This window comes from Pistacia vera, unplaced genomic scaffold, assembly GCF_008641045.1.
Source record: "Pistacia vera cultivar Batoury unplaced genomic scaffold, PisVer_v2 Contig845, whole genome shotgun sequence".
In the NCBI taxonomy this organism is placed as follows: Eukaryota; Viridiplantae; Streptophyta; class Magnoliopsida; order Sapindales; family Anacardiaceae; genus Pistacia; species Pistacia vera.
The window spans coordinates 243,537-315,625 of record NW_022196718.1 but is presented as its reverse complement, the minus strand read 5'-3'; the positions used below and the strand labels follow the sequence as shown (position 1 = coordinate 315,625).

The window sequence follows — 72,089 nt, the reverse complement described above, 5'->3', positions numbered from 1 at the left end:
TTGTCTAGATTGTTCTTAATGTTGATATCTTCCTTGTGATTTATGTGCATTTCAAGATCGAGAACTGGACACATAAGTTGATTGACACGGATTAATATGTCTTGATCCTTAAAATCAAGTGAAACATTTCATTGATTCACATTTTTAAATATTTGTTTTTAAATTTTGAATAAAGTCTACTGCTTTTGAAATATGTTGTCACATTGGGAGGTTGTGTGCACACATGTTTGCACGTAAATGCCTTAAGATCTTCATGTCTGATTTTTGTGTGCTCACATGGTTTGATTGCTCTCGCACATTGTCTTTGTCACTTCTTGTGTGCTCACACGATGGTGTTGTGCGCACATCGGTTCATGTAAAGAGTTCATTTTTAGTAAAACTACTCTTTAGGGTTTGTAAGGCCTTTACTATTTAAGTATGACCACACCTCCCATTTGCGACAAAATCCTTTTGCGTCGCCCCTGCTTTCTTTTCTCTCATTTTTGCTCTTTAGCTATTCTATCTCTTTTTCTTCTCTTCTTGCTTTCTCATGGATCCTAAAATAAAACCTATGGAAGACAACCTCAAGAAGAAGTTTCTTGCAATGAAGAAAGTTGTCCTCTGTGAGCACCACCAAGAAAGAAACCTACAGCAAGTGCATCGCAATCACAAAGGGAAGAGCCTGTGCACACATCCCCTGTTCCAAGTGGATCGCAATCGCAAAAAGAGAAACTTGTGCACATATACCTTTCTCTAAGTGTGTCCTCATCTTCGTCGTCCTCTAGCAACTCTAATAATCCACCAATCAAGTCTTTGAGAACCTAAAAGGAGATTGCAAAAGCTACTCCTTCAAAGTCTTCAACTCAGATAGAGAAAGCTAAAAAGAAGGGTAAATCTGGTGTGTTAGCCTCTTCACCTGGTAAAGTTTCTTCCTTTATCTCTCTTGAGGCCAAAAATCAATTTAGAGACCACATTGTCAATAGTACTATTGTGTGTAAGGCCAATGTGAATCTTGATGATTTTCCTGAGTTTTATAAGATGATTAAGAAACGAAAATTGATTAAGTCTGTGAGTAATTTGGAAATACCTACTCAAACTCTTGTTCAAGAGTTTTATACCAACTTTGGTATTGACAATGTTGAGTCTGATTCTGATAAGCATGATAATCATGTGTATGTTAGGGGTAAATGGGTTATTTTCAATGAGGATATGATTAGAGATATTCTAGGTTTGCCCTTAGTTAAAAATCCTCATAATTTATTTGTTGTGGATATGAATACGATTGTTGTTATGCTAACTGGTGGGTCAATTGCTAAGTGGCTTAAGTATGGGTTTCTTCAGCCTAGTGTGCTAACACCCCTATACAGATTGTTGTTCAAAATCTCCTTAACCAATTGGGCTCCTTCGATGCACAATTCCACTGTTAGGCTAGATAGAGCTCAGCTCATCTATAGGATAAGGGTAGGCAAGAAAATTGATTTGGGAAGTCTTATTTACACAAACACTAGAATAGCTGCAAAGACTACCTATGCCATTCACGTATTATCTTTTCCCTCCATTATCCACAAAATCATAGCTACTTATAATCCAAAATGCCATGAAGTGGAGCCATGTTTGAAGCTTAAGATGGTCAATAAGAACTCTTTTCAACAGCCCTCCAAGAGTGTTCCATCCTCATCCACCGCTGAACCTTTGAGAGCTAACACTTGGCAATCCAAGTTGTTTGATGAAATGTAGGTCTTGGAGCATTCCATAGAAAATGTGCTTCAATACATAAAGAGATGCACTCCTCTTTCAATTCTTGCCTTTACAAACTGGAGAAAGAAATGAAGAAATCGAAGAATGAATCCGATGCATCCTCTCCAATTCTTGAAGATCATCCAATCAATTCTGAAAAAGATGCAGAAAATCTTAATCCTGAAGTTGATGTCCCTGCCTCTCCTATCATTGCTAATGACATTCCTACCCCTTCTACTCCTACTGCCAATGTCCAAGTTGAAGACTCTCATGTGTCCTCTACTTCTGCTACTCCTCAGAAAAAGAAATTAAAGAGAAAAGTTGGCCATTCATCGGTCCCTACTCAAAAATTCACAAGGATCAGTTCAAACATATGAACAAAGAAGGGGAGTAGAGTTGAGGGGGAGTGAAGTAGAGTTGACGTTTTTATTGCTGCATATTTGAACTCCCTTTTATTGCTTGCTTTGCTTTATTTTGTTCTATATATCATGAAACTTTGTTGTTCCAATTAACTCTCTTAAAGGGAATTTGTTTAGTTGGTTGTTTATATGATGTTTTTCAGTTTCATGATTGATGTGGTTTTATATGTGTGACTAACATTGTTTGTGTTAACTTTGTTTCTTTCCTTGTCTCTTATTGATTATTTAAATTATTATTTTTAGTGAGATAGGTTTTTTTTTTTTTTTGGTCTTGTGATCAACTTGATGCTTTGTTCATAAGTTTGACAAAGCGAGAGAATGTAGAATATTTTGTCAAACTTATGTTGTATGCGTGCACACCAATTGTGTGTGTGCACAAGTTTGCCAAACTTATGTTTTTGGTATGTTCGTTTCGATGTGTGAACAACAGTCTTGTGCTGACACACTCATGTCTAATCGTGACTTATGATCGCGACTTTATTTCAAGTGTGTGCACAATAGTCTTGTGCTCACACACTCACGTCAGACATCTTGATCGCGACTTTGAGCACACTATTTTTTTGTGCTAACATCCCATGTCTGACTCAACTTGGCACAAGTTGCGTTTTTTTCCAAACAACTAAGATATTTATTCCTATCTTTTAAGTTGTCATGAGGACCACCTACAAGTGTCTCAATATCCTTTTGTGGTCTAGGGAAAAATCAGCTTTTTCCAGATTTGGTTGTGGTCTTAAAAATAAAGGTGGAATCATTTCTTCTTTTGGACAATCATGTGTCAACCTCAAGCTTTAATGAAATCCTAAGTTGGTACCCCTGATTCTATTTATTCCAGATTCTCACCCTTAAATTGACAGAAAATTATTGGATATAACAGTTAAGGGGTAAATTAGTCATTTTTCCAGAGGAGGTGCACATTAGCAGATCGCTGCCCCTAACAGTGCTCCGACACACGTTAGCTGACGTCGCCACCAACGTTTTTCGGCTTTTTCCGACGATTCTTCCACCCAAAATCACCCTTGTCACCACCATGGGATACTTCCTTTCAGGGCTAAATTAAATATAGTGAGTTTCTATAGAAAAGGCGAAGTGGGAGATTAGAAAAATTATTTAACACCTTCGATGTCTGGACACTTAGAAAAGCTATATGAAGAAAAATTTAGTGGCTCGGGCTTGACTTATAGAATGTCCTAACTAAAAGGTCTTAAAGCTTCTATATGTTTGTTACATCGATCAAAATAACTTTCCTTTTCCTTTGCTTTCTTGTAGTTGTTTCTTAGTTTCCCTTTCATTTATCATGGATAAATCGTGTAAATAAAAATTAACTTCATTGAATTAAACTATATATAAGTAGAGAGAAATGAAGAGTGTATATATTGGCATGACAACTCTGAGGAAGAAGATGCGATTTCCCTATAAAGTTTTGGGTATTATCATTTTTATTAGGCAATTAGCCCATATCGCCATTTCAAAGCCAAATATCTGGCCTTTTCACGGCCAGATTTGTGGCCGTTTCACTGCCACATCTTTGGCCGTGAAACGGCCATAGAAACACCAGATCCAGTTGTTTCTAGCCATGGATCACAGATCCATAGTCGAAAACGGCCTTACCAGCGTAGAATTTGTCAGATTTCGCCAGTCATGCACCATTACAGTGACTAGCGACGGCGACTAGCGATGGTGGCTAGTTGTCGATAGTGGCTTGGGGTGAGTGGGTGTGATTTTGCTACAAATTAAAATTTTATATGGCTGAGGTGTTTTAGCAAAATTTCAAATGTAGGAGGTTAAAAAATAATAATATTATTATTATTATTATTATTATTATATTAGTATTTAAAATGGGGGGCAATTTAATAATCTATATAACATACCCACCCATTTATCCTCCCAAACAAACATATTAATATAACATACCCACCCATTTATTTCAACCAACCAAACACATTTCCCTAAATATTCCTGGTAATCTTCAAGGTAATCTATCTTTTCATTAATATAACATTCTCAGTAATAAAACATTCCCTGAACCAAACGCACCCTAAATGTCATTAGAGTCGTTGAGAGGTGATTTATCGAATGGTATCAATAAACAGATTATAAAATGAAGGAGATTGGCTGATAATTGGCAACTATTATGATCAAAGTTTGGTGTATGTTTAAATCATTTGAACGAGCTTATTGGTAAAATAAATTATTAAAAGGTTTAAGTTTTATGCGGATTACAAACGGTATTAAAAGAGATTTACAATCTAATTAAAACTAGCTGCAAGTTAACCATTTCATGCTAGAGTTAACAACTTTTTCCCACCCAAATAATGGCTTAATTAGAGCTGGGCATTTGGGACCGAGCCCAAAAGCCCAGCTCTAAAACTCGGTCCTAGGACCGGACCTTGGAGGCCTGGTCCCAAAACGGGACCAGGCCTAAGGAGGAGGGCCCGGGCCCTCCATTGGGCCCTCCTCCAAGGCCCGGGCCTGGGCCCAAAAAAAATTGTATTTTTTTAATGTAGTCCCTGCCAAATTACATAAAACCCCCTGTTAATTTTAAAATAAATATAAATTACGAGGGTTAAAATAAAATTTTACAAAATTTATAAAAAAAAAAAAAATCTTCCAAGTCTAAAAAAATTATAAATTTTACCCTTAAAAAATACTAAAAACCCCCTATAAAATTTTGTTTTGCCCCCAAAATATAAAAAAATTGAGGGGAAAAATGAAATTATCCAAGGCCCATGGGACCAGTCCCGACCAGGCCTAGGGCCTGGTCCGGGTCCTGGTTTTTCTCATGGGCCTGTGACCGGTCCCAGGCCCATGAGTGACTGGTCCCATTTGGGACCAGTCCCAAGGGACTAGTCCCAAACGGGCCCAGGCCTGGGCCCGCAAGGGACCGGTCCCTTGCCCACCTCTAGGCTTAATGACACTTTCCTATCCACAAACTTTTAAAATACCACTTTATTACCTAAATTTATATTCCAACAGCAAACAGAGAGCAAACTCAATTTAGGTTGTTGGGGATTCTAAAGAGGGGAGGCCAATAAGTCTTTTGGTAGTGGAAGATTGAATTTTTATAGTTGGGATTGATCAGAATTTGACTTGGGACAAGTGGCTACGCAAACCCTAATCGCTCGATTGGAGGTGATTGGTGAGGTTGGCGGGAGTAGGGTTTGAAGGGTTTTGGTGAATGATGATCGAGAAGGAGAACGGTGGTGGTGTGGGGTCACAACGATGCTGGAATCGAAATGGAATATTAATTCAGGCAATAAAGTGGTATTTTAAAAATCTGTGGGTGAGAAATAAAATGCCATTAAGCCATTATTTGGGTGGGAAAAAGTTGTTAGTCTTTCATGCTATGATTTGAATCATTGATGGCATGAAAATCAATTAATTATTCTTATGTCTTAAGCAATTAATCAAAGAATTTGGTAACCTAAAAAATTGATTATGAAAATATATATTTTATTAAGAATTTTCAAAGGTGGGTTGGATATCTTTTCAAGAAATGATTATTTAGGTTTTAATTACCAAAACACTCTTAAGATTAATAGAAAATATAAAACGCTTTTGTTGTAAAGACATATGGATCTACCACTAGTTGACACTTTTTCATCATGCTATTGGAAGGGGTGTGCAAAACCAGATATCCGGTCCAGTTTTGCATTTTTCTCATTCGATCTAGAAATTTGAAACCTGATCCAAATCCGATCCTGATTTTGCTTGATTCAATTTTGATTCGATCCAAATATTCAGATCAGATAAACTGGATATCTAGTTTTGATCTGAATTTTCATGGAAATTATTATTTGCCCCTAAAATTTTGTATTATTTTTTTGTACCCCCTTCTACATCAATATTTCATTACATTTTGACCCCCAAAGTTGTCATCGTATTTTCCACATACTTTACCACTTTTCACCTAGGATCCCAAAATAGCTTCTCAAAACTTGTAGTTACGGACAAAACTGGATCAGATCTGGATATCCGATTTCTTTGCAAAGTCAATCCAGTATTCAATCCAAAAATCCAGATCTTCCAAAAATTGATATCTGAATCTGATCTGAATTTTTGGATTATCCGGTTTTTTCGGATTAGATATCGGATCGATATGGATCAGATATCAAATATCGACTATTTTTGCACACCCCTAGCTATTGCCACAATTGACATGTGGCAAAAAGCGTCATTGCCACCTTTGACACGTGACAAAAAGTGGCAACATTTTGTACATGCTTGCTAAATATGCGACACACCTAATGGTTAAATGGCAAGTTTCGATTAGTTTGGGGGCAGCGGGTCACTATATAAACCTCTTCCGCCTTTGTAATTTCGCAGTACTGATATAAGAGTTAAATCAATTAGAAGGAAAAATCTGGATGTTGGCTATATCGTTTCGATCAGCAGCAAATCTTTGGAAGATATGATTGGTACAACAAATATTTTTCTAATATCTATTTAGAATTTAATATTTGAACATGAATCACACTTTCATTATTGAATTAAGACCTAGCTACGGTGATTAGATTAATAATATAACTGAAGTCACATCACTTTTTTTTTTTTTTTTTATGACCAGGTAGTACTCAGGCACCCCAGTTTACATATATTTCAACTAATCTTTCGAGACCTAGAATTATTAGTCGGATAAGAGCTTCAATGGCTATTTTCATTAGCACCCAATGAGAGATTAAATCTCAAACTCAAAATCTCTTGAATAATACACTCAAGAGTCATTATCAAACGCAAAACCGCTCAACCACCCAAAGGTAGGTAGTTAATCATGACTTTATTTTGCGTTCATGTAGAGTATTTTTTTCATCAATTATAGCCCAATTTTTTGCGTTTATACGTGGCCACCGTTATACAAAACGCTACATAAATTTTTAACATATGTGTTCTCGGTGTAAGTACCGTTTCCTTGTGTAAAATATCCATGGAGAAAAGAGTAGACTCCCACAATCTTTCACCTGCAACGGAAGAGAAGGATCTGAGCAAAGAGATTGAATTACTCTCTTCCCAGCTTCGTAAAGCAACAAACTGGGATGGTAGTGAACTTTGCCAATACCAAGGGTTTTGGTGTCGATCAGAGTTCCTTCATGGCATTATCCCTTTTCAAAGACATTTCCAAGCGCAAGACAGTGATTTAATATTGATCACATTTCCCAAATCGGGCACCACCTGGTTAAAAGCCATCACTTTTACCATTGTCAATCGTCCTCGTTATGCACTAGAAAATAGTCCCTTGCTCACTACTAGTCCTCATGTGCTAGTACCTTTCCTTGAATTTGATCTTTTTATGAGAAATCAACCCCCTAGTCCTATTTCTGAAGATCTCCCTACGCCAAGAATTTTCTCTACACCTACCCCATATGCTTCATTACCAAATTCTGTTGTGAATTCTAATTGTCGCATCGTTTACATGTGCAGGAATCCTTTGGATCAGTTTATCTCCCATTGGAAATTCTTGATCCAAATTCATCAAGACCAGAGCAAGGAGCTGGTTTCATTTGATGAAGCTTTTGAGACGGTTTGTAATGGAGTTCAAGGCTTTGGCCCTATATGGGAACATGTGTTGGGATATTGGAAGGCCAGCAAAGAGCAACCGCACAAGATATTGTTCTTAAAATATGAAGATCTAAAAGAGAATATCAACTTTCAAGTTAAAAGAATGGCCGATTTTTTAGGTTGTCCTTTCACTGAGAATGAAAAAAGCAAAGGAATAGTAGAAGAAATATCAAAATTTTGTAGTTTTGATAACATGAAAAATTTAGAGGTGAACAAAACCGGCATACTTCCTTCTGGCGCTAAATACAGTGACTTCTATAGGAAAGGTCAAGTTGGAGATTGGAAAAATTATTTAACACCTTCAATGTCAAAACGCTTAGAAAAGGTATATGAAGAAAAATTTAGTGGCTCGGGCTTGACGTTTAAAACATCCTAAGGGGTTAAGCTTCTATATGTTTGTTACATCAAAATAGCTTTTTATGGTTGTTTCCTACTAGTTTCCCTTTTAATTATTTATGGTGTATGAATCGTTTGAATAAAAATAAACTTTGTTGAAATTGAGTTCTATGTGCAGAGAGATGTAAAGAGCGTGTATTGGCATGACAAGTCCTCGAGGAAGAAGAGGAGATTTCCATAATAAAGTTTCAGGTCTTTTAATTGGGGGCTTTTGATTAAAAGACCATATTGAGTTTAAATTTAATTAAAAAGTTATCAAGTTTCAAACTCTTGACTGAATAGCCTTATTTTTAATTTATTAAGAGTAATTAAACATGATTAGTGCTTAATTAGGATTAATGAAGTATTGTGTAATCTTTTAAAAATAATGTTATGTCCCCAAAAACCTAAAATTGTTGCAAACAAACACAAACCCAAAACAAATTCATTAGCCTCTACCATCCCGCCATTAACGTGTTGGAACTGCCCTTCCCTGGTTGTTGTCTCTTCTTAGCAAAACCAAAGATCTTCTTCTTCGTCTACATCTTCTTCTTCCTTCGCCATTAACACCTTCTTCTTCCTTCGCCATTAACATCTTCTATACCAAAGATCAGCCTCCTCCTCCTCTTGACATTTCGTCCAGGTATGTGTATCTCCTCTTTGCATTTTATATTTCGATTACAAAGATTTAATGATGGATTGGGTTTGGGTAATGATTTTGATTTTGATTTAGCGGTTTAGGTTGTTGGGTTGTGTTTGATGTAATGCAAGTTGAAAGGAGTGAAATTTGTTGATTATTTTCTTGCATTGTGGGCAGTTGGGGGTGGTAGCACCGATTATAGGTGGAGATGATTGAAAATGTATTCTGGATCTGATGGATTGCTTAAGCGATCTGGAATATTGATAAGTGCTTGAAAATACACTTATACTTAGTGGTTTATAGGTATCGTTTGTGGGAAATTAGAATTAATTTGCATGAATAAACATAATTGTTTCATAAATGCTCTTTTCGAGATCACATGTATTTTTGTTGTGTTTTCAAGGAATAAAGCTTAAAAATAATATTCAGATGAGAGATGAGAGATGATGTTGGCGAGAGAATTTGTGATGATTGAAAACAAACGGATCGAGGATCGAACTTGAATTGAAGAAGTTATGGAGCTTTGAAGTAAAGAGGAGATTCTAGATTACGCTCCAGTTTGAGTATGCCTCAGTGTTTCAACTATAACTTGACCTTTAGAGACCATATCGAGATTATTCTTGAACCGTTAGAAAGCTGATTTACAGGACTAAATTTCATATGTTTAACACTTTTCCATATTTCATCATTATCATGCTCAAAAATCACCATCTCTTGAGTGATGAAGAATGATGCAAGGTTAGGAGAGGAATTGGACACTGTGCCGCAGCATTGTGCTGCAACACAACAAGACCAAAATCAACCATGCTACAACACAATGCTGGGGCACAGTCACGACAGCTGGGTTTTTAAATTCCGTGTTTGACTAGGAAATTGGGGTTTTAGGAGTCCTAAACTAAATAGAATTAAGGAAAACAAAACCCTAACCCTTGTGGGATATAAATAGAAGTCTTTTAGCATTATTTTGGGAGGATTCTTTAAAGATAAAAAAGTGAGAACAAAGATATGCAAGAACTCAAGGAAAAGGGAGATTAAAAAAAGCTTGGAGAAGAAGAATTTGAGGAGATCATCATCAATTCCATTAATCCAACCAAGTTTTACTAATTTTTTCTTCTTCTTTGTTATTATTATTTGTTATGAATAATACAATGATGTTCTCATATTTATTCATGAAGAACTAATTCTTTTGTGATTGAGGGTGATTTCAAAACCCTAGACATATCTTGTGATTAATAAAATCTACATCTTTTTATCTTTTAATCCCTCTTGATTATGTGATTTATTCTCTGAGAATAGCGTTGGGTTTCGCTAGATTGTTCTAATTGTTTAAGTGGCCAATTAAATAGTTAGGATTAATTTATTAATGCCAATTTAGGTGGTTTAGTATGGAATCGTTTTATTAACCTAAATAACTAGTGGTAAAGTGTGTGCTTGCATGCATTGGGGGTAATCACTCAAGATAACTAAACCAATCATATGAGTTTAGCCTTGATTCAGTAGGTCTCTTACTTCTTAATGCTTTTATTATTTTTAATCTAGAGATCGTATTCTGGGTTATATAATAAATAGGGAATTGGGTTACAACCGTGTCTAGCCCAATGACTCTGTAAGGAGAGATGGAACTTATCAACGATTGGTATTTTCTGAGCTGATGTGATCAAGAGGGTAGAAAGTTAAAGAGTGTTTTTATTTTATGCAATTCATGTCTAGTGGTGGCGAATAAACCTTCAATCTTTTTTCTCTCATATATTTCTCTTTCGTGAGTATTTGCTTGATTTAAGTTGTTGAATTTAGTTTCTTGGTTTTTGTTTTGATTTATTTTAATTCGTGACAAACCCCATTAGAAGTAGATAATTAATTAAGTTCACAAATCCTCTGCAGGAAAGAACCTTACTTGCTCTTTGCTACTACACGACTTTGCATTAGAATTTAGTGAGGTAAAATTAAGTGTTGCATTTGCATGCATCAAATATCGCTTAAGCGATCTGGTATGTCTGGTATAATGTAACAGATTGCTTAGCCGATCAGGTATCTGGCAGAAGATCGCTTAAGCGATCTATTATAAGTCTCATATATGGCAACAGATTGCTTAAGCGATCAGTTATGTAGCAGAAGATCGCTTAAGCGATCAGGCTTATTTATACCAAATTGCTTAAGCGATATACTGGATCGCTTAAGCAATCCAGTAAGCGCCACATCGCTTAAGCAATACACCACATCGCTTAAGTGGCTCTACAGATGCTTTTTAAAATCTATTAACCCTTAATATGTTGGTTAATAATATTTATTTTCTTGCATTATAGGTACTTGGCTATTATTAGACATGAGACAAGTTGTTTTGGGTGTTGAATATTTTGGTGAGTGGGTGGAGGAAGAAAGTTGTTGGAAGTGGATTGGGAAGAGCAAAGAAGTTATACCAATTGTTGTGAGCACAGAAGTTAGTTTTGATGAGTTGATTGATGAAATAATTAGAAGAGATGATTTGAGTTGCTCACGTAGTGATATAGTTGTGACGTATGTTTTAAGCAGAGTTCCTGAACATTATAAGGGACCTTATATTGTATTAAAGTCAGATTAAGGTGTAAAGTTATTTATGCTTTATGTGGGCGATAATGATTCGAGGCCGATTTTAAGGGTTTCTTTTGTGGATTAACCGTTGGAAGTTGGTTCAAAGAAAGGGATAACGAGGAAGTTGGTGGGGAGAATGCTAATTTTAATTTTAACTACGAGGGCATTGATTTCTTTGATGAAAAATCAAGAGTAGGTGGGTGTAGTTTGTGAGGAAGAAAACACTATGGTCCTTTATGTAGGTTCAAAGGTAGCAATTGCGAATAGTAGTGAATCACCTCATGTTTTTACTGATGGATCAGACTTGCGCGTAGGGTATTTATTTGACAACAAGGAGGAAGCGGTGAGAAAGCTAAAACTTGTTACTGTGAAAGGTACTTTTGAGTTCATCCCCAAAAAGTCTAATTCATCGGTAGTGACAATTGCATGTCGTGTCCGAAAGTGCAAGTGGGGGGTTTATTGTAGAAGGTTGGTAGAGTTGAAAAAATTTATTGTTAGCACATATACCCATGAGCACACATGTGGGTTGGAACATATTTCAGGTAAGCATCGACAAGCCTCTGCTGATGTTATTGGACAATTTGTCAAAAGCCAGTTTGTTGAAGTGAAAGGTCCATCTGCTAATGACATTCAGAGATTTGTGCGCACAGAGTTAGGATGTGATGTCAGTTACTGGAAATGCTGAAAAGGGAGACAACATGCACAAGATTTTGTGAACCAAGGTAGTAAGACGGCTTTGAAGTGGGACAAGAATATGAGGTTTAAATATTTTTTTATTGCTTACGATGCTGCTATAAGGGGTTTTGTAAATATGATAAAGGTGTTGGCTGTTGATGGTTGCTTTTTGACAGGAAAGTATGGAGGTACATTATTGGTGGCCACTGCACAGGACTGCGAGAATCACACATATCTCGTTGCATGGTGTGTGATTGACTCTGAGAACAACAAGTTGTGGACTTGGTTTTTTCAATAATTACTTACGATAGTGCCTAACAGTGACGAGTTGTGCATAATATCTGATAGGCACAACTCTATAAAGAAGGAGATTGCCACTATTTACCCTCTAGCATATCACGGATTCTGTATGAGGCACCTTGGCAAGAACATAAAACAAAAGTTTAAGTGTGCTGGCCTCCTTCAGACATACTACATGGTAGCAAAAGCTTATCGAGTTGATAAGTTCGAGGAGCACTTTCGACAAATCCGAATCAAGGATGATAAAATTGCTAAGTATCTTAAGCATGATGTTGGTTTCGAGCGATGGAGTAGAGCTTACTTTCCTAGAAGAAAATTCAATGTCATGACCACGAATATATTCGAAGTTGTTAATAGAAAGGGAGTTTCTAATTGTTGCCCTTTTTTATGCAATCCAAAGGACATTGTCATGGTGGTTCCACGAGCGTCATACGAAGTCAAATAATTTTAGCATAACAGTAGCTCCATTGGCTGAAAAATTATTGCGAGAACATATGGAATTGTCAAATGCACTGTTTGCCTATCCTCTCAATACTCAAGAGTTCACCGTGCGTGGCTATGGTCTGAATGCCCTAGTTAACCTTCTTAGTAAAACTTGTAGCTGTAAAGTGCTTGACATTCAATATTTACCTTGTCCTCATGCACTAGCAACACTGAAACACCAATGCAAGCCAGATTTTGGTTCAAGAATTTACACGAAACTTTGCTCCCCACTCTATATGGCAAACCACTACATGTTGGCTTATTCAGAAACAATATATCTAGTTCCTCCAAAAGAGCAGTGGGTGGTGCCGCCACAGTTGCTTGACATTATCATTCATCCCCCATTCAAGAAGACAAAAAAAGGGAGAAAAAAAAGTTAAGCGTATTCCATCATCTCGTGAGGTTTCTCGAAGGATGAATAAGTGCTTAATTTGCAAGCAACTTGGCCACAAGAAAAACAGTTTCAAGAATCAATCATATACAGATCAAGAAATTAGCTTCAAATCGATCAGAAGTAAGCAAGCAAGCTGCTGTTAGATCTATAGATAACAGCAGATCTGAACAGAAGATCGCTTAAGCGATTTGCTATTATTTGTAGATCTAAAGAGTAGATCGCTTAAGTGACAACAGATTGCTTAAGCTGCTCAAATCAGATTAGGTGGACACCAGAACGCTTAAGCGATAACAGATCGCTTCCATCAGATCTGGTGAACACCAGATCACTATTATGTTTCTCATGGTTGTATGTCAATCTTTTGTGCTGCATTAAACTGATTTTATGTCCTTGTATTTCTAGCTATGTCATCAAGAAGAAGGATGAAATCGAAAGAGTTGCCAAGGCTAACCGTTGAAGACCTTTTAGTGAATTGAGAGAGTTGTCAAGGCCAACCGTTGAAGATCTATTAGTGAAACGAGAGAGTTGCCTAGGCCAACCGTTGAAGACTTGTTGTATGAGTTGTCTTTCAAACTGATTGATATGGATGGAGCTTGAAATTTGTAATCGAATTTGAAATTTGTTGCAGGCTAGTTGGTTGCAACAGTTTAGGGTGGAGAGGGTGGGTTTGGAGTTCATGGGGGCTAGGATATTGAAATGAAAAAAATAATTAATAATAATAAATACTAAATAAATGAAAAGGACTAACAAAAATAATAGAATAACCGTAGATCATTTAGTTTTATGTACAGTGCAGTAAGTAACTCTACAAAGCCATCTGCACAAACAATCTTTTGACTAGTCATTCAAACTTCGTTTACTCCTTGAATAACAACTCTTTTTAAAATCAGACCAAGAAGAATCTCAAAAGAGTGTACTATTTATCAATGCTCCGAAAATTTCACCATCTTCTTCTTCATCCATATCTCAACTCTAAAGCCAATTTCTTGCTCGAACTCTTAACATTTTTATGTTCCGAAGAAAGAAGAAGAAGATATGTTCACTAAGCTTGCATGGTTATTTAGTTTTCTTCTACCCAAATCTATACCCTTAAATTTGAGAAGGAATTGTCAAGTACAAAGAAAACTGGCCTTGGTCACTTAAGCGACACTGGCAATCGCTTAAGCAATCATGGCTTATCTGTACAGAATCACTTAAACTATCACGGCTTATCTATACAGGAACTTTACTTCAACAGTCGGCCTTCGACTTTCTGCAATAATAATAAAAAATCAATCAAATTTAAGCCACATTTAAAAGCAAGTACATATTCAAAAGATTAATCCTTTAATCTTACCCAAGCCGCTTGAATTTCCATTTCTATTTTGTCATAGTCCCAATGGGCACACTTCTCGATACGCCACCTCAACATCCTCAAAAATTGCAATGGCTCATTCGAAGTCTCCTTCTACACCCAACTAAAGGTGGAAAAATAACCCACCCGGCCCGGCACGCGGCAGGTTATAGGAATTGGCAGGCCAGACCTAACCCAGCCTGCCAACAAGGCTCGCCTCTTGGCCAAAAAGGCTGGCCCAGCCCGGCCCGCCAACTCTAACCCGACGGGTTTTGATGCGGGCCGGGTTAGCCCATAATCTTTTTAATTTTTTTGTTTTTTAATTTTTTTCTTTTGTGTAATTGTTTTTGGTTTTTAGTTAACTTTTCAAATATCAATAATTCAATTAAATTAATTTTTTTTTTTTTTTTTTGTTAACATTTCAAATATTATTCAATTTTAATACAATGAAATTGTAATATAAGAAAAATTAGATTTATTCATTTATCAAAAAATAAAATAAGAAATTACAACAATTATTGCCTCGTTAAAAACCTTACCAAGAAAAACCCAATGGGACAAAAATTTGGTAAAGAAAAAGGTGTGCAATAATTGACAATTAATTTACAAGTTACAATTTACAATTTACAAAACAACTTATTTGGGGGTTGAATAAGACCTCCCTCATTCGTATCATCTATATTACAAAATTGAAATGATTCTATTAAAGTATCGTCGACAACCTAGTATTGATCCTGATGGCACGATCGTTCCCAATCTCAAAGACATGTGAGGACTTCAATCATTTTTTGTGAAAGTTTAGTCCTCCTTTCATTTAAAATTCTTCCACTTGCACTAAATGTTTGTTCGGATGAGACGGTTGAGACAGGAACAGAGAAAACATCCAAGGCAAGTCTTGATAATACCGAAAAAATACATTTTTTGGTTTTCCAATATTCTAAGACATCAAAGTTGGCTCTTTTTTGTGGATCTGCTGGTAACATTTCGGGGGTTCCCAAATATTGGTGAAGCTCATTACTCTGTAATTGCATGGAGGACAGTACATTCGTTGTTAGTGCTTCTAAAGAGGAGGTTGTGCTTCGGGTTCGGGTCCTCTTCGGCCTATTAAGTACACTCCAGTAGTCGAAGTCTTCATTTGTTTCTTCTGATGTAATTTCCGCGGGTATTTCACCTCTTTGCTAATTCACATACCTGTTTTCATATTGCGTATATACCTCTGCAAGACACACTCTTACCTCTCCTAGTTGATTGGCATATGCTTCGTTTTGTAAATTTTCAGTTAATGTGTCTAAACCATTTTCTAAACCTGCTACTTTAATTCTAGGATCAAATATAGCACCTAAACGATAAAGAAAATGAATGGGTTTCCAATATTTTTTAAATTTTAATTCCACTACCTGTATTGGTCTCGCTAAAATTTCATTGTTTTAGTTTTTTCTAAATAAATCTGAAATTTTTATAATTGTATGTATTACCAATGGACTAGTAAGATAATATACACTTGAAAGTTGTAAAGTAGATTGGTAAAAAATTTTAAGAAAAGAATGAAATTTTTTTAACTATATGCTAATCATTTTCTACCAAATAATGAGGACCTCTATTATTTGCTACAAAATAACTAATTAAATTTGCATAAGGTAAACATGAATCAAGCATTAAATAAGTACTATTTCATCTAACGGGCATGTCTAATACAAAAGTTCTAGTAGACCTATTTGATTCTATACAAACATCTTGAAATTCAGCATTTCTTTTATTACTACTAGTAATCCAAGCTAAGGAATCCCTAATTCTATCAATATTACTTCTAATTTTTTTCATACCACTTTTCACAATTAAAATAATAACGTGACATGCACAGCGTTAGTGAAAAAACTTCAAATTGTCATAAAAAGAAAAATTAATTTTAAAAAAATCTATAGTTGTACTATTAGCACTTGCATTATCTAAAGCTAAACTTATCACTTTATTAACAACATCATAATCTTCTAAAACTTCAACAATTTTATTATAAATTTGTGGACCACTATGATCCACATCCATTAATCTAAATCCCAATAAAGATTTATTTAATTTACATTCGTTATCAAAATAATTACTAGTCACACAAATATAATCTTGTTTAGCTTTAGCACTCCAAATATCGGTGGTTAGAGCCACACTAACATGACAACTATGTATTTTATTTTTTAATTCTACTTTCATTTTCCCAAACAATTTTATTAAATCATTTCTGATTGCAGTTTGAGAATAACTTTTAAATCCTGGAAAAAATGAATTTTTAATAAATCTTTCAAAATATTTATCTTCAATCATATTAATAGGTTTATCAGTTGCAACAATATATAAAGCTAATTGTTCTCTATATACATCAGAATTATAACGTCAAGTAGTACCCATATTAGTTATTTGAGTTTGATTGGTTTCTTTATTTCCATGTTGAACAATATATTTATTAGCATGTTTTTTTAAAGTACTAATACTATTGCCTGAATCAGCTTTATAAATATTTCCACAATACTTGCATCTTGCTTTCTTCACTTGAACTTCATTTTTTGTCTCGTAAAACTTATCGAAATGCACCCAAACGTCTTATGTGTTTCTGTCGTCGGTTTTGACAGTAGTTGATGAACCCGTTTCAGCTTCAGATGAAGTTGGACGAGGACGACTTCTATAACCACCGGAGCTGTAGCAGTATGTGGAGGAATTGAGGGAATATTATGAGGTGTATCCGACTCTAAGACTGGGAATGCAGGACTATTTGAATCTATTGCATTTATGTTAGTAAATTCAAGGGGACTAGGATAGTAGTTTCCTTCATCATCAGAATTTACAGGATGGAAATATCTATCCATTGTAGTTAAAAAAAAAAAAATTTGATATAAAAGAAATAAAAAAATTAAAGAAAAAAATTAGAATTTGGAAATATGAATTGAAAATTGCAAAAACTAATAAAAATTAAAATGAGAGCAAATTGACAACAAAGAGAATAATTGAGAGATTTCAATAGAGATTGGAGAGAATTAGAGAATATGAGAATTTGGGATGTGAGAAAATATGAGAGTTTATGCCCTATTTATAGAAAAAAATGGGAAAAAAAATGACAAAAAAGACCCCTCCAACTGCTATAAAACGGCTATATTTCAAAGGTAAAATGGGTATTTGCAAAAAAAATTATTATTTAATTTTTTTCGTCCAACCCGCAGGTCAACCCGCTTGGCTTGCAATGGCCAACCCGCCGGGTTTGAGGGTTTTTTTGTTTAAAATTAAAAATTTAACTCACCGGGTTGACATATTAAAACACAGCCTACCTAGTGAGGTATATGCGGATCGGGTTCAACCCGGCCCGCCTTTTAGGTAGTCCGGATTGAACCCGTCTTAATATGGGCCAGGTTAGGGTTGACCCGCCTAACTCGGCCTATTTGTTCCACCTCTACACCCAACCCCGGACCCCCCTTCCCTTTAGCTAGGACAGGGACAGCCTCATACATCCAAGCTTTTGTTATCACACGCCATTAGGTTGGAATGCAAGAACCATACTAGGCACATCTTAAACTTCTCCGAAGAGGTATACCCTTCTTCTCCTAACCTATCCTCTAAATCACGTGCTATAATAGACGCCTGCCCCCCCAAAACCTTTCTAACAAAGGTTTCGACTGCCCTACTCTTCTTTATTTTCTCTTCCTCTTCTGCTTCTAGAAATGCCCCACATCTTAGGCCTATCATCAAGGCAAATTCCATCATCCTAAAATGTAATGGCTTCCCATCCACCACGAACCACATTTCATTTTTTTTTTTTTTTTTTTTTTTGCTTTTAACTGAGTGCAGCAACATATGATGTGCTGCCTACCCCCAGAACTCCTTCTTCCAGTAGTCTCCTATGTCCACAAAATGACCTAAACAACTATCTTTAAATTAGTCCATACCCCTCTTTTGTTCACCTAAAATCTCATTTATTCTCAACCTAATCGTCACCCTCACGAGGAAGTATGGTATCCTATCGATTACAACCTCCAACCCATAGTCTTTATAATTTATGCTTCGGCAACACTGCACAATCGATATAAACTAAATATTACCAAAAAAAAAAAAAAAACCAAAACAATCAATAGGCTGTCAATCTAGAGGATATGGGCTTCAAGGGCATTGGAGAGTGAGTGTTTTTGGTTTCGAGAGGATCGGGGAAGCCAATGTAGGCTCTATAGAGGCTGTTGTGGCAGGTTCAATGACTTGAGATAGTTGGGGATGGCAGGAGTGGGAGGAATAAGGGGGCTGGGGGCTACCGGCGCACGCAGCTACACGTGGCCAGCCCTGCAATATGCAGGGCAGCCCCTCTATTCCGCCCGCTCCTACCATCCCCAGCCCTCCAACCTCCCACAAACAACCTCTCTACGGCCTCCCTTGCCTTCTCCCATCCTCTGGAACCCAAACACAGGCACTCTCCCAATGTCCGCCAACTGCTCGACAAAATACCAGAATCGCCCTAACAATCAAAATCAACTAAATATCCCCCAAATTGGAACCAACAAAGAATTTTTTTTCATAAAATGGTAAGGAATGTACCTATTCTTCCTCCTCATCGCCTAAATTTGCGTCAGCGTCCTCGTCTTCAAAAGCATTTACGGAGCCTACTGTATGTTCTTGTGCCGCCGTCATGTGCTCTATCGCTAGACCACCTTCACTGATCGAAAGATCCACCAGAACCTTTTCTTTGACAACCTTTGAACAGTTGTCACCGCCACCAAACTCTAGAATTTGGAGTGAGGCTGGGTTTTCCTCCGATTTGTTAATATCAGTCATGGTTTGTTTGTGTAATTAACAGGGAAATGAAAATCTAAAGAGCAACGGTTTGTCGAAAAATGGGAACTTTAATCGCCGAAAATCGCAAGAGAGAAGGGGTGTTTTCGTCGGTCGCTTATTTTGGGTGGCCTCCCTCAATTAATCGATTTTGAATTGGAGGGATCATTTTTTAATTTCAAAATTTAAACCAATTTCCATTAATTAACTATTACCCATATATGTTTAAATATTTTCAGTCTAAACCCCTTTTCGCATGTTTAGTGATTCTTAAGTGTGCCACGTCATTTTTCAAAGTTAAAAAAAAAATGCAAAATTATTTCATTTTCTTAAATGCAAACTCGGTAGTTCACGACAGTTAAATTTCCTCCTTTTAATTTCATTATTATTAGGCAATTAGCCTTATCTGTTTTCGTGTATTCTCGTGCATTGTTATCTGATTTGAAAGTATTTAAGAAGTAAAATCAGTGGAAATAATTATTGGAAAAAAAAAAAATCTCAATAGAAGATTGTTATGCAATTGTACGTGCTAGCTCATGCAGCATTGCGGTTTTCTGTCTTAGCTATTATTCGGAATTTCCATGGACAACAGCTCCCAGTTAACTTCTTCACCAGAAAAAGGACCAAGCAATGAGATTGAAGATTCCTAGAAGGAAAAACTAGGATAACGGTAATAGCTATCTCTATCAATACCAAGGATTTGGTGCCCATCTAGATGCATTCACGGAATTATCTCCTTTCAAAAGCATTCCCAAGCTCGAAATACTGACATCATATTAACTTCGCTCCCAAAAGGTGGCACTACTTGCTAAAGGCCCTCACGTTTTTCGATACAAAATGGGTCTCGTTTCGCACTAAAAGACACCCCTATGCTCACTATCTTTCCTCATGAGCCCATTTCGTCGAGTTTGATCTTTATAACAAGAAAGAAAAAAAGAAAAAAACCAATCTCCTGATCTTGAAGAATTGCCAACACCAAGGATTTTCGCAACGCATACCCTGTAGGCTTCACTACCGCCTTTCATTGTAAATTCTAATCGTCGTACTGTTTACATCTCCAGGAACCAATTCATCTCCTTATGCCGTTTCTTGAGCCAATTCACCGCGGAAATGCTGACGGTGGGGGAAACATTCGAGATGATTTATGATGGATATGTTGGGGTATTGGAAGGCTAGCTTTAGAGCAACTGCAAAAGATACTGTTCTTTCAAGTATGAAAATTTGAAAGAAGATATCAACTACCATGTTAAAAGATTGGCTGATTTCTTAAGAAATTCTTTCTCTGACGAAGAAGAAAGTGAAGGGATTGTAAAAGAAATATCGAAGCTATGTAGACAACATAAGAAATTTAGAGGTGAACACAATCGGAATAAACTCTGCTGGATTTAGAAAAGATAGTTACTTTAGAAAAGGGGAGGTGGGAGATGGGAGAAATTATATTAAAAACTAATGGAAGAAAATATAAAGCTCAGCAAACATACCCCTAAAAAATACGGTTAAATCCCTACAGGTTTGAAATTTAGCAAACACATCCCAAATACAAATCAGCGGTCCACTGGTTGGCTATGACAACACACCAAATGTAATCTCAATCATCCCTCGAGGCATTCCTCATAAAATCTACCTAAGATCTGACCAAAATCGACCAGATCTCACCACTGCCAACGTCAACAACTCAGGCCAAATCTCATCACTGCCGACGTTGACAACGCTCCTCACCACAAAAATACTTTCGTTAACCTTCTAAACAAAATCCACATTACTTCACCCCTATTCACCTCACTAATCGCCAACAACATACGAATGCTGCTGCGGCAAGTTTTTTTGAATTTCCTATCGATTCACTCATTATAAATCACTTAAGTCACCACCATTAGACTCACCCACCCTTCTTCTTCAAAACCCCCAACCTCCCAACCTTCAATTGTTTGTCGATCATCAACCCAAATTTTAAGATTTTCAAGGAATAAAAAAAAATTTAACCCAATTCAGTGTGTTTGTCATCTTTCTCATTACTATATGTTTTGATTGGAATTCTTTTTCCTTGGTCCATTTTTCGGTATTTCTTTTAAAGTAAATAAATAAATAGCTTAGTGTTTGTAATTATTCTAGCGACAAATTTCGAATTTCGATTGAAGGATCGAGAAAAAAAAAAAAAAAAAAAAAAACAAACAAAATAAGGATGAATGAATACCCTACCAGAAAACAGTTGATTACATAGAAAGGGAAAGATTTTGGCATCAGGCTAAACCATATAATACTTCTATATTTCTCGGTCCTCGTGAGTTGAAAATTACATAAATTAGCGAGGATAATGTGACTGATGACATGAAACTTACAAGGGGTTTAACTCATCTGAAATGATTAACAGTAGTCTTTCCACGGTTTAATGAGATGATTAACTGGCCTCAATTTTCAGCACAACACCAAGTCACCAACACCAAAATGCCAGTGAACCTTGAGCAATCATTTCCATATTGGCTAGCACCTCCACTCGTCATCGCATGTTCCACCCCAAATACAAATGACAGGAAAAGAAAAAAAGAGTTCAAGATCGTTAGGACACCGCAGTAGACAACTTTAATTACTATATTTTGGAAACCTCATTGATATTGAATCTAAACAACAATTCCCTAACACCCCCCCTCATTTGTGAAAAAGCAAAACAAAATATCAGCTTCCATTATCTCAAATGTTGAAAAACATATTCAAACAGTATAAACCACCGGAAGGAAAGAGTCTGAAAACACAAGTTTTATTTGCATCATAAAGTCAATGGATCTCTTCTATCGATTGAAACGCAGCCTATAACTTAAATGCCACAATCGATCTTTTATCAAGATATCAATATCATCCCTCAGCTCAAGACTCAATAGACACTTCTTCAGCCAAACTTAAGCCCTTGGAAGTACTTGTGACATATATAATTGCACGTTTTTCATACAGCATAGCAATTTTTTTCTCTAATTTAATGGAATTTATGACGCCCCACGATTGTAAAAATTATACCCACCATTCATTGAAATTGAGTTCAACCACCAAACTCATGACCATGAACAATACAGTTTGCATTGTTATCACACAATCAAACAGTAAACTGAACAACACAAAGCTTGAGACAACCATGCAGACACGAAAGTAGAAATTTTTCATAAACATCTTGGCAGCATCATCACACGTTTTCATTTATGAGAAGAATGCAACTATCTCGACATTGAAGGGGGTGAAAAATAATTTAACAGCAGGCAAAATGCAAAGCCTTCAAAATTATATTAAGCCCGCATTGGTCTTGTTACCAAACGCAGGCAGAACCTCAGGAGACATAATTTCTAACCCGTTATGGTTTTCATTTATGAGAAGAATGCAACTATCCAGACATTGAAGGGGGTGAAAAATAATTTGACGGCAGGCAAAATGCAAAGACTTCAAAATTATATTAAGCCCGCATTGGTCTTGTCACCAAATGCAGGCAGACCCTCAGAGACATAATTTCTAACCCGTTATCGTTTTCATGAAGAGTATAATATCTCATCTCAGACAAATCAAGTTGTAAACCCTAATTTGTCAAAAGTGAAACATCAACTAGATGTAAAAGGGAAGTACAAGGCAGACCCTTAACCAATCTCCACAGTGAAGGACAAGTTTCAGCTTCTCATTACAGAACATGATCCATGAGTGTTGCTCATAGTTTATAACATAACATTCAACTTACAAGCTGTCATCCTACCATAACTATCAGTTATGACAAATACAGAAGACATACAACACCTTTGATGAAAAGACTAAAATCAAAAAAATCATAATACAAAGTTACAATGACGCTTCAACCCATTTTAAAAAGCAAACGGGAACAAATCAATGCAACCTAAGTCTTGGCAAAAGGCAGTTAAAACCATGAACAGGATAAACATTTTTCCCAATCATATCAACAATAGTTACAAATCAGATCACTGGCAGACCAAACTGCTTGCTTTGACAAGACAAAATTTGAGTGAAATACAAACACCCACAAAAATCAATCCTCTATGATAGGAAAATCCACAGATAGAGGATAACAACATTATTTGAGGCCAAAATAATCGTCCAACCCATGTACAAGACAAACCAATCACGAACATAAACAGTCTGGCCAAATTGCCAGTATCTAAAAAAATAAATAAATACATAAAAAAGAAGGTTACAGGTTGATAACCAATAGGGGCTACTATAAACAACATACATGAATACCTTCAATGGAAAGGATCAAACGACTGCTTTAGCAACATAAATCAGAAATTGTAATCGAAAGTGATTAAGAGATGTGACACAACATAACCAGCAAAAGTTTTACAAGAAATTAGAGGACTAAAAAATGAGCAAAAGGTTATGAAAAAATTCCTATTCAACTAAAGTAGTATGAATATGAAGAGCAAACAAATAATTTCATCATTTAATTTTCAAAAAACTTAAAAAGGAACTATTTTGACTGGAGCAGTAATTCGCTGAGGTTTATCCATATGTTTTGTGTAATTATATGTAGATGCATAAGTTACATAAATTCTCTTCCAATTAAGAAAGCTTGATAAAACTCAAGATATAAAGGTATCAACAACTATGAAAAAAATCTAGCAAGTAAAATCAAAAGCAACAACAACTATCAACACACAATTGTGTAATATATGGAAATATATTATCTCAGTACTCATTAGACTATACTGGAACATAGAAAGCCCAAGTAGCAAATAGATCCCGGCATAAGTACAAAGACTAGTCTAACTCAGTCATTTCACAACCATCACTCAGAAATAAACCACATCGTAAATGTGCAGTTCAAGATATCAAGCGAAGTGCCCGTAAAAGCAAAGCTAATACATTCATATAGTCTGCACTACGCAATCACCAGAACCACAAAAAGCATCTGCGCCAACAAGCTGTCATACACCTGAATCAAACACCCATTCACAACTCAATTCATCATTCCACATTATCAACAAAACAAAGTTCATGCAAATTATATCAAATAACCATAACCAACAAATAAAGAAAACACTTAACCTTCTTTGATCGAACAATATGACAATGCACTGTGCAAACAAAGAGAACCACCAAACAAACAGCAACACCTTTTAGAGTACAAACATATCTCAAGGGCACTACAAAAATGATATCACAAAGCAAAGCAACTCCAACAACATGAATTTCACCAAGAAACTCTTCCAAACAAAAACCAAATTGGTTTCATTTTACAAAGAATGTACTTAAAATTTTGGGTTCAAGAAGATAAATAAGAATGTCAGATACCAGTTCCAAGTCATCGACTTTATAGCTTAAGGTCTTATAGCTAACAGAGTTAATAAAAGGATAAGCATATTAGTTTAACCTAGTTATGCATGACTAAAACTTTAGAACAATGTACAATTAAAGGTTTGGGAGCATGTTTGCAAGGTTAATTCTTAAGGACTCAACTTCAACACAATCAATCCCCAAACTCCTGATTGTATTTAAAATGTAAAATTGGCAGGGTTACAGCACAAAGAAAACATTATATGAATAGAATTGCTTAATGATGTGATTTGTGAAGAAACACAACTATCTTAGATAGAAAATAAACATGTTTGGTTACAAATGCGGAAGAGATCACATTCTTGTGCATATTTCAAGATTCTTTTTCTCCATATTGCCCAATAAATTTGTTTACAAGTACTCAACTTACAAGTTAACAAATCAAATGACACTTACAAATCCTTTAAGATATCAATGGTTAAAGATAATTCACTCAACAAGAAATGCAGTATGAAATATTGCTTCAAACAACTATAAATTCATGTAAAAACAGAGCACAATGATTAATCTACGTAACAAGTCCTTTTGAAACATACTGTTTGCAGAATTAAAAATAAAACATGTTAGACTGAAATCTTTCAGCAATAAAAAATAAGTTACAATGAGAATATATAATAAAGGTAAAGCACAGGCCTATAGGTATCTACTGCTACAATTTTGTGACTTCTACTCTTTTGCATTGCTTTGAGATGAAGAAAACTACTACAAAATTAAAAACATTCATATGCAATGTTCCAAATCCAAAACCCATAATTTCATACACCTATCAACTTGCAGATGCGGATTTGGCAATTATGGCCCATTTCAACGAACATGCAACAACGAAAATAAAACTAAATTGAGTAACCAACAATTTGATGTGTAACAACATATGAATGCAATATTTTCTTACCATTCCATCAAATTCAAAATACACACAGGCAAAGAACAAAGAGGGATGGTGAATAACGCATGAAAAAATAACATACAGCTCGGAAACAAATATAACAACAGATAGAAAACTTAATATCATCAAAACACATAATCAATGAACAAAAACAACTTGCTTATCAATATTTTGCCACACGGACAAAAGAGTGGTACCAATTAAATATATAGATAAAACAAATCACAAAGATAGCAAGAAAAAAATCACGACAGAAGCAAAGCCCAAAAAACAATTTAAAAGGCATAAAGTAATTGATCAAGAAACGAACCATCATAAAAGATAATGGAAGCAACAAAGAAGACCTCTAAAACTACAACCAAACACAAATGCAAGAAACACCAAACATTACAACAAAACGTACTAACAAAAATACCAAAAAGAAGGCAAAAAAAAAACACGAGCATGTCAATCAAACAAAAAAGAAATAATAAATAAAGACTACCTCAATAATAAGGAGGAACATTCGGGTACATAGGAACCCTAGGCACGGGGGATGTTCCGGTTGCCTGGTGATGCTGACTAGGATAAGCAGAGGATGCCGATGACAAGTTGTAATGCCCACCTTCAGGATACCCACCAGAAGGCATTCCAACCGAACTTGGTGGCAACCTATACAAGGAAGAACCACCCCCCAATCCACCACTGCCAGCAGCACCACCAAGACCTCCATAACCAGCCGAGCCTGGCCCACCATAACCGCCATACGGCCCACCCAACCCAGCACCATAACCACCAGCACCAACACCTCCCAAAGATGAGGGTACCTGTCCCGGTCCCCCCAAAGACGAGTTCACATGATGACCCAACGGTGGCGCCCCTGAAAACGGGCCATACGACCCATGTCCACCGGGCCCACCATACGACCCGGGCATGGATCCTCCAGCAGGGGGCGGAACCATCCCCATCCCATCGCCATGATTAACATTAACATTCCCGGGCCCGCCAGGCTGAATCCCATCAGGTCCCTTTGCCTTCTTATTATCAGCCAACCTACAATTCAATTGCTTCCCCTCAACCGTCTTTATCGGATCCACAAGCGCAGCTTGCGCCCCTTCCGCCGTCTTATAAACAAACAAAGCAAAACCCTTTGGTTTCCCCGTCTGTTTATCAAACCCTAACGGACCCTCTTCAATCTCTCCATAACAAGCAAAATGTGCGAGCAATTTGTCAGCCGACATGTCGTTTGGTACGTTCCCGACAAATATCTTCCTCAACGACACATCCACGGGATTGTTAGTACTATTCGCTGAATTTCCAGCAACTGCAAGATTCGTAACCGTCACGCGTCCGTCAATTTTCTTGCTGGGCTCCTTAAGAGCGAGCATGGCACCGTCAATGTGTTTGAACGTAATAAAACCATAGCCTTTTGATTTTCCGGTGGCTTTATCGAGGATAACCACAGCTTCCTCAAGCTCGCCGTAGACGGAGAAGATGTTACGGAGGCTTTCGGTTGTAGTATCCCAGCCGAGGCCACGGATGAAGAGCTTGCGTTGAGTGGGATCGGCATCTGCAATAGATCTGACGGCTTCGAGGAGGTCGGGGTGGCGAGTGACGGCGGTGGAAAGAATATCGAGGAGTTGATCATTGGTTAAGCGTTCAACAATCTTGCGAGAATCCTGGGGGTTTAGAATGTTGGCAGAGTCAGGGTCGGCCGATGCGGCGCCGTTTTCATCGAGTTTACGCTTCTTTGTCGGGTCCATGAATTGATTTAAGAGAGAAATTGATAGTAAAACCCTAACCCTAACCCTAGTTTTATGTTGAGTGAGTAAAGGCAAGTCGAAAGGAAGGAAGGAGAGAATGCGAAGTGGAAGAGGATAAAGATAAAGATATTTTTATATGTTAAGACTTGCCTTTTAGGGACGGGTCATGGGTTTAATGGCGATAAGAAGTTCCCATTTTAATAGGCCCAATTGTCTGATTGGCTAGCCTACCCAAATTGAAAGAAAGTGTTTTGACTAAGGCCCATATCTTATTTCCTTTACAAATAAAAAACAATGTTCAACGGAGTTGAGAGCCTCAAATTAGGTTTTTTGGTGTGTATCAGAGTTTTAGGAAAAAAATATATATATATATATTAAATCATATTAACTTAGAGAAAGAGAGTGAATAGTGAATTCGAAGCTTGAAATACATATCTATGTAGGATGATCCTTCGTTATGTAATTAACATACAATTAAAGAGGTTCTATCGAATCAATTGTCATATGAATCGGGTTCTTAACTTTCTATATGTATTATACAGGAAAAATTAATTTTTGAACAATGATTTTTCCTTTATTATGTTATATCACTTTAGATGTTAGAAAATTGGTGTTTCTATACCTTGAGTTAAGGGTGATCAATTTCGGATACCCCTGTATTCTTTGAAGGAACTGGAATTGGAATTGGCCGATCCAATTCTTAAAAACCTAGAACCAAAACCTGAAACATAAGTTCTGATTCTAGTCCCAGGTACCTGGGTTAATTTTAATTACCTTCTACTTTTAAAAAATTATAAATACACCCCTAATAATTTACAAAAATTACAATTCAATCTCAATTTCTAATCGGGTATCCGAACCTCTGTTTCGGTTCCAATTTTGATTCTGGTTCCTAGTTTCAGCATTACAGGAACCGAAATCGGACCCAGAAATTCCCAATTCCAATTTTCTAGAACCGAAACTAGATCCTATGAAGCCAATTCCAATCCTACTCGAAACCGATGGGTGGATACCTATCGATTCCGATTCTAGCATTTACTCATGCTCACACCTACCTTGAGCCTAAGAGCAATCAACAAGAGTGTTATTGAATTTGGTGGGATTAAATCGATTATAATATATTCTAATAGATATTAAAATTGTAGGTGATTTCTTTGGTGTTGAGATAGAAAACATTGAAATGCATGATGCATGCATTTGATGGATTCCTTTATTAAAAGCCACATTACACAAACAAATCTCAAAAACCGAAACACATACATATATATTACAACATCGATCAACAAGAAAAAGCACTTTAGAGATAATATGAAGTGCTTTTTCTTCTAAATACTTCACACTTCTAAATCCTTCTACCTTCATTATCAACTTTCTTTGGGACCCACGTCAACATTAGAACAGAAAACCAGGACACATCAGCTGGGAGAATGAAAGTGCTTTTGCTCCAACTTCCTCAGTGTCAAATTCCACATTTGAGCAACAAAAGAAATAAGCACCTCTCTTCTTCTTCTTCTTCTTCTTCTTCTTCTTCTTCTTTGTTTTCTTTCCAGAGCTTGAAGAATCAACAGCTGGTAGATCATCGATCATGGGTGCAGTGATAAGCGGATCGTTGATCTCAGCAGTTGGAATGGGGACATAGTCGTTGGTCTTTGTAATCTCAGTAGCACTAGCACCCATAGCTTAAATTGCAAGATAATGGGAGAATAGAAGAGGATACATTCATATATATATATAGGAAAGTCAACTGGTTTTGAGGATTAAAGAGTTTTTTTGGATTAAAACTGGGGATAGTGATTAATTACTTGGTGATTAAGAAGTAAATATGTGAATTAGTAGACAATTTTGTAGTTTAAAGTTTGTTTAATATTGCATTGTTTTCATTAATGAAAATGATGAACGTGGCAAACAAGTTAACAACTAAGGTGGAGAATGAGATTCGGAGATTGGGGAGAAATATATATATATAAGAATGAGGATGTCCGAAACCAGTTTACATACACCTCAACTAATCCCTTGAGACCTTAAAACTATTCGGCCGATAAAAACTCTAGTAGTCACCTCTATTAACAGTCATATAGGAACTTGAACTCGATAGACCATGTTAGATCCTCATCTTACTCTTTTACCCTCAAAGAGACTCGAATTTGAAAGACCTGTTAGATCCTCCTTTGAGAAACTATGTTAATCCCCCTCTTTCTCTTTTATCATTAAGAGGACTCGAATTGGGAAATCATATTAGATCCCTTTTGCTCTTTTATCATCAGACCACCTAATGGTGGTTTTTAGAAATAATTTCATCATCTCGTTTGGTTGACATGGTAAAATCGTCTAATGATAGTGATATATGTTATTATTATTTGTTAATTTTTTTTTATTCAGCCCCTGTTACCATAATTTATAAATAATTATTCGTTATCATTTATAGTAATTACTACTATAAGATGTAGTTTTAAAAATAAAAAAATATGTCACTGTTATATTGAATGGTCTTATCATGTCAGCCAAGTAAGGTGGGTGAGATTATTTCATATATTTTTTTCTCATTTCAACAAAGAGAAGTGTGTTGATAAAATTATCTTCCAAATTAATTAAAAAAAAAAAAAATCATTCTGTTTGGGTGCGAAAATATTAGACTTTCAATATATACTTGTATCGGGATATTTTTCATGTTTTTTTATATAAATTATGAGAAAAGTACTTAAAAGTTAAAAGACCATTTTGTCTTTGACAAATTAAAATATGATACTTTCTTAATGGGTTTAGTAGACAAGACATTTCATTTAGTTTTGCTCCTACGTCCTATCCCTCCACAACTTTCATGACTTCACTCTAGCAACTCTAGCGTTGAAGTGACTTGCGCTAGAGTTATTATCATTTTTTTTTTTTTAATTATTCTCCAATTTAGTATTAGAAATTAAATATCAAAATTTTTTTAAGCTAATAAATAAATTAACTAATTATATTTTATTAGCAAAATTAAGAAATAAAATATATTATTTTTAAACAAAAGTAATAAATGTATATAAGAGTTATTTTAATTTCTAAAATAAATAAAAAAATTACTCTAGTGGTAGAGTCAATTGGACTCTTGCACTAGAGTTGACCGATAGCATTAGACTAGAACCAATCCCCTTGTAGTCAGATGGTAGACCATTAGGTTCGGTTTGTCAATAGATTTAGAGATCCATTAGGTGACTTTACTAAATTATTTATTACATTTGTGATTTTACTAGGTTCATTAGGATTGTAAGGTATTGAATAGACCTTGAGGGTTAGGCGGGCTTGTTCAGCTTATAGTAGACCTTGAGGAAAGTGGGGGTCGGAAATCTCAATTATCAAAAAATCTTATCTACTAAGCCAATTGAAAAGATGTCAAATTTCAATTTTATCTTTTAAAAACAGTTTTTTAAATAATTATTTCTATTATTACCAAGTTATTTTTATATGAATGAGATATTTTCTGGAAAATTGTTTTTTAAAAATAGTCTAACACTCTAACCCTCTTTAGTCAATGCATTACTTAAATAGGAAATTTTTTATCCATCCGAAAATTGACAAGAAGTAACATAGCGAGGTTATTTATACTCAAGAAAGTGTTCTTTGGCGGCGCCTTTTTTTTTTTTTTTTTTTTTCAAATTTTAAAATTGGACTTTTACTTTATTTATTTAGATCATTACTTATTTAGCCCTTTGAAACTTTATATCACAAAAACCACCCCAATTGATTTTACATATATAATATACGGTAGAACTTTTCTATTATGATATTTTATATAAGAATAACCTTTATATAGTCATAAAAACTTACAATCCCAACTTAGGCCAGTTATAAATATGAATAAATTTTTTATTATAATAAGTTATAATTTTTCTAGGTCTCGTATTAAAGAACTTGCCTTTACATAGTAATAATTATATACATATTGCAAAAAACATATGTTATTTTACATTAAAGGTTTAAAAGAAAATAAAATATTTATCTAAAGTTATTTGGGACAATGATTTATGATTTAAAGCTGTTACTATATTTTTTATCTTGCGAGTACATAATAAGCCACCAGGGACACCTTTTTGTTAAAGTCAACTTGTTGCTCATTTGGATTATTTATGAAAATATTGGGTGCGTTTGGCTCTCTATTTCTACCCATATTCCCAACCCTATTCCCTAAATATTGTTTGACACATTATTCCAGAAATATTACTATATTTTTTTAATTACTTTTAGACCCACTAAGTTTATTACTTTCATTAAATACCCTGAGAAAAAAGTTTAAAAATTAACAAAAACACCCCCATCAACCCATACTTGCCAGATTCCGGCAACCACCATAGGTGGTAGCCGGAATCTGTACAACGACCTACACCACGACTAGAAATGGCCGGTAGTTCACTGCTTTGGCTGTCGTTGACCGAAAACGACGGCCAAAGATGGGCTTCTTTGGCCTTTTCCGGCCGTCGACGGCCACATTTGGCCGTAGATCTGGTCTTTTCCAGGTAGATCCGTGGTGGATCTGGCCGGAAAAGGCCATAGCGATGCATTACGACACAGATCCGATCGGTCTATGTCGTAACGCAATTTTCCAGCCAGATTTCGGCGGTGGTGGCCGGAATCTGACACTGCGGGTGGTGGGGGTATTTTTCTCATTTTATATGTTGGGGTGTTTAATTAAATTAGCAAACCTATGAGTTTTTTTATAAATTTTTAAATTTTACCTCGTAATACTCCCCTATTCAATTACTCAATAATATTATTCCCAAAATCCTATCCAAAATAATAAACCAAATGCACCCATTAATATCTATTTGATTTTTGTAAAGAAGTTATTGAATCTATCATTCAATTTTATAGTGACTCTTTAATATTCATTTTCGTATTATCCTAATGCTACTAAAACAATGAATTGAATCTTAATACGACTAAAATATGAATTATAAAATAAGAAATTAAAATAATAATTTTTGTAAATATACCTCTATTAAATTATAACCTCTTTATAATAATAAATTTAATTGGTCTCATTGTTGCTATAAAACAGTTTTACTCATGTCGTAATTTTTCTTTTAATTAAAAAATAAATAAATAAGCCGGCCATTCTTGTCGGAAAACGACGACGCTTTGAAGGCTATTCGGTGTGCTCAGCATCTGGCCACTGTCAGCTTTCCTGCTCTCAAACGTGTCCGAGTATTACTCAATAAATAATAAACCCGGTAAACATAAGCGGGTAGAAAAGCCTGTATGTTTGGTAACAAAGAAAACAAGCTTTAACGCTCTATCTGATTCTTGCCCTATCAAATGCCACTCTCTTTGTACTTCTTGTAAGTTCTTCTTTCTGCAACTGCTACTCCTTATTTACATTTCTCTTTCTTCTACTTGAGTTTTAGTAACCTAGCTTCAACTATAATTTGCATATAATGTATCGAGATTATGATTTTCAGTTTAAATCTTATGTAATTGCGTAGTTTAGCAATCTTTATAGACAAATGAACTTGTATATTGAATTCATAGGAGCTACATTTGAATGAATTATGGAAGCTGTAACAAGAAATTTCACTCTTCTTTTTTTTTGTTTTCTAATAATTCTTCAGGAGATTGTCTGGTCTGCAGCCAAATCATGTTCTGAACCCAATTTTATTCCCACCTTCTACTATGGTGGAATTCAATCATTTGCCAAGTACATTTGAAGCAAATTATCGTGAAACCCCGGCGAAGAAAATATCGTGCTCATTTTCTTATTTTAATTCCTTCAGACTTCAACCGGTTGGAGCATTTCGTCTCAATGTTGATGTAGGGGAGATACCTGGTTTTTGCAAATGTCACAAGTCAAAAATTGGAATTGATTCGATAGAGATACAAACTTTTGATGAGGGCCCGTTAGATGCATTTTATGACTCTATTGATAGTGTATATAACGAAGATTATAAGGAAAAGGAAAGAAGAAGAAAGATAGGTTTGGCCAACAAAGGGAATGTACCATGGAACAAAGGCAGAAAACATACTGTTGGTAAGGGCTAATATTAATGGAGAGGTGCACATTAAGCCTTGTTATAGTAAGTTAATTCTGTAATATAATCTTTCTTATTGCACAGAGACTCGTGAGCGAATCAGGCAGAGAACAATTGAAGCTTTGAGAGACCCCAAGGTGAAGTCATGTAAGATTCAGCAGTTCTGCAATTCCTTTATATGTTTTTAATAATGGTGATGTAGTAAGTAAGACTTCATACCATTTGGTAGATTCATAGAGTTTACAAATTTTTTCAACTTCCTTGCTGTTGGTGATCATCAGATTTTTATAAGTCCTGGCAGCCTCTTTTAACTTGTGAAGTGGCTGACAAACAATAGCAAACCCTTTTGGTATTTATTCTTGGCTACACAGTCCTTGTTTTTGTCTTTGTCCAATGGCAGATCCTGAACTCTTGAGGAATGGAGGCAATCATGAATTATTTAATAATAATAACTACAAGTGATTGGACATGTACCAGAAATTTATTTACACAGGAAACTTGATATATTGATAAGAATTTACCCTTACCACAAAACCTTCAGATATTCAGCTTTTATTAGCCATTACCTAGTGTATCTGCCCTTTTTTTTTTACTTCTTTTTATAACACAGATTTTACTATTTTCTCTAATATGTTTCTGTCTCAAATTCCTGATTTATTTTACTTTAACAACTTTCAGGTCAGGAGAAAGATGGCTGAACATCCCCATTCTCATAGGTAAAACTGTTTCTGCTATAATTCTTTTATCTGTCTCTTCGCAAATGTGAATGTTTTGTGTCAGAAGTTCAGAGTTACACTGTATGCAGGCAGTTTGTTAAGTACTTAACCTTAAGTTGGGATAGGCTTTGCTCATGCATGACCTGAATTCATGAATAAATAAATCATCAAATTTTGTAAACCAAACATTAGTTATAAATTTAAGGGTTTAGTATGTTTTTGTGTTTTATATATGTTAAAACTTGCCTCTGGTTAAGCTGGATTTTCTGTTTGTGTTATTTTATGATAGAAATTGGGAACTTCACAGAGGTATGTCTGCAAGCTATTTTAAGGGAATGAATAATGAAATATCAGTGGTTGCTAAGTTCATATGCTGAGCATGTTGGTCAAGATGGAAAACCTAGAGCTGGCAAATTTAAATTCTGGGGAATACTTCTCCCTATTACATGGAACTATAAACATCTTCCTTGTTGTGCATTGTAGGAATATTTTTGCATGTTATCATGGAACTTCAAACATCTTCCTGACTGTGAAATGCTTGTTTTACGCATTCCACAGAAACTGTTGTTAACCCATGTTAGCATGCACGTTAAGCTCACATTTTCACCTTCTAATAAGACTCATTGGTTTATGAGGTTCTTTATTTATTTATTTATTTTTTTTTGGTTTTTGTTTTGTTTTTTGTTTTTTCTAACCTTTAGCATGTATAATTGATTCGCTAAAAGAACACCAATGTGCAACACGATTTTCTTAGCTTCAAAGATTTAGAATTCAAAATCAATTCTCTTGCAGTGATGAGAGCAAAGCAAGAATAGGGTCTGCATTAAGACATTCTTGGGCAAAGCGTTTAAGATGGAAAAGATTGGGGGAAGAGTTCATTCTGTCATGGTCAGAAAACATAGCTAAAGCAGCTAAGGATGGATGGAGTGACCAACAAGAACTAGATTGGAATAGCTATGATAAGATAAAACAAGAAATGGCTGTCCAACAGCTCCAGCGGGCTGCAGATAAGGCTAAGGCGAAGGAGATGGCTAAGATAAATGCAGTTAAAGCAGCTGTGGCAAGAGCAGAGAAAGCTGCTCTGGCAAAAGCAGAGAAGATGGCAAGGATTGCCAAAAAGAGAAAAGAGCGTGAGGAGAAGGCAAAACGAAGAAGGGAAATAAAGAGTAAGGCAAGAAGAAAATCAGAAAAAAGTGGAGAGTTATCAGTTCCCCAAGAGTTGAAACTTAAGCAGAGATTAACAAAGGTAAAATCCCATGAGATAACATGAATTCAAATCCTATACCTTGCAGGAATTTTTTCAATCATCAATGCCAAGTTCTATGTATAACATATCTATGGTGAAAGTGGCTGGATAAGTTGTATAATGCTATATTCTGTTTTGTTGTTAGATTCACAAAAAGAAATCCATAACTGGTCTGGTTGCTACACAAGGAGACATGGTGCGTATGCATATCCAAGCTTTGGAGAAGTTGGATATAAACCTAATAAAGAAAGAAAAACAGCAGAGAGAAGTTTCACTTGCAGACCAGATCCAAGCTGCCAAAAACAAAAGAGCCCAGTCCATGGCCAAGGATGTTCTGGCAGGCTTATCCACTATTCACGGTTCAGTGTGAGATCTGAAAACTGAACTTAGTAAATGTTTGCATCAAAGTAAACGACCTTGGAGGGGAAATATTAGTTGGTGAAAATTCTTTTCTAACTTCTGTCAGTTCCTGCTTATAGTTATTGCTTGTGCAGCAGCACTCCTTTTCTCATGGTTGAAAAGTGATAGCAGTAGATCTACTCTAGGTAGTTTTGTAGTGCAATCTTCCTATGTAATCTAGAACAAGCAAAAATATTTAACAGCTTATCATTAACATCAATAATATCTTGTATTTATTTTAATAAGCTTGCATACAGCATTACAAGAAGCTCGGTAGAATTTGGTGTATGATCACCAAGACTGATACAGCACAACCCTTATTTAGAACATTATAAAACAACATTGATTATGGAGATGGCAACACCATAAACTAGTTTCTGTAGGCCGTAGCTTTATTTCTCACCCCGTAGCTTCCATCTTAGTTAATGCTGTGGAAAAAAGAAAACCAATGTTAAGCTGGGTTATCAGGTTTCTAAGTTTTGTATGTAAATATTCAAATAGTAAAACTCACTTTGCACAGTTTGTGTACTTAGAGATGGGAATGTTCAATGGAACCCCACATTTTCCAGGAAGAGATGAAGCTGCATCTTGTTTGATCTCTGGATGCTTAGCAGCAGCTGACTTCACACACTCACAAGCTTCTTGTCTATCTGTAGTTGTTGGAGTGATTGCCTTGATATTCCTCACTCCATCACAGCATGCAGTTGAAAGATCTCCCTTGGCTTCCAAGTAAGGCATGCAAGGCGCCAAAGATGCTGCAACTTGGCCACATTGGACGGCTTCTCCAGGCTTCACCATGAAGTACACCATGGCTACAGCCAACACTAACATCACAATACTCTTCATCTTTACTAGAGGACTCTTTGAGCTTGTGTTTTAATGAGCTTCTGTTCTGCCTTGGTTATGAACAATAGCAGAGGATAAAGGGGTATATATATAGCATGTTGGGGATCAAAAGAGGTGGAATCTGGATGTCAGGGGAAAACGGAAACAGTTACAGCGTTTTGGCGGCTTCTCTGCTTGGCTTGGCTACCCTCAAAATAGTAAATAAATAGGATAAGGTTTTGGGTGACATTTCCTTCTTCACTTTATGTTGGTTCCTGCTGAGCTTCTGCGAATTCGTAAGCTTTTTACATCTTTTTCTGTTCTCATTGAAGAGAAACGTGTCTTTCTGCCGGCTGAAACCAACTTGGGCATGCAGTTATGTTTACTGCTACTTGAAATGATCTTGAGACTGATATTCAAGAATCATCAAAGTGAAACTTGATATAATTAAGAGACCCTCTAAAGCTTCCTTTGATTGCTGAAATAATGGATCATTTGGAGCAAATTAAAAACATCCAAGTGATTCATCTACATCTACTTAATAGATGCTGGATAGTTCATTGGCATTTTCCAGCCAAAAGATCACTCGAGGATAAATATTAAATAGAAGCATTTTTTTCATCTACTTAGAAGGAAACAGCTCACTTCCATTTATGTAGTTTCTTTTTAACAGATAATGATTCTCAAGTAGGTTTAAACATTTCACACTGGACTTAATTGAATAGATTTGGTGGGTGTATTGATCTCTTTAATGGATTTTTGGATTTTATATATTAAAATCCTCTTTATTGTAAAATGAAGTATAGTAATTTAATCATGTATAAATTCTATTAATTGTTCTTCATTAACTTGGATATTAAGTTTAAGTGAAGTTAATTAGAAAACGATCATATCGATTGATTTATTAAATTAAGCATTGAGTTTTATTAAAATTAAGTAAAAAAAAAAAACTCGTTTAATGACAATTTAAGTTTTTCTTTTTTTTTTTTTTTTTTTTTTTTTTTTTTTTTTTTTTTTTTTGTAATGGGCTACCCTTTGGTACAATCGAGCTAAGACTAGGGAAACATTAGCAATTTAAGTTTCAATATGTTGAGTTTTTGTCTTTGTTCGAGAAAGTCTACCAGACCTCATCTCTTGTGGTCAGATGCAGTGGCGGACCCAAGATTTTTGTTGAAGGGGGGCCTCCGCGGCTCCGGCGTTGTTTGTTAACTAACTATTGAAAACTTAAAAAAAACCATCCAACCTTAAGCAAAGAAAATAATATAATATCAAGAAGCTGAAAGAAAATGATGCAAAACACATTACTTTCCTATTTAAATAAATCTACGAAAAGCAAAACCTTGAAAGCAAATATGTAAAATCACATCCAACTCACAAGAAAATTTTGATGTGGAAAAACCTCTTAAATGCGAAGAGAGCAAAAAATTACAAGAATCTAACAATCTACTTAAATCCAATATAAGCAAAAGAGTTCACAGCAATCACAATCTACCAAAAATATTCTATATAAATAAAGTCCAATCACAAATCTAATACAAGTAAAATACATAAATGTTTATAAGAAATAAATTAAAATCACCGGAGAAGCAGTCAACTTTAAGCTTATAACTCCAAATCCAACTATTAAAATCAAAACTCAACCATCGAAAATAAAAATTTAGCAAAACTTTGCTCATTTATCATCAGCCAAACATCTGCCAAAAATATACTTAAATAAAAAAATTAGAATTTAGAGCAATATTACTAAACGAAAAAGAGGTAAAAAAAACATAAAGTTTGCTCATTTTCTCATCAATCTAACGATTAAACACACTTAATAAATTAAAATAAACAAACCATAGTATTCAGAGCAAAATACAAAACAAAAAAAAAAAAAATTGTCAAAAAAATGAACAAAACTTAGCATCATTTTCTCATCAACCTAACAACTAAAAATAGCTTAATAAAATAAAATAAAAACTATAGAATTTAGAGAAAATACGAAAGATAAAGACAGTAAAAAAAAATAATAATAATGAACAAAACTTTGCCTCATTTTTTCATCAAGGAAACACAGTTAACAAAAAAAAAAACTAAGAATTCAGAGCACAAAAAAAAAAAAATAAAATAAAAATAAATAAACACATTAAAAGAAAAAAATGGAAAAATCAACCTCATTTTCTCGGTAACCAAACATGCAAAAAACAATTGAAAAGAGCGAATACCTTAGAATTTAGAGGTTGAAGTTGAAGAGAAGAGCGAGGGTGAGTGTGTTCAAAGGTTAGGTCTTGTATAGTTGCACAAAATTGATAATTATTGGTTTGAAAGAATGATTATTCTTTCAATTATCTGTATAAGGTTTGCTTTTTTTTTTTAATTTCAGAAAATTGGTAAAGGTCATTTGTAGAAGTGGGTTTTGTAATATTATAAAATTTACTCTTGATGAATTTTAGGGAACTTTATGACAATCTATAAACTTCAGGAGAATTTTTGTCCACGTTGAAAGTTTTTACTAAATTTCAAAGGACATCATTGCTAGGAATGAGTACTTAAATTGTTTCTGCAAAAGCTTCTGAGTTAAGAGGAAGAGATGGTGTATTGCAGAGGCATTTTTGCATCATTAAAGTTGCGGTGGTTTTTGTTGCATAAAATATGTTAGTGAAAAATGAAAATGCCCTCTGTTCTTGGATTCTTCACACTCATTATTTGGTTATCCCATAAAATCAAAAGCAAAAATTTTTAAATTTTTATTTACTCATTTGAGGGTAGGCCCAGGCCTATTCTCAAATGGCCTGGGTCCGCCCCTGGTCAGATGGCAAGTCTTTTAGCTATTGGGGTTAGTTATACTCAAGAGTTTTGTGTTTAAGTCTCGAGTGAAGCAATTACTAAGTTTATCCAGAAAAAACAAAAAAAGTCTATTAGGTTTTGTGTTAAAGTGAAAGAATCCTAGTGCATGAATATTGATTATGAGTAAATGTTTTGAAAGACATCGTTTTGTAAAAATATTTTCCTTTGTTCTTTTTGTTTATGGAAAAACTTTAAATTATTTATTGAGTTAATGCTCATTCGAGCTTATTGTGATTCACATCTTACCAATGAATAATTATATAGAGGGTTTACCGAGTGTGCTATTGACTCTCCACGTTTTATCTTATTAGTAGGGGTGGTCGGTTCCGGGTACCCTATATTTTTTGAAAGAACCGGAACTGGAACTGACGATTCCTTGAAATTTGGAACCAGAACCGAAACTGATGGTTCTGGTTCCTAAGTACCCAGAACCAGAACCTGTAACAACGGTTCCGGTTCCGGTTCTAGATACCCTGTAAAATTACAATGACCTTCCAAAATTTTTAAAATGGCAAAAAACCCTTAAAAACTTACAAATACCCCCCCATCTGGCACTTGTTAACAAAAATAAAATTATAAATTGTAAATTCAAAATTACAAACTTCATTACTTTGTAAAGGTAGATTCTCAAAAGTCAAACCAACTTACTTTAAATGTTATGAAATATAAATATAAATCTATTCACATTATTTTTTCTACAAAAGCTTTTATTAACCCCCCTAATCTTTAATTTTATTTTATATTAGTCTCGGTTCCTGGTTCCGGTTCCTAACTATAGGAACCGAAACCGCACAGTAACGGTTCCAAAAATTTGGAACCGGAACCTACCCATTGATGATTGGTTCTAGGTAGGAACCGAAACCAAACTCAAGGTACCCGCCAGTTCCGGTTCCAATCGGTTCTTTTGAACACCCCTACTTATTAGACCCCAATTACTATTTTTTTTTTAATTACAATTTTATTCATTATTAAAATTACTACCTATCTAAAGTAAATTTTCTGATATTAATTCGAATTATTTATTTTATTTTCTACATCGTAAATCTAAAATAATATACATGAATTGATAAAATATATGTGTTAAATTCTTTAGGTTTATTTTATTCTTTTTTTATTGTTTTTAAATTTCAATTGATTTACATTTTCCGAGAATTTTTACGTTTGTTATTATTATTATTTTTTAAGAAAATATAAACAATTAACTTGATTGATATGTTAAATGAAGATAAAAGATATAGACTATATATAAATAAGTATTTAGAAAATATAACATGAATAGTGAAAATATAAATGTAAGAGTTATTTTGTAAATAGACTAGGTTCATTTACAAATTTAGATATGTTATATAAATTTTAGAAGAGTTAATTTAGAAGTTGGGTTTATTAAAAAAAAAAAAAAATGATTGCGGCAAATAACATCGCTCTTAGCATTAACAAAGTGTAATTAATGGACGATCAATAGTGATTTATTTCAATTGTTATGGTTACATTATTAAGTAAAAATCACTCCTTTGAAATCTTTAAACTTTTGGGTGTGTGTCAAATGTCACCGGTCGGAAGTTCCACACCCAAAAAAGGCTAATCTTATCGCATATGGATGTTTGACAGGACACCGAAAGATAGTTAAGGTCTGTTATGATATCATTGTCATGGGTTAGGAGTTTCACACCCTAAAGAGTAAAGACTAATCCATTAACTGAAGGGACTCTTCCTTTATAAGCCCAAAATCTCTCTAATGTATTTCGGATGTAGGATCCGTGACACAAAACACATAATAAAAAAGCATACGAAACTAAAGAGAAAATATTATTTAAATATATTAATTTATATAATAGACGCTGGATCACTGTTTTTTTTTTTTTCCCCCCCAACTGTATAAATAGAGGAAATTTATTTTCATTTTGTTACGTATTGCTACTATTTCAAGGAAGAATGTTTAACCCTTCAACATATCATCAATATATAATGAACTTGATGTATTTATAGCAGTAAACTTGCAGCTCTACACCATTACATGATAATCTCAATACAATTTCTGATCATCAGGACCGATTAAAACACTGCAACTTTATTTAAATCATGGAGATATATATATGGCAACACCTTATAAATCTCAATTGGCCTTAGCTTTATTTCTCTTCCTGCTCATTCCCATCTTAGTTAATTCTGCAGAATTAACCAAAAATGAAAACCAAATTATTAAGTAAAATAATGTGTAACTGAAACTGAAAATTCGGTTTTGTAAGTAAATACGCAAATGGAAAATTAAACTCACTTGGCGCAGTTGGTGTACGGAGAGATGGGAATATTCAATGGAACCCCACACTTTCCAGGAACAGATGAGGCTGCATCTTGATTGATATTTGGATGTTTAGCAGCAGCTGACTTCACGCACTCACAAGCTGCTTGTCTATCTGCAGTGGTTGGAGTGATTGCCTTTATATTTCTTACCCCATCACAGCATGCAGTTGAAGGATTTTGCCCAGCAGCCTCCAAGTAAGGCATGCAAGAGGCTAAAGACGCCGCGACTTGGCCGCATTGGACGGCTTCTCCAGGCTTCACCATGAAGTATACCATGGCTACTGCCAGCACAAACATCACAATGCTCTTCATTTTTACTAAAGGACTCTTTGAGATTGGAATTCAGTGAGCTTCTGATGACTTGGTGATGAATTATATGTGAAGGCTCATACGGGGTATGTATAGCACATATTGGCGACGAAAAGAGTTGGAGTATGGATGTCATTGGAAAACAGAAACAGTTACAAGTTTTTGGCTTCTAATCTTCCCTAAAATGTCATCAAAATAGTAAGATGATAAGCTTTTCGAATTCATGATGGATGGATGATGTGCATTTCTTCTCTTTCGGTTGAAAGAGCTTCTCTTTTTGCAGGATGAAACCAAACTGGGAGGTTACCAATGTTTCCTGCAACTTATCAAAGAGTATAGTAGGAATGATTTAGAGAATAGTAAGACTTGATGAAGACTGTAGAAAATTACAGAAATTACAAAGGTAACTGATCCTGTAACAAGCAAATCCAAAAAAAATCATGGGGACTTTGACTTGAATTTTATTGCATTTGATGATAGACTCTTTTCACTTACTAAATTTTAAAGGTCAAACTAGATTCATCAAAAATTTCTTCCATTAATTTCTCAAGACATTTTGACATTGAAGGGGTGATATAATTTTCCAATCTCCCACCAACCCTTTTCTGAAGTAACCATCTTTTCTGTATCAAGCAGAGCTTTTTCCGATTTTGTTCACCTTCAAATTTCTCAGGTTGTCAAAAGACTCAAAACTACATAATTTTGACATTTCTTCTACTATTCCTTGACTATTTTCTTCCTTGGATAAAGAACTTAGTAAAAAGTCAGCCATAAGCAGCTCCGCGGTGAATTGGCCCAAGAAATACTATAAGGAGATGAATTGGTCCAGAGGGTTCTTAAAAAAGTAAACAACACAACTAGAATTCACAGTGGAAGGTGGTAGTAGTGAAGCACGTGGAGTATGCTTTGCGAAAATCCTTGGCGTAGTTAGTTTTTCCAGATTAGGAGATTGATTTTTGTTATAGAGTTCAAACTAAAGGACATTCATCTGTTCATTGATTAGCATCAAAAGATTCATGGACATTCATCAATTTCAATGCTGGATCAATCTGTTCATTAATTACCATCTTCCAAATTCTGCATTACTATATAAATAAATAAATAAAAGTCTATGAAGTAGAAGGGTTTTATTCATTCATTTAATTAGTTAGAAAATAAAGTAGTGCTCCATCGTTCTTTGTGATCCTTCACTGGCTTGGTAAGAGCCATAAGATATGGCTCTGCAATTTTAAATGGGATGATCACAGATAACAACTGATTGTGCTTTATGAAATTTCTTTTTGTAGATGGAAATTTATGGATATTGTAACATATGTTATGAATCTTCCAGTGCCATATTCTCACTTTTGTGCTCTGCCGCCCTTCTATTTACTATGCCTTGCCTTTAGAATGATTGGTGCATATATTTATAATATTTTCTTCAATTGTGGTTAATTCACTTACCAGTTATGGCGATTATATTGACTTTTGTAATTGCTTAAAAAAATTTCCCCATTAAAATAGTATCTCATATGTGGATATATGAAACAAATTCAGCTTATATAAGTTCTTGTTGATATATATTTATTTGCAGTATATTGAATGATTCTATATAATTGTTGGAGTTTTTGACCACTTCAGTATTAATGGGTGACACAGACGCATTTGAGGGTCTCAGTATAAATATTAACTATGTTAAACGTAGCCTGTTAATTGGATGAATCAGGATAAATCATATTTATTTTTTCTTTCTTTTTACTGTTTGTGGTTTGTGTGTGTTTACTAGTTTTGGTTTCCTATTAATCTCCATTCGTTTAATAATCTCACCTATACTCGCATAAAAAGAAAAATTTTGTCAACTTGTTATGTATTGCCTTCCTTTGGGTTGTTTCTGATCAACAAGAATAACCAAGAATGTTTAATTTATTGCATAAACCATTACAGGAGAATCTCAAGAATTTTGCATAACACGGCATCAAACAGCAAGATTATGGAAATGGCAACTCCCATAACGATCTTTATTTCTCATCCTGCAGGTCTCTTCCATCTTAGTTGATGCTGAGAAAGTAACCGAAAACAAAGTTAAGCTTAGCTGGAACTGGATTATCAATTTCTTAAAGTAAATGAATATGCGTATTCTGAAAATTAAACTCACTTTGCACAGTTGGTGTTCTTGGAGATGGGAATGTTCAATGGAACCCCTCATTTTCCAGGGAGAGATGAAGCTACATCTTGATTGATATCTGGATGTTTAGCAGCAGCCGACTTCACACATTCACAAGCTTCTTGTCTATCTGCAGTTGTTGGAGTGATTGCCTTTATATTTCTCACCCCATCACAGCATGCAGTTGAAGGATTTTGCCCAGCAGCCTCCAAGTAAGGCTTGCAAGGGGCTAAAGACGCTGCGACTTGGCCACATTGAACGGCTTCTCCAGGCCTCACCATGAAGTAAACCATGGCTACAGCCAACACCAACATCACAATACTCTTCATCTTTACTAAAGGACTCTTTTAGCTTCTTCTCCAAGGAGTTTCTGCCTTGTTGATGAACAATAGCAGAGGGGTGAAGGGGTGTATTTGTTGCACATATTAGCGATGAAAAGAGTTGGAATTGTGAGGGATATGGCATAACAAAAACAGTTAAAAGGCTTTTGGATTCTACTCTGCCTTGAAACATCCTTAAAAGTAGTAAAGAGGATAAGCTTTTGGATCATATATTTCTTGTCCATTACTGTTCTGTTTCTGTTTAGTTCCTACACAAACTTTGATGACGCATACATGTTGCTCATTTCTATTCTTTCAATTGAAATGATGCATCTCTTTCTGCCAAATTTATAACCAACATTTTTCTTAGAGGCCAATTATGTTTATTGGCAGAAAAGAACACGACTAAATTAAGTAGATCACCATACGAAGAATGATAAAATTTTGGTAGAGTTGTAGCTGCAGTTCAACTCACCCTTAAAACTGACTTAGAAGGGGTGGCTGTCCACGTGGTTTGGTAACCCACACATCTAACTCATTATTTAGCGATGCGAGACTCAATTAAGATCGTTATAATCGTTATAATTATCATGCTTTCGTGACCGTTCGTAGTTGATAGGACTTTTATACCTAAATCAGGCCAAGCTGTCTAATGTCACGTACGGCCCAAATTAAAGGTCTATTGGACCTTCCTTGATGAGAGATTTAGATCCGAAGAGTATCCAAAAAATATGTCAAGAAGCTTTCAAGATACTCTAAAATATTCTTCACCAAAGAGGCAGCAAAATAAGATTAGGATTCTTTATTATGATATGATTAATCTTGGATATCTAATTTATTAGATTTGTATAGATCTGGACGGTCATGTTTATTTTTAAAGGCCAACAAGAAACTCCCTACATTATACCTAGGTCTAACACCACTTGTAACAACCCAAACTCACTCGAGGATGCCCATCTGGGTATTAACCCACATGCCAAGGCCATCAAACTTGATATCAGAAGCCCTATTGAAGAATGGATCATTAAAAGTAGTCAACATCAAATGTACTATACTACTATTAACAAGTTGCATAATATTCATGAATAGTCATAAATCATCTACAATGCTTGATCAAGCTTTTCATTAGCATCTTCCAAGTTTTACTCTATTAACAGAGTGAAGGGAAAGAAGGCTTTCATTCATCTATTGGATTAGAAAATGAAGAAGTGCTCGTTCTTTATACCTCTTCACTTACTTGGTAAGTGCCAAAGGAGATGGCTCTGCAAATTTCATTGGATTACACACACACACACANGCCTGTGATAATGATCTGTATTCAGATTCTGTAGATGGTTTTGCAACTACTTTCTACTTCCTTGAACTCCCTTGAATTAAATTCTGACCAAGGTAAATGCAGTAGCCTAAAGTAGATTTTCGATCATTTGTGCTACTAGCCCAATTAGCATCACAATATCTCTCTAGAATGAGATTTCCAAAAGGTTTAAAGCTCAATCCATGATGAAGAGTACCCTTGAGGTATCAAAAGAGCCTTTTACATGCTTGTCAGTGTATTATAGTTGGACTTTTAAGAAATTGACTTAGCTTATTCATTGCAAAAGCTAAGTTAGGTCTTGATAAAGTCAAATACTACATGGCTCCTATTGTACTCCTGTATAGAGTGGGATTGTAAAACAGCTCACCATCTTGTAAAGACAATTTAGAATTTGCACACATAGGAGTAGGATTGCTCTTAGCATTGAGCATATTTGCAATAAGTCAATAGCATACTTATACTGAGTTAAAAATAATGCTTCTGGAGTTTTGAAAACCTAAAATCCAAAAAAGTGATCGAGAAATCCAAGTGTCTTCAGAGAGGATAGTAGAAAAGGTAAAAAGTAAATCAACATAAAGTTGTATGCCAGGTGGTGAATTTTTTTGTGAAATAGGAGAAGGAATAGAAGAATGTTTAGGAGAAGAAATAGTTGTTGTTGTAGAGGTAAGAGTAATAAGTACTCTTGGAATTGTAATATCAAACCAGTGAAGAGATTTTAGAGACAATAGTGAAGCCACAATAATTGCTTATAGTGTAGGATTCTTCATTATATAGAAAACTGTTACAAGTATTAAAAGCTAACAATAACAGTACAAGCTATACAAGGAAAGATATCTACATATTCTATATTTACAACTAATCAACTCCTATATATTTGTACAACGTCTGTATTGCCGTGTATTGCTCCTTAATGCTTGGATTGATTCTCTGTTTGATTGCTGCCTTGATTGTCTCCAGATTGATTGCTGCCTTGATTGTCTCGAGATTGATTGCTGCCTTGATTGTCTTCAAGGAATAATGCTCTATTATCGCCAACACCCCCCTTCAAGTCAAGTGTGGTTGGCAACACTTGAAGCTTGGATCGGAATAGCAAAAACAGAGGTTTTGTTGGACTTTTGGTGAATATGTCTGCTATTTGCAAGGTTGATGGAACATGTTTAATCTTCAATATACCACTGCAGACTAATTCCTAACAAAGTGAATATCAATATCAATATGCCTGGACCTTCGTTGAGCTACTGGATTTCGAGTCATGAAAATGGCACTTGTGTTGTCACAAAGTAACATTGGCGTTCTGTTGGTTGAATTTTTAAATCATGAAGAATGTTTAACAACCATTTAACTTCAGTTGCAGCAAGTGCCAATGCTCTATATTCGGATTCTGCCTAAGACCGAGATACTGTGGACTGCTTTTTGGAAGTCCATGAGATTAAATTGTCACTTAGAAAAATTGCATATCCTGATGTTGATCGACTTGTGTTTGGGCAACCAGCCCAATCAGCATCTGAAAAAGCTGAGATTTTGAGATTGTTTGATGGACTGATGTTGAGTCCGAAATGGAGAGTTCCTTTAACATATCTGAGAATTCTTTTTACGGCTTGAAAATGTTGCTCTCTTGGTGCATGCATGAATTGACTTACTAAATTTACTACATGTGTAATATCCGGCCTGGTAATGGTGAGATATTGCAGTGTATGTAAAACCCCTCCCTAGCCGGGTATTTCTTCAGTATCCTTTGGCCATTGAGAACCTAGAAAACGCACGCCTAAGAAAGAAGTTTATTTTAAAATCCTATTTAAAGAATAAACTTGTAGTTTAAAAAAACATATATATATATATATGATATATATATAATATATATATATAATATATATATATATATATTTATTTATTTTATTATTAATTTAATTTCTAAACTAAAATAAGTTCATTGTATAAATATAGTTTCCTTTCTTGGAGTAAATTATGAATCCATAGTATACTTACTGAACACTGCACCTTTTACAAAATTTACTAGCAATTTGATTTCCTTTATAATACAACATATTTACTCCATTATAGAATATGGACATATTTACTACATATGAAATAGGAACATATATACAACTAAATATTAGAAAACCATTCGATAGTCATCATTAAAACATCCCTTCATGCTCATAGCGTCCCTCGGAATCCTCTCCCAGCTTCATGCCTTAATCCTTACCTACAAACATTTTAAAATATTTCGTGGGGTGAGCGCTAATCGCTCAGTAAGGAATATGTCCATTTATAAACTATTAAGGTTCATTATACAAGTATATTACTAGGACGTTACCTACCTACAAAACATGACCTTCATTCTTTGACATAGCAAGTCATAAAACATATCATACATTTGGACTTTTCTCAAAACATAAGTCATAACTAACCATACATACTATAACGTAGAACATAATGACTTATGAAATATTCATGTACATGGCATGCTTATTCTTTGTCTTTATACTTGATGGTTTCATTAGTCTTTGTATCCGATCGGATTCATTGAACCATTACCTTGTTCTTGGTCGTCACCTCAAAGGACTCATGGTTTCAAAGAATTCCATTCCTCTGATCTTGGTTTATATCTCAGAGAATCATGGAATTCATTCTTAACATTTCATAAATTTTTCATAAGACAACTAAATAAGCTATATGCATTACCATTATGAATGCAAACATATGGACTAACATCTCCCATGCTCAATCATACTACATTCTCCTACTAAACTTCTTAACTCAATTCATTCAACTTCTCATACAATACAGGAAATTTCAGTAGTAAGATTTTAGGGGTTTATTAGAATTAAAACAATGGAATTTCCATTAAGAAGGTGGATGCCATATAGTTCGTCACTTTTCAAGCAATTTTTTCCTTATCTTCTAATTTTAATTTATTTTTTGCTAAAACATAAAGTTTTAGTCTGTTCCTCAAATTTTTAACACTTCAAGAATCAATTCAATCGGATTTCTATAACTTCAGTTATGACTGATTAGTGAAGCATGTATAGTAATAAGTCTCAAAAAGCCAAATCCGAATTCTATTCATTTTAACCATGTCACCTTCATTTGCACATTCATATCATTTGCCATATCATTCTTAGTATAAAAGGCCATAAAAACCTCCCTTTTTACAGAACCAAAAAGTTCCAAAACATCGTCCAACTACAAATCTCTTAATTGGCATAATCATCCTCCACATGCACACATACACCAATCAACACACCCATTTAAACAATCCATAACCAAAACATAGCATCACACTCATATTAACATAAATAAATGTAAGTTTCATAAACCCTAGGTGTTATCAATTGTAGTCATAAGGGAGATTTTTTTCCTTACCTTAGTATACAAAGCACAAGGACACTCCTCCTTAGCTCCAAATGTTCACCCTTTCTACCTTACACATATAACCACTTATGAATTTCTCTTTTAACTAAAAGATCAGAAAAACTAGGGTTTTGAAACTCACCTTAAACCTTGAAATTGTAGTTCTTTAAGTGTGGATGGTGATCTCCTTTGAAAAACAACTTGAAACCCTAAGAAAATTTGAGAATAAAATACTTGAATTAGTGGCTTTTATGGTGGATTTGAGAGATGAAGAAGAAGATGATATATTTGGGGTGTACAAGGCCGACTACTCTCTCTTAAAACCTTGTAAATATTTATTCCATTGTTACTCTAATGTGATTGGTCAATCAAATTTAGATATAAGGGTCATTTGGCATAAATTTTTCATATAAGGGCGTTTTGGTCATTTCTAGCATAGCATAATGATTAGCATTCATTTAATGCCATTTGACTTCTTTAAAACACTTAACAATTAAGCAATCCCATTAGGTAAATGACTAATTTACCCTTGGAGAACTTTTATGGATACTTATTTCATATGGATTTGTATGAAAAGATCATTATACCCTTGGTTATCGTTTACGCCATTTAACCATATCAATTAACTTTATGACCATTCTACCCTCATTTCTCTTCAATGACATCACCCCTTACACTTTATAATGGCCACATCTCGAAATACATGTAAATTGACCATTTTACCCCTCCATTCAAAAAAGAAAATTACTTGAAAAGGTAAATTTCATACCTTAGGGCATTGGAATAATACGCGGGGTTTACAGTGCACCAACAAGGGATTGATAAGTTGTTGGTGAATGAAAGAGAGGACTATCAATAGTCAAATGATTTGAGACAATCATTGGTGTTGCAATTGGCTTTGAATCATGGAGATCAGCTTGGATAAGGATATCTCTTGCATACTTCACTTGACTGAGGAACATTCCCTTTTGAGAATGAGTAACTTCTAGGCCCAAAATATAATTGAGATTGCCAAGATCCTTCATAGAAGACTCTTGCCGTAGCTTGTTAATGAAAGTGTCAAGGAGAGACACATTGTTGCATGTGATGATAATATCATCCACGTATAAGAGTAAATAAATGATGCCATTGTCCGATGAATGAACAAATAAACTAGAATCAGCTTTGCTGCAATTGAAACCAATTTTGATTAAAAAATTGCTAAAGCGATGGAACCATGCTCTCGGTGCTTTTTCAAACCATAGATTGCCTTTTTGAGGCGACAAACATGGTTTGGATGAGAAGCATCAATATATCCCGGTGGTTGTTCCATATAAATCTCTTCTTGTAGGAGACCATGCAAGAAGACATTTTTAACGTCAAGTTGACGTATATTCCAGCCACGAGAGACTGCAATAGAGAGTACAATGAGAACTGTAGAGGCTCTAACAACTAGACTAAATGTGTCATGAAAATCAACTCCATAGAGTTGAGTATAGCCTTTGGCAACAAGGCGTGCTTTGAGCCTATCAAGGTTGTGGGATCAGAGGTAGCGGAAGGCATAGATGTGGAGCCATCAATATATCCATACTAGTTTTGACATTGCAGTAGAGGGACTACTTGGCTACACCAAAGAAGAAAATTGTTTGATGATAGCTTGATTGTTACCATGTGAACCATGGTATTAAAGGAGAGTGTAGAAGAATTTTATGAGGCCATAGAATTGAGTGGAGGTTAATCCTAACCTGGCTCTGATGCCATGAAGAGATTTTAGAGACAATAGTGAAACCACAACAATTGCTTATGGCGTAGGATTCTTCATTATATAGAAAACTGTTACAAGTATTAAAAGCTAACAATAGCAGTACAAGCTATACAAGAAAAGATATCTACATATTCTATATTTACAACTAATCAACTCTTATATATTTGTACAACGTCTGTATTGCCGTGTATTGCTCCTTAATGATTGGATTGATTCTCTGTTTGATTGCTGCCTTGATTGTCTCTAGATTGATTGCTGCCTTGATTGTCTCCAGAGAATAATGCTCTGTTATCGCCAACAACCAGAACATGTTATAAACAAATATCATTCAGACACAATCATTTAGATCTATTTATATTTCATATAAACAAGAATGACACTAAAAGGTGTAAACTGAGAAACTGATTGAATATAAGTAGTTGACTCTTCATATATATATATATATATATATATATATATATATATATCGAGTAATAATGCTACATATAGAAACTATTTATACAAATTATTCTCTATAAACTAATGTGGTAACTTTGCATGTTTATCATGTAATCTCTTTTAATTATTTAATTTATTTTTAAATTTAAAGTTACTCAATCATCTTAAAACACATCAGTTTATTATTATAATGAAGTTATAACTAAATAGAGGTGTACCTACATAAATTACTGTTTTAATTTTTTATTTTATAATTCACGTTTTAATATTAGGATTTCAATTTATTATTTTAGTAGTCATTGCTACAATTAGACAAGAAGATAAAAGAAATAATCTTGAAGATAATAGTATGGAAATACAAAATATTTTGTACCAAAAAACTCTTAACATGCTTGAGAAACTAGAAATATTTTAACTTCAACAAGAAGGTATCCATGCTAACAAGTTATTATATAATTGCAAGTTAAAAGATGTGCTAACAACTTTAAAACATAAATCATTGTCCCAACACAACTTTAGATAAATATTTGATTTCATCTTAAACCTTTAATGTAACATAACATATATTTTTTTGCAATACACAAATAATTATTACTATGTAGAGGCAACTTTCTTAATACGTGAATTAAAAAAATTATAACTTATTACAATTTGAAATTTATTTCTATTTATAACTATCCCAAGTTAAGACTAAATTTTTTTTTATAACTATATAGGTATTATTCCTATATAGAATATTATTATAAGAAGGTTTTACTGTATATATATAAAAGGTTTAATTATGAGAAATAAAACTACAGGGGGTTCACTAAAACTTAACCTTGTTAATATTATTTTTTGTTTACTTTGGCTCACAACAATCAACTATGTTTATTAAAAAAAATATTAATATAAATAGATACACAAAGTCATAACTAACTCAAAAAAAAAAAAAAAAAAAAATTTTAGGGTGCGTTTGGCTCCCTATTTCTACCCATATTTCCAATCCTATTCTCCAAATATTGTTCGGCACATTATTCCAGAAATATTACTATATTTTTTTAATTACTTTTAAACCCCTTAAGTTTATTAATTTCATTAAATACCCCCAGGATTTTTTTTAAAAAAATTAACAAAAACATCCCCATCAACCCATACTTGCTAGATTCTAGCAACCACTGTAGGTGGTAGTTGGAATCTGTACGACGGCCTACACCATGACCAGAACTAGCCGGTAGTTCACCGATCTGCCCTTTTCCAGCCAGATCTGGCCATCAGTGACGGCCAAATCTTGGCCATCGTTGACCGAAAATGACAGCCAAAGATGGACTTCTTTGGCCTTTTCTGGCCATCGATGGCTATATCTGGCCGTACATCTGGCCTTTTCTGGCCAGATCCGTGGTGGATCTGGCCGAAAAAGGCCATAGTGACACGTTATGACACATATCCGACCGGTTTGTGTCGTAACGCAATTTTTTGGCCAGATTCCGACGGTGGTGGCCGGAATCTGACACTGTGGGTGGTGGGGGTGTTTTTGTCATATTATATGTTGGGGTGTTTAATTAAATTAGCAAACCTAGGGTTTTTTTATAAATTTTACCTCGTAATACTCCCCTATTCAACTACCCAATATTATTCCCAAAATTCTATCCAAAATAATAAACCAAACGCACCCTTAGTTTTTCAAGTCATTTGTTTTTATTTATGAACTCATGCATATGAATTCTTTTAATTCAAACAAAATAATCTTTATCATTACAAACATGCATAGATGCGGCAGAATCTAAAACCCAACCTTTTTCACCCTTTGAAGTTTGAGTTTCATCTTGATATGTTACTAAAAATTCACCTTCATTATTAGCAACCCAAGCATCATCCTTCGAATTCTTTACCTGTTGAGCCTTTTTGAAAGCAAGCATATCCTCCATTAATTTTTTGTAGCATGGTTGGATATGTCCCTTCTCTCCACAATAATAATACTCCTTATTACTGTAATATCTGACTTTTGATTTATCACCCCTCTCTTGAGTCCTCCCTCGATTAGAACCTTCTACAACTAGTAGATCTTCTTTAAATAATGAGTTCTCTGATCCTATAAACCTTTCATTCTCATGCAACAAGGCAATCAGATCATCTAATTTTAAAGTAGATCTGTCTACCAACAAAGTTTGAACTAAAGGTCTATAATATTTAGGCAAAGATGACAACAATATCAATGTCTTTTCTTCATCCTTTAACTCATCAGAAATAGGCAACAATTGAGATACTAGCCTATTAAATTCATTTAAATGATCATGGAGACTCGTACCTTCATCTATCTTCAGAGAATACAAATCCATCTTCAAACACAACCTGTTAGTCAACAATTTCGATGCATAAATACCTTCCAATCTTTTCCACAAACCCTTTGGTTAGACTCAGTCAACACGTTGTACTTTATCTTTGGAGCTAAAGCCAACTTGGTTGTACTGACAATTCTTCTCTGAATTCTATTCCATTCTCTATCAGACATCTTCTCTGGCTTACTTTCTTCTAATGCCTGATCAAGAACTTGTTGTACCAAAAGGTCTTGTATCGAACTTTGCCAAAACATAAAATTAATATTACCATCAAATAAAGGAACCTCAAACTTAGATATACCTCCAAAAAATTTGAGATGTTTGACAATCGTTGATCTACTTATCACGAGCCGTGGGCTCTAATACCATTGTTGAAAAAAGATCCCCACAATTCAAACGTAAAATTAAAGCAAGCAACCAAAAAAAAAAAAAAATAATAATAATAATAATAAAGAAAAAAAACACAGGAATTTTAAAGTGGTTCTGCCCAACCAATTTAGCGTATGTCCACTATCCACTCAAATAATCCATTAAGCAAAAGCTTACAACTGTGCAATTTTTAGAAGAGAAAAATTGCAAACTCCTTACACTATCCCAAAAAGCCCAATTACACCCTTAATAACAGCCCACAATAACTATTCTTTTGGTGTCTATTTTACACTTTTTGAGATACTTAAAAAGCCTAATCTACTAGTCTATTTAAAGGGGAGAATCCCCTTGCAACTCCCATTCCTAAGCAATATGGGATTCAAGGCACAATCCCAACAGTAACATCCACAATTAGGAGCACAATGACATAGCTACTTAGAACTAAAAAAAAAAAAAGTTTATATAATTAAAAAAAAAAAAAGTTTACACAATTTATAAATCACTTCAAATAAAACAAAACACATCAATAGACCACCACGATGATAAAACTTATAGGTGGTAAATAACGACACTTTTCCCAAAATTTGGTTTTAAGAAATTATAAATATCGTGACAAATGTAATTAATGTATGTTTTTTGATAATAATTATGGAGGTAATAGTTATGAGATTGTCTAATGATAAAGATTTGTTGGTGATTTTATGGTATTAGAATAGAGTCGGGCATTTGGGACCGGGTCCAAAAACCCGTTCCTAGTAGGCCTGGTCCCAAAATCGGACCAGGCCTAAAGAGGAGTGCTCAGTCCCTCCACTGGGCCCTTCCTAGACAATTACATAAAACTCCCTATAAATTTTAAAATAAATAGAAATTGTAAGGGTTAAAATAAAATTTTACAAGATTTAAAAAAAAATAAAAAAATTTGCATTTAATAATCGTTGGCTACCAGCCAACAGTCACATGACCGTTCACCGTTAGGGTTGTAAACGAGGTAAAAGCTCGTTTAGATCTCGGCTCAATAAGGCTCAAGTCGACTCGACTCGAACTCGGTTTGTTAACCGAGTCAAGTTCGAACACAGTGAAGCTCGGGTTGTGGGCTCACGAGCCTGGCTCGGCTCGCGAGCCTAGCTCGGCTCGTGTAAGCACTGTACACTTACGCAAGGTGCTTTGGTGATTTTTTAAACTATTAGGTATTAAACTGATATTTTTTAGTGAAAAAAGTTTAAAAAAATGACAGTTCCCCCCCTCTCAAAAGTGCAAATTCTTTAACACGATACACCAAAATACCAAGTTAATTTCAGTTCCCAATCCTAGTTGTCCTAAATCCCAAATCGCAAACAAAGACCCCCAAATCCCAATTCTCAATTTCTTCAAAACTCAAACCCCAAATCAAAACCCACCTCGCCTTGGCAAACTTTCTCTCCAAAAAAACCGCCGCTCTTCTTGGCATCTTTCTTCCTATATCAATTCCATTAATCAACCTGAAACTCCTATTGATTCTGATTTCGAGGACTTTTCCGTTCCACAAGAAGAAAAACAACATACAGAGTCTTCATCCGATGGTCCTGTCGGTGAAATTTTACAAATTGCAAGGAATCTACCGGAGAATTCCACGTTAGGTGAAGTCTTAGGGGGTTATGAGGGAAGAGTAAGTAAAAGAGAGTGTGTTCAAATGTTGGGGTTGATGGTAAAGGAAGGTCTTTTGATGAGTTGCTTGTATTTTTATGAGTGGATGAGATTGAAGGAACCTTCACTTGAGTCACCATGCGCTTGTTCTGTTTTGTTTCCAATATTGGGAAGGGCTAGAAGGGGAGACCTCTTGATGATTTTGTTTAAGAATTTGCCTCAAAGCAAGGAATTTAGAGACGTTCGAAATCTCCAATCTCTCTACTCTCTACTCTTTACTCCAAATCTCCAATCAAATTCTCATTCAATTTATAATTTATTCATATTATAATTTATTTATTTATATTATTCATTTTTTTTCTATTTTTCAATATCATCTCTTATTCATATTATTATTTAATTTTTTTTCATTTTAATTATTTATTATTTTATCATAAATTTATAATGGATTCCCAAAAGGATGCATTCGAAGGATCATCCCCAAATGAGTTTTACGTTCCATCCACCGAAGAAATGGAAGAGTTCAATCCATTTTCACCTTTTCCTCCAAAGGCAGCAACTGCAATTCAACAACCACATTCGGCCGAGACGAGGTGCAGCCAAACACTGCGACTCAATGGGCATAGGCACGGCCCAACCCCCCCCCCCCCCCCGGATCGTCAAAGAGGGTCATGTCTGATGCATGGCGACACTTCACCAAATCAAAACGGCCAAAGACAAATGGGGAGGGGGAAGAGTCGTTTGGGGTATGTAATTTATGTGGAACCATTATTGGCACTAAGAAGGGGACTTCGACGATGCGACGAGACTTAGAAAAGAAGTACCCTCAAATAATGCAGTTGTCCGGTACATCTTCAACCAAATTAGATAGGCAAATTCAAACTCGACTTAATTTTAATCCATAATCCTCAACTCTCTCAACATGGCAATACAATGCAGATGTTGCACGCGAGGAAATAGCAAGATTCATAGTTGGTACGGACTCTCTCATTTGTTTATATGAAAATCCTTATTTTATTCACCTGATTAAAACTACATTTTGTCTAACATATACCATTGTTAGTAGAAGTACAAGTAGAAGAGATAATAAAACTTTATAACAAAATAAATAATAAATTAAAAACAAATTTCAAAATTTTAGGAATATATCTATTGCACTTACATCAGACAAATGGGCTTGTAGATCAAAAACAAATTTTTTAACTGTCACAATACATTTCTTAGATCATAGTTGGAGTTTACTAGTTGGAGTTTACAACAAAAATTGATGGGTTTTAAACCATTATATGAAAAACATAGTGCTGACACTATTTATTTTACAATTCTTCCAGCTTTGCAAGAATATGTATTAACTAATAGAATTGTAGTGTTAACGCTTGATAATGCAGCTGTTAATACTACGACAATCTCTTTATTTGAAAAGAGATTGGATTCGAGTGGTAAAGACAAATTTTTTCACCAGAGATGTGATTTGAAAAGCAGGTTTAGATGCTATACATTCGAAGATGGAGAGGGTGCACGCAGCTATCTGATTTATTGTCGGCGGTAGCAATAAAAGATGGCAGGAGTACGTCAAATATTGTAGGCAAGAGGACCCACCGGTTCAAACTTTGAAGTTATGTACGGACATTCCTATCCATTGGAACTCCACCTACTTGATGTTGGAAAAATCTTTGCCAACCGCAAGACAAATTACAGATTTCATCAATCGGAAGAACCATCCAGAGGAAGTTATCAGCTATGATGATTGGATAGTTTGTGAACTTTTTTATTCATTTCTTAATTTTTTTTTTTATGATTCCACTAATACATTAAATGGTATTTATTATCCGACTACTAATTTAGCGTTAGATATTTTACTTCAATTTTCTAAAACTTTTGCTAATATAGATATAATGATGTTTTAATGGAAATTGTTTTAAAGATGGAAGAAAAATACGAGAAATATTGGTTAGATATTCTATTCTTATATGAATTAGGCCTTGTTGTAGATCCTAGGTTTAAATTACAGGTAGTTAACTATATAATTGCTAAGATAGGCCAGCATTTAGGACATGATTATATATCTTATTTGACTGACTTTAAGCAAAAATTGGAAATCCTTTTTTCTTTATATCAGAACAGGTACAATGGAAGTTGAAGTGGAATGTCCAAGAGAGACGATCAGGACCTTGATGAAGACCTCCATCAAGGATCGAGCATGTGGACATATATGGAACATGGCGGAAGTAGTAGCTCCAACTCGTATATACATGGACCAAATGAGTTGAATCGCTACCTACAAATGGACCTGTCCTACATGACGAAGAAGGAGAAACGTGAGATGGATTTGCTTCAATGGTGGAACCAACATCAAAGTCGATTCCCCATTGTAGCCCAAACGGCACGTGACATTTTATTTGTGCCGGTTTCTACAATTGCATCCGAGTCAACATTTTCAACAAGTGGCCAGATTGTTGAAGATAGAAGATGCTTTTTAATCGATGAGATGATTGAAGTGATAATGTATTTACGAGATTGGACTCATGCAGAGAGAAGACTACAACAGCACCCTGAAGATCCCGAACTACTCTAACACTTTAAGAACATAGATTTTAATGATTCAAATATTGTTGATGATGAAGATGAATAATTTAATAAAAAAATTATTTAATTGTTTATTTATGAAGCGTGAATGTGTGAATATTATATTTATGTTAAAATTAACCATTAATTAATTTATTATTTTTTAAAATTAATTAAACTTTTAAAAATTTACTAATCTACCCCTAAAAATTGCTAAACCCCTTTACAGAATTTCATTTCGCCCCTAAAATATAAAAAAAAGATAGGGGGAAAATAAAATTTCGCAAGCCCATAGGACCAGGACCAGTCCAGGTCCTGAAATTGCTCATGGGCCTGGGACCGGTCCCAAGCCCATGAGCGACTGGTCTCAAATGGGACCAGTCCCAAACAGGCCTAGGGGCCCGGGCCCGCTTGGGACCGGTCCTTGACCAGCTCTATATTAGAGACAATGGTGGACATACTATTACAAATATATAGTGGCTACACTAATGTAATAAGAAGATTAAACTAAGGTTGCACTAATTAATAGGGGTGTTAAAAAAAAACCCGGAACCCAGTATTGAATCAGATCCGTAACCAAATTGAATTGAAAAAAATCAAGTAGCTGGAAATTTGGTTCGGTTTCGGGTTGTTGTAAGAAGATACTCAGATTTTCAGTTTGGAACTAGTTTGTTTAGGCAAAAAACCGGTTACCCGAACCGAACCCATTTTTTTGCGTAAATTTGAAATTGATAACAATTTTTTTTTTTTTTTTTTTGTAGAATTAGTTTACTAAACCTAACCTATTTCTTCACTTCTCTAAGTTCTCTTATAAAATTATTTAAATATGTAATCTTCTCATTTCTCACTTCTGTCTAGCATCCGTCTCATGCTCCACCTGCTTCTCAATCCTTCGTCCACCATCCAAGTTCTTCAAAGGATGAAGAAATTTAATTTTTGTGATATAGATGTTGCACATATTTACAGCAAGATCTTAGGTGTACTGCAACAGATGAAGAAATCTGGCACTTCATTATCCTCAACATCTTCTATATTGTATCCACAAATTGCCATTAGTTCTAAAAGCTCCCATCTACTTATTCAGCCATGTGTGAAAGTTGAGATTGAGGTGGATGATAAGAGATTTGTTTCTCCATTTTCTTTTTCTTCTTCTGTTCTTCAGTTGACATCTCTTCTAATTAAAAGTATGTACAACTTGTTTCTATTAAAATGCACCAGCAAGTTGTTGGGCTTGGGTTTCCCTCATGTGGAGGATGGCCCAAAATCCTAAAGCGCCCCCCCCCCCCCCCCCCCCCCCCCCCAAAAAAAAGGAGATTGAGTTCTCATTTTTTTTAGTACGTGAATAGTGTGAAAAACAAGGGTACTGTTCATAGAATTAAAAATCTGTAGAAATGAGAGAGAGGTAGCCACACCAGGTTATTCCAGCGACTATCCAATGGTGAATCTGGCTCTGTTTTTGCTCAAATTTTAGAGCGTTGTTGTTGACAGTAAGATCTTCACATCCAACAATCAGTTTCATGGTAACCATCAGTTTTGTGGAGTCTTGCCTCTAGAAAGAAAACCAAATCAAAGAGTTTGAGTTGCAGAATTTCAGTCCATCTATCCTTCTTCAGCCTGATGATCGGAAGGTCATATCTAGATTGATTAACCTGATTTTTGGTTAGAACGCAAAGGACGTGTGGCTGTTCAATCTGGACGGTTGGTTTTTGGATTTTAACGGTCGAGTTTGGAGTTATACAGCCTGCATTTTGGGTGCTTTGTTGGTGATTTTACTCTACCTTTTCGTAACTCTTTTGTGTATTTCACTTTGTCAGAGTTGTGATAAAGCTCTAAATTTTGTAGAATATTATTGGTGGATTATGGCTATTGTAAACACTTTTATTACAGTGGATTTAAGTGGATTATTCGATCCTATGGTTTTTTAATCTCTTCATATTGAAGATGTTTTTCCATGTAAAATTGCTATTGTTGTTTTCAGGCATATTTGCTCAAGGTTTTGCTTCTCACAGATTTATTCAAGTAGGTAATATTTTGTTAGTGCATTATTTCCTTTCAAAGTGATATCAAAGCGAGGTTTTAGATTGTTCGAATGATGGAGGCAAATTTGAGTACAATGGTTTGTTTGAATAGAACAAATTATCATAAGTGGAAAGGGAAAATGAAAGATCTTCTATTTGTGAAAGGCTACACTTGCCAGTGTTTGCTTCGGAAAAACCTGATTCTAAAAGTGATGAAGAATGGGAGTTTGAGCATGAACAAGTGTGTGGCTATATTAAGCAATGGGTAGAAGACAATGTTCTAAATCATATTGCTAATGAGACTCATGCTAGTACTTTGTGGAATAAACTTGAGACCTTGTATGCTTCAAAAACAAGAAATAATAAATTGTTCTTGCTTAAACAAGCTATGAATTTGAGATACAAGGAAGATAGTTCTATTTTGGATCACTTGAATGAATTCCAAGACTGTTTTGATTAGTTGTTTGGTATGGTTGTAAAATTTTATGAGGATATTTAGAGACTTTGGTTGCTTAATACTTTGCCTGACTCTTGGGAAAATTTCCGTGTATCCTTGACAAATTTTGCTCCTAATGGTATAGAGACCATGAAATATTTCAAGAGTGGTGTTTTAAATAAGGAGGTGTGACGGAGAGCTCAAGGCTCTTCATCATCACATTCTGAGGTCCTAGTCATTGAAAATAGAAGGAGAAGCAAGAGTAAGGGTCAAGGGCAAAATGGTAGAGGTAAAAACAGGAGCAAATCAAGGTCAAAGTACAAGAGTCTTGAAAGTCACTATTGTGGTAAAACTAGGCATATCAAGAAATATTGCTATAAATGGAAAAGGGAGAACAAACCGCAAAATAGCAAGCAGGAGAAAAATGATGATGGTAAGCGTAATGATCAAGTTGCTACTGTTACTTTTGAAGATTTCTTTATTCTCTATGATGATGATGTTATAAATGTTGCATGCCACGAGATGAGTTGGGTGATTGATAGTGGTGCTTTTATTCATGCTATATCTAGAAAAGATATTTTTACTCCCTGTGCTGCAGGAGACTTTGGGATAGTAAAGATGGGCAATGATGGTCTGGCAAAGGTTATTGGTATTGGAGATGTGTGTTTGGAAATGGATAATGGTAGTAGTCTACTCCTTAGAGATATGAAGCACATTCCCGACATTCGTCTAAATCTGATTTCTATATGCAGATTTGATGATGAGGGCTGTTGCAACACTTTTAGTGATGGTCAATAGAAGCTCACTAGGGGTGCCATGGTTGTGGCTTGAGGCAAGAAGCTTTCTACTTTATACATATTACAAGCAAGACTTTCCAAAGGCATTATTAATGTAATAGAGGATGACTTTACAGTAGATTCATGGCATAAGAGACTTGCCCACATAAGTGAAAAGGCTTGGCAATATTGGCTAAAAATAATCTTCTCTCTTGAATGAAAAGTGCAAATTTGAAAAGATGTACTCATTGCTTAGCAGGAAAACAGAATAAAGTTTCCTTTAAGAGTTCTTTTCTTTTGAAGAAAACAAGGTATTCTTAATTTGGTGCATTCCAATGTCTGTAGACCTATGAAGACGAAAACACTTGGTAGTGCTTCTTACTTTGTGACCTTCATAGATGATCATTCAAGAAAGTCATGGGTTTATACATTGAAAACAAAAGGTCAAATGTTTGATTTGTTTAAACAATTTTAGGATTTGGTTGAGAGACAAACTGGGAAAAAATTGAAGTGCATTAGAACAGATAATGGGGGAGAGTATTTGGGTCTGTTTGATGAATATTGTAGACAACAAGGCATTCGGCATCAAAAGACACCACCCAAGATTCCATAGTTGAATGGGTTAGTTGAAAGGATGAACAAAACATTAGTTGAGAAGGTGAGAGATGCTTGCTTTCACAGATGTAGTTGCTAGGATCCTTTTGGGGTGAAGCTTTAAGCAAAGTTGTACATGTTCTTAATCTCACACCTTGTGTCCCTGTTTAGTCTGATGTACCAGATAGAGTTTAGAGTGGCAAAGATTTTCTTATGATCAGTTATGTGTTTTTGGATGTAAGGCGTTTGTGCATATTCGTAGAGATAAGAGGTCTAAGCTTGATATGAAGACTCGATAGTGCATCTTTATAGGTTATGGTCTGAATGAATTTGGCTATAGGTTGTATGATCCAGTTGAGAAGAAATTAGTAAGAAGTCGTGGTGTTGTGTTTATGGAAGATCAAACTATACAAGATGTTGAAAAAGCAGAGAAAGTAGGGCCTCAATATAGTGATAGTTTGATTGACTTGGATCCAGTATCTTTCACAAATTTGCCAACAAATGTTGAACATGATGTGCAGGATGATTAGCAGGATTTAGATGATGCAAATGCTCTTATGTAGGTTAAGACAAATTATTAGACTACTGATCAGCCTCCAGAACCAGAAATTCCACTCAAGAGGTCTATTAGAGACCGACATCCTTCCTCACGGTATTCTGCTGATGAGTATGTATTATTGACTGACGAGGGAGAGCCTCAATGTTATGCAAAAGCAATGGAAGACGAAAACAAGGCAAATTGGGTTAATGCTATGGAAGATGAGATGCAGTCATTGCATGACAATCACGCATTTGAGTTGATAAAGTTGCCTAAGGGTAAGAGAGCTTTCAAAAACAAGTGGGTCTATAGGGTGAAGCAAGAAGAACATACTTCACAGCCACCTTACAAAGCTAGATTAGTTGTCAAGGAATTCAGTCAAAGAAAAGGCATTGACTTTGATGATATTTTCTCTCCTATTGTGAAATTATCTTTTATATGTGTGGTTTTAGGCTTAGCAGCTAGTCTGGACTTAGAGGTTAAGCAAATGGATGTGAAAATTGTATTTCTTTATGGTGATTTGGAGGAAGAGATTTACATAGAACAAGTAGAGGGTTTCCAAGTTAAAGGAAAAGAAGCCTATTTTTTTCGATTTAAAAAAAAGCCTCTACAATTTGAAGCAAGCACCCAAACAATGGTATAAGAAGTTTAAGTCAATTTTGGGGGCGCATGGTTATAAGAAGACTACTTCTAATCATTGTGTATTTATGTAGAAATTCTCTGAGGATGGTTTTATTATTTTATTGCTCTATGTTGATGACATTTTGATAGTTGATAGGAATTCTTCTAGGATTGATGATTTGAAGAAGTAGTTGAGTAAGTCAAAGGATTTAGGGCTAGCAAAGCAAATTCTTGGCATTTGAATTTGTCGAGATAGAAAAGAGAAGAAATTGTATATGTCACATGAGTAGTATAGTGAAAAAGTGCTTGAAAGGTTCAATATAGGTTAGGCCAAAGTAGTGAGTTCTCCTCTAGCTACTCATTTCAAGCTAAGTGCAAAGCAAAGTCCTTCTATAGATAGTTAGAAGGAGGAAATGGAAAAAGTCTCTTATGCTTTAGTTGTAGGAAGCTTGATGTATGCAATGGTGTTTACGATATTAGATATAGCTTATGCAGTTGGGGCTATTTGTAGATTTCTGTCAAATCTGGGGAAAAAGCACTAGGATGCAGTAAAGTGGATTATAAGGTATCTATAAGGCACTTCCAAGTTAAAGCTTTGTTTTGGAAGTGATAAACCAATTTTGGTTGGCTCCACATGTAATACTCCGTATTTTCTTTGTGGGTTTTACTTAATTTTATTTATGTGAATCTAGGGGGTAATATGTAAGAATTGAAACTTTTTAGAGATGTTTTAGTAAGAAATAAGGCATGGTGGGTTATTAGGTAGTTTTGCAAGAGTACTTGTGCGAAATTGGAAGTGTGAAAATCTTTTAACAACTTTATGAAATTGATTAAGATGAGGGGTCCTTTTAATATTGTGTCATGCAAGGGTACATGCATTAATTCTCAGGGGTGAGATCATGAAAACTTAACTTTATTTAAAGGATTTTGGGGTGCAAGATGTAAGAATCAAAGACTAAGGGATGCATGCATAATTAGCCATTGCAAGATGGAAAAGGCAATTTCTTTAGGAGAATTAGCCACGGTTTTGGACATTGTTTGCCATTGATGGTTGTGAAATTTTATAATTTGAGATGAGGAAGGTGGAGTGGAAAAAGAGAGATAGCCGAGAAAAAAGAAAGAAAGAGAGAAAGGAAGAGAGAGAAGAGAGAAAGAAGAGAGATAAGAAGGAAGAAGGAAGAGAGAACGTGCGCCGAGGAGGAAGGAAAGAAAAAGATAAATGAGGAGAGAAAGTGAGGTGAAGAGAAGGATGATGCTTAGGGCAGCTGGGTATTTCGGGTGAGCTAAATTTTGTGTGTGAGTGGATTAACCAAAAAGTGTTTTTAAAACACAATTCCTGTTTGCATGTAAAGTGTTGATTTCTATTATAGTGTTTGATCCAATTTTGGTGTGATATCTTGTTAACTATGCTGCATGTCAGTTTCGATTCTAGCACCATGTCTGATGAATCTGGAAATTTTTGTGAGTGGAAAATGCATTGAATCCTTTTATAAGTTTGCATTTTTCAAGTTGCATGGTACTTGATGTTTATTGTTTCACGCATTTAAAAGTTATGTGTAAGTTGATTATTTGGAGTATTGTTTGTACCCTAGAGATGAGTTGTGGATGTTGTTGATTTGAAGAGTAGATGGAGAAAGGTTATAAATGGGCAGAATTAGAAATGCTGAACTTGGCATGCATGTGTGCATTTTATGCATAAACATAAGTTTGTGAATAGAAAAGAAATTATGGAAGTGTGTATGTTGGATATGGTGGTTGACATTGTGGTTAACTGAAATTGGAGATTTAATGCATAGTTTTATACGGATAGAGCATATATGTTGATCCTAAAGAACCAAGAGTTATTAAAGTTGTTTTTGGTTATAAAAAGTTATGCTGTGAAATTCTGACAGCCTAAACTTCTGAAATTTTATATATGTTTCGGGTTGTAAATGAAGCTAAATTTCAGATATTTTGTTTTAGACTTATTAGAGATTGGTTGAAAATTGATTTCACCCCAAAATTCGAAGTATGGGATTCTTTTTAATGAATTTTGAATTCTGCTATGAAATTCTGGAATTTCATGTTTTCGTAGAGCATGCATTTTTCAGAACTGAAATAATGCACTATACTTATCCAAATTGAGTGATTTTAAATTTAGTGATCCTATATGTCTAGTTTAATTCTGGAGAGTTTCATGAGGTTTAGATTAAGATCTGAATTGTTATGAATTTTACAAGTCAGTAACCTCAATTTTGGAAACAGTTGGCAGATTTAAATGAGTTGAAAGAAAATTGTGTTTTAAATAGTTATTGATTCTGAAATGACTTGAAAATATTACTGGATCAACATATATTTGTCTTGAATGCCCCATTGAATTGTAGCTTGATTTGGTGAGTGGATTAAACCAAATCTTCTTCCAAATCCTTAAATCCATGCTGCATGTTAACTGTGATTTACTTTAAATGTTTGATGAAGTTTGGTATATATCTACAATTAGTGTCGGACATATGCTATGGTAATGTGAGGTTGAAAGTAATTTTTAATCTGGGTTAAACTGTCAGTTTTTAATATGTTTGGAAATTTTCAATTTCACCCCTGTAGTGATTTTTGATGTTATGTCATATATGCATGATTATTATTATGTTTGACTCCCGGATTGGAAATCGTAACCGTCCCCTCTAGACATCAGCTAGTATTTGATATTTATCCTCATGCGCGCATAGAGAGGTCCGTCCTACGAACCATTGGTATATCCTACTAGAACAAGACGGACGCCTGACGGCTCCAGGCGGGATTACACCAGGCGGTTATTGGCCGGTGTGGGATTTGGACGCCTCGAGGGTAGACTGTGGGCGGATTATATTTGATACCATATCATGACACCCCGAGGGTAGACTGTGGGTTCAGCATGGTATCCAATGATGTTCGTACCATCCGAGGGTAGACTGCGGATGGTGCCACCCGAGGGTAGACTGTGGGTGGTGTAGCTTCATGTCTGAGTTAGGGACTGGTTCAGATATTTATGATCTTGGCCCGTAAGGGCTAGTAGGGTAGTGATAATTGATTTATTTTATATGAGAGTGGTGTGTGATTTCATGGCATCCGAGATATATTATATATACTGTTGTTTGCCTTATCATGTAAGTGCACTAGTGTTGTGTGGCATACAATTATTCATACATGTTTTCAAAGTAAAATTATTTGGTATAAATTATTATCCGCTCACTGGGTTTCCCAGCTCACTGTTATGTTTCCCCTCAGGATCGTAGATCGGGTGTTGTGGAGCATACTCTACGCTCTAGGTTGGCCTTGACGCATGATGATTTGCATCTTTTACAAACTTTAGTGGACTCTGATACTATGTTTCTTTTGTAACTGGATTTCAGTTCCTGTTTTTAGAATAATTAATGTGTATTTCCACCTTCTAAACCTTAAACATGCAAATGCACTACTTTTCACTTTTGTCTATAGACGGAATTGTTTTATGAATGTTTTTTTTAAAAGGTATTCACCTTCCTTGGGATCTTGAGTCTCCTGGAGCGCCCGATCCGGTTGGATAGGGATACTCGGGAGGGGGTGACAGATTGATATCAGAGACTAGGTTTTGGATTTTGAGTGCATTTGCACAAGTATGCACACATGTTTGTATTCTAACAAGTTAAATTGATTTTATAGAATGATCATGCGTAAACAAGGCCGATTGCCACACGATCAATAAGAGCAATAAGTGACCCTCAGGGCAAGGAGAGGGCAGAATGTGGGGTTAAAGGTGAGGCTTCTGCGGGCCACGAACAAGGACCCCATATAGAAGCACCCGAAGGGGGTCAGGGGATGGAACAGGAGATGGAGCAAGAGATTCATTCTTCTAGTAGTGAGTCTGGGATAGGAGAGCCATTGGGAGACTGGCCCGGTTGTTTACTCGTGCCACGGGGGTGTCGGTGATGCGTGTTTACTACAACATGCAAAACTAGCAGTGCACTAGTCGCTCAAGTATAGAGTGGGGTAGGATATCGTTCCCACGAGGACTGGTAGCAAAGCACTAAGTTCCCTAACGTAACAAGTTGAAGCAACCGAAAAATCTGGATTTGTGGGAGCAATTTGTAATTGAAAGAAAACAAATAAAATCTAACAAGTAATTAATCCTTAAAAGGGAAAACAAATGGAACACAAAGATTCAATTTAAGTAAAACGGGTAGGGTTTTGACTCGTTCGGATTATTTATGGGTTATACCTAAAAGTTACACTTTTCACATCACATGCCATGGTTGTAAATCGGATTCACTACTATGATAACCTACCCTCTTGGGCTAGTTTTCCTATTTATCATTATTAACATTCCGCACCCAACAATTTGAAGGTTAACAATTCAATCATGAAGCACAAGAATCCTAAATTGATTTCATAATTCTGAATCTATCTCTAGATCCAATACTATAATGGTTTATTAACATGAAGCTTAACATGAATTATTCTCAATCTCATCATGTTCATCACATACAACAATTAATTTCAGAGTAACACACAACACAGCTTATTCACATGGAAATGCACAATCACATACTCAACCCATTCCAAATCCAAACTACAATCAAAACCCTAACCCATAGAAGATTAGTTCATAGCTAATTTAACAGAATAAAAACGGAAATAAAAGTAAACAGAATAAACATAATGAAACTGAGATGAAAGAATAGAAATCTCCCAAAGATGAATCCTCAGTCAAAATCTGAACCTTCTCCTTCACAATCCGAAAAACTCTAGCTTTCTCTCTAAGGAAAAGTAAAAAGACGGCTAAACCTAACAGCTGGGGACCCTTTCCAGAAAGTTTTTCTTTTCTTTTATACCTAGTCCTAAAAACCCAGTCCAAAACACGCACACACGAACTTGTGCGTTACAAAACTGTAAATTTGACTTTCGCCGCGGCGAAGAATGAAAAAAACCAAAATCGAATCTGCCTAACTTCGCCGCGGCGAAGACAATTTTCTTCGCCGGGGCGAAGCTCCTTCAAAAGTTCTGAAATTTACAGAACTGCCACTCTGCTTGCCTCTTCGTCCGATTCTTCGATTTTCGACTCTTCACCTTGGAAACAAGCTTCATCGTGCATTGTCCTACTCCAGAGCTCTCCTATCTTCTGAAATCCTTCAATTCTGAGTCAAAAACTGCCAAATTTTGCCTTTATTTGCTAAAAGAGTCCATTTTAACCTGAAACACGAAAAGTAGAGAATTACGCACCAATTCAGGTAAAAATGCACTAGAAAGTATCTGAAATCCGACAAAAGATCATATAAAAACTGTATAATTTACGGATTATAACTACCCCCAAACTAAAGAGATGCTCGTCCCCGAGCATACAGTACAAAAATAACGAAAACGAAGACAATAACGAAAAACAAAAATACGTAAACATGCACACAAAATGAAAAACCAAAATAAACGAATTCAAATGCTACAACGAATTGCCTAGACATTGCACATACTCACAAATTGTTGAAAGTTTATTATCAGGAAATGTTCGACATTCCAGAAGTAATAAGCTATACGACTGTCTTCAATCGGTCCATCAAGTAGGTAATCCCACTTCAATCCCCATTCCAACTTCCCGGATTATTTATGCAAAAATTGTAAAGTTCATCAAATGGTGGCAGACTCCATAAGCCTACATATCGAACTGCTCTCCATCAATGAGGACAAACACAGATGAGAATCAAAAGGTCTTTAAAGGCTTGTAATGTTAGGCTCGGTTCACGGGCTCCCATAAAGGATAGGGAACAAAGTAAGAGAACTCGGTTGTCCTAAAGCAAAATCAACTCAACATCGAAACCCACACTTTCTCAACACCAATCGACATGTCCACTAATTCACCGCCTTCACACGTATTCTAACTTTTGGATACCATAAATGCAGGGGAGCCTTGTTTAAGGTGTACGTGGGTTGTTAAACCGAGGTCGCCAAATACGCTAGGCAGTTTTTAAGGCGGGTTCTGGTTTCCAGCCGGTATACCCTTAAACTAGGCAGCATTGTGTTCGACTTTGTTTTTTTTTTTTTTTTTTTTTTAACACAACACTAGAATTGAATTGAGGTGATACCTCCTTGTTTTTTAGTTTTTATTATCAACCCCCACATCATTCTTTTTGGTCTCTTCTTCATTTTCTTCTTCCTTAACCCCCAAATAATCCTTTACTCAATTGTACACGCGTTTCGTTCTCGGTTTTGCACTAAGACCGAATTCTCCTAAAGGTACGATAAAGTGTTTAAGGTAAAGGACTTTACAAATCTGTTGTTTTCCGAGAAAAATAAGCACAATTCAAATGGCTCAAATGGGTGATGTGAAAATTCAATCATGGTGGTTGGCTAGAAAGGCTCAAACGTTCCAAAATGCCTAAATCATATCCTCAACCATGTCTAATCCTAAAATTTCGCCTCAAGCATTTCTCAACTAGGTTCTAGAATCCACCAACATTATCAAGACTTTGCCTAATCGCATAAAATGAATCTAGGCATGCCGAAAAAATGAAAATCGTGGTTGAACCACTCAACAAACCTAAATCAGAATCAGTCAATAAACGTAAACTGAAGCAGCTTAACATTTCTAACAATAAAAATTCAACAATCTTAATCTATCATTGATTATACAACTCATCATCGGCAAAACATAAACACTAAAGAAAAATATAACACAAAACTAAGTTTTTTTTTTTTTTTTTTTTTTTTTTGACTTTTAAGGTGTACGCGGCGTTGTTAAACCCGAGGTCGCCAAATTTGCTAGGCAGTGTTTTAAGGCAGTTACTGGTTTCCAGCCAATATACCCTTAAAATAGATTTTACAGTTTAAGGTGTACGCGGCGTTGTTAAACTCGAGGTCGCCAAATACTGCTAGGCAGTAGTTTTTAAGGAGTTAGGTTTCCAGCCAATATACCCTTAAACTCAAAAATCTATCCTCACCCCCAAACTAAATAAACATTGTCCCCAATGTTCCATTAGCTAAGTTAGGAATAGAGACAAACAACAACGGAAAAACAAATGAAAAATAAAAAAGGTACGAAAAGCTCCCTGGTTAAGTCATGAATCGTCGTTCCACAATGTTCAACCGTTCTTCGGACTTTTCATCATCCAAAACTGTCAAAACAAAAACGTGGTGTCCCTTATGTTAGAACGAATTCATAATTATAATGAAAGTATTACAACCTGTCTCGCCTTTTTAACACTAAAAAAAATCAACTAAACAACTAACACAAAAAAAAAAAAAAAAAAAAATCCAAAACCAAATAAAATGAGTTAAAGTTTCAACGGACAAAAAGTAATAAAGTAACAAAACATAACATAAACAGGTGTCCGGTTCAGTCTTCTTCTTCTCTTCCTGCTTCGCTTTTCTTCCTCTTCTTCCTCTGATTCCGGCCAGTCATCTGAGTTCCAGTCACCCACTGATATTTGGAAGTGTCAACATTCAGATCCTTGAAACTTTTCGTTAACCTTTCATGAATGTTCGTGTCCGCTCCATCATCCAATCTGTCGTCTCTTCATGTATTTCATCATCCGCATCATTTCTTGCATCATTGCTTTCGAGATCCTGTGGAGCTGGATGATGTGGCCATGCTCGTTCTCTGCCTCTTCGCCCCTGCGTGGTTGGGCATCTGCCGCTCGGTCAAGACGTTTGTGTAATAGTCGTCACTAGAATGGAGCCGGATAATACGCGGCTCATCATCTGCACCTTGACCCCAGCTTTTTGGCACATGGTAGTGATGAGTGCGGGAAACAGTAGCTTGATCGTCCCTTTTGGGATGCTATCCTGATACTGTGATAAATGATGCTCCCACATCCATACTCTTTCTTGTGGCAATGGAGTACAGCACTAACGCCTTCTCATAAGTCAGTGCTGTAGTGTGCGGCATTAGTTTGGCACAATAAAGTATTGCCATAGCCGAGCCATTGGTGTCAACTGTGGTTCCTTTGAGTGTTTTTTCTGTTTTCTAGACACTTCCCATGCGGCCCCAGGTTTTGCAATGACTGGCAAGATAATATCATCAAAAGTTGATCTTTTGAACTCCACTACTAATCAGTGAAAATTTCAGGCAGGTTAAAGAATTTGTTGATTTCCCTTGCTGAAAATGGCACATCCTCCCTCTGTACAAAAACAATCTCATCTGACTTCGGGGAAGTTGGCATAGAATTCTCTCACAACGGTTCTACTGCCGGCTTTTTAGGGGCACTCATGAACATGTTCCACGTCTACCCCTACTCCATTCCACTGATTGTTTTGCTGTCATCCACGTTCAGGGATGAAGCCCTTATCCTTTTGTATGATCACCTCCTCATAACGTTTTCGGGCTGCCTCGTTCACAAACCGGTTGTCTACTTTCTTCCCCTTGCCTGTATGCTAATTTTCGGAGCCATTGATTCACTGAAATTCAATCCAAACTATTAACATCAATGAATTAGCCCTATAAAACATAGCCATGTCCATCCTGCAAACAATTCACACTTCCAAAATTTTCAATTCAACCCCCAAACTACGATTTTTCTATTTTAAGGTGTACGCGGCGTTGTTATACCAGAGGTTGCAAGTACTGCAGGCAGTTTTTAAGGCGGGTTCTGGTTTCCAGCCAATATACCCTTAAAAGAGATTCCACAACACAATTTCAAAACAATCACACTTCTAAAAATTCACATTCCACCCCCAAACTACGATTTTTCAATTCAACACAAATACTCCAAATAATCAATAACTACACTTCTAACAATCAATTGGCATATAAACTTCTCAATATGAATCATATCACAACTCAACAACCCAAAATATCTCAAGTTAAAAGTTCACTAATTTCTAGATCTACGAATATAGACTAAAAATTTTCCAAAATAAAGCTTTGGGTTTTCGAAATCTTACCAATATGAAGTCGTTTGCACCACCAATTGACCCAGAAACGATCCAAACAAGAAAACCCCAAATTCTTGATCCAAAATTTTGTGAAATTTTTGTGAAAATTGTTGTTGAAATGGGTTGATTTGGTGTTTAGGAATGATGTGGAGTGATTATTTGGTTGGAAAAGTAAATAGAAGTGAAAGATTGAAAGATTGAAAATTTGCTCTCAACTCATAATGCAAGGCGGCG

At 35.3% G+C, this 72,089-nt stretch overlaps 6 protein-coding genes across 7 annotated transcripts; 2 read left to right on the top strand and 4 right to left on the bottom strand.

Moving 5' to 3' along the window:
- Positions 1 to 7,056: 7,056 nt before the first annotated feature.
- LOC116118454 (cytosolic sulfotransferase 5-like) lies at positions 7,057 to 8,265 on the top strand. The gene is made up of 2 exons (XM_031404445.1): positions 7,057 to 8,013; positions 8,203 to 8,265. Exons 1-2 carry the CDS (start codon positions 7,057 to 7,059, stop codon positions 8,263 to 8,265), a joined length of 1,020 nt encoding a protein of 339 aa, XP_031260305.1.
- A 13,177-nt stretch (positions 8,266 to 21,442) lies between these two features.
- Positions 21,443 to 27,323, bottom strand: LOC116118463 (UBP1-associated protein 2C). Of its 2 annotated transcripts, none has more exons than XM_031404455.1 (2): positions 25,946 to 27,323; positions 21,443 to 21,741 (listed from the first exon to the last, which is right to left on the bottom strand). In XM_031404455.1, the coding sequence occupies exon 1, from the start codon at positions 27,201 to 27,203 to the stop codon at positions 25,947 to 25,949; it is 1,257 nt and encodes a 418-aa protein (XP_031260315.1). In that variant the 5' UTR covers positions 27,204 to 27,323; the 3' UTR covers positions 21,443 to 21,741; position 25,946. The 2 variants fall into 2 exon arrangements, with proteins under 2 accessions (XP_031260315.1, XP_031260314.1); XM_031404454.1 differs by having other exon boundaries at positions 21,443 to 24,174; positions 25,946 to 27,322.
- A 5,106-nt stretch (positions 27,324 to 32,429) lies between these two features.
- On the top strand, positions 32,430 to 35,776 carry LOC116118461 (stress response protein NST1). Its single transcript, XM_031404453.1, has 6 exons — positions 32,430 to 32,518; positions 32,789 to 33,204; positions 33,290 to 33,342; positions 33,884 to 33,921; positions 34,714 to 35,167; positions 35,313 to 35,776. The coding sequence occupies exons 1-6, from the start codon at positions 32,496 to 32,498 to the stop codon at positions 35,535 to 35,537; spliced, it is 1,209 nt and encodes a 402-aa protein (XP_031260313.1). The 5' UTR covers positions 32,430 to 32,495; the 3' UTR covers positions 35,538 to 35,776.
- Positions 35,777 to 36,073: 297 nt separating this feature from the next.
- Positions 36,074 to 36,412, bottom strand: LOC116118452 (non-specific lipid-transfer protein A-like). Its single transcript, XM_031404444.1, has one exon. It carries the CDS (start codon positions 36,410 to 36,412, stop codon positions 36,074 to 36,076), a length of 339 nt encoding a protein of 112 aa, XP_031260304.1.
- A 4,961-nt stretch (positions 36,413 to 41,373) lies between these two features.
- On the bottom strand, positions 41,374 to 41,830 carry LOC116118451 (non-specific lipid-transfer protein A-like). Its single transcript, XM_031404443.1, has 2 exons — positions 41,493 to 41,830; positions 41,374 to 41,383 (listed from the first exon to the last, which is right to left on the bottom strand). The coding sequence occupies exons 1-2, from the start codon at positions 41,828 to 41,830 to the stop codon at positions 41,374 to 41,376; spliced, it is 348 nt and encodes a 115-aa protein (XP_031260303.1).
- A 2,178-nt stretch (positions 41,831 to 44,008) lies between these two features.
- On the bottom strand, positions 44,009 to 48,894 carry LOC116118442 (non-specific lipid-transfer protein A-like). The gene is made up of 2 exons (XM_031404437.1): positions 48,873 to 48,894; positions 44,009 to 44,265 (listed from the first exon to the last, which is right to left on the bottom strand). The coding sequence occupies exons 1-2, from the start codon at positions 48,892 to 48,894 to the stop codon at positions 44,009 to 44,011; spliced, it is 279 nt and encodes a 92-aa protein (XP_031260297.1).
- Positions 48,895 to 72,089: the final 23,195 nt, after the last annotated feature.

What these genes read in the sequence shown, in the direction of transcription:
- LOC116118461 (XM_031404453.1), top strand. Translation starts at nt 32,496, where the DNA reads ATGCCACTCTCTTTGTACTTCTT. An exon ending in CCACTCTCTTTGTACTTCTT is followed by an intron (nt 32,519 to 32,788) that starts GTAAGTTCTTCT and finishes ATAATTCTTCAG; the next exon opens with GAGATTGTCTGGTCTGCAGC. An exon ending in GAACATCCCCATTCTCATAG is followed by an intron (nt 33,922 to 34,713) that starts GTAAAACTGTTT and finishes ATTCTCTTGCAG; the next exon opens with TGATGAGAGCAAAGCAAGAA.
- LOC116118463 (XM_031404455.1), bottom strand. Translation starts at nt 27,203, where the DNA reads ATGGACCCGACAAAGAAGCGTAAACTCGATGAAAACGGCGCCGCATCG.
- LOC116118442 (XM_031404437.1), bottom strand. Translation starts at nt 48,894, where the DNA reads ATGAGTGTGATGCTATGTTTTG. An exon ending in GAGTGTGATGCTATGTTTTG is followed by an intron (nt 44,266 to 48,872) that starts GTTATGGATTGT and finishes TGTTGGCTGTAG; the next exon opens with CCATGGTTTACTTCATGGTG.
- LOC116118452 (XM_031404444.1), bottom strand. Translation starts at nt 36,412, where the DNA reads ATGAAGAGTATTGTGATGTTAGTGTTGGCTGTAGCCATGGTGTACTTC.
- LOC116118451 (XM_031404443.1), bottom strand. Translation starts at nt 41,830, where the DNA reads ATGAAGAGCATTGTGATGTTTGTGCTGGCAGTAGCCATGGTATACTTC.
- LOC116118454 (XM_031404445.1), top strand. Translation starts at nt 7,057, where the DNA reads ATGGAGAAAAGAGTAGACTCCCACAATCTTTCACCTGCAACGGAAGAG. An exon ending in TGTCAAAACGCTTAGAAAAG is followed by an intron (nt 8,014 to 8,202) that starts GTATATGAAGAA and finishes TTCTATGTGCAG; the next exon opens with AGAGATGTAAAGAGCGTGTA.